Source organism: Grammomys surdaster, unplaced genomic scaffold (assembly GCF_004785775.1).
Source record: "Grammomys surdaster isolate TR1022 unplaced genomic scaffold, NIH_TR_1.0 345, whole genome shotgun sequence".
In the NCBI taxonomy this organism is placed as follows: domain Eukaryota; kingdom Metazoa; phylum Chordata; class Mammalia; order Rodentia; family Muridae; genus Grammomys; species Grammomys surdaster.
This window is the reverse complement of record NW_021604764.1, coordinates 1,156,501-1,228,589: the sequence shown is the minus strand read 5'-3', so window position 1 is coordinate 1,228,589 and position 72,089 is coordinate 1,156,501. Positions and strand designations below refer to the sequence as shown.

Below are 72,089 nucleotides of genomic sequence, written 5' to 3'. Positions count from 1 at the left end.
CTAATTCTTTCTGCTTTCTGGGTGCAGAGTGGGCGGCCGGAGCAGTCTGAGAATGAAATGGTAAAATCAGAGTTACTTTAAGAGGCCAGAGTACTCTGCTCAATTGTCAATGAAGAGCCATTATTAAGTAGAACATGGATCATGGCTACTTAGCATAAGATGATGATATAATTGCCGAAGCTTTCACTGAGGTTGATTTGATCAAATGTCCTAGAGGAGGAAAGAGCCCTTAGAAGTCTGGTAATTGGGACATTTGAAAGTTCCAAGAAGAATAAGGACAGTGAAGAGAGTTCTGTAGATAATGTGGAGAAATTCAGGGCAGTTAACAGCCATAGGCTGGGCTTTAAAGCTGCAGTGTCAATTTGGGAACTTTCTGAGAGAACCTCACATCCCATGATGCAAAAGTAACATAGTTGAAAAGTAATTTCAGGGTTTAGTGACTTGAAGGCCAGCTCCAGAGATCTTTAAGTGCTCAGTCAAGGTAGATCTGTGACATTAAGTCAGGACCCATAAAGAATATCTGGGACTCTGAAATAATGCAGGTTAGGGTCATAGAAAGAGTTAGTCTAGTGATTGACAAGGATGCTCATCAGCCTCCAAAATAAATGCTAGATGATGTCCAGAACTCTCAGAAGGTACCGTAATCATCAAAGTCTTAAGGACAGCTCTGGGTGTTGGTGAGAAGGAACGAGAGGAGATAAAATGTTTCTAGATGGAAGAACAGACTGGAAACTATCATGCCAGTTAGTTAGCATTTAGGATAAGAAACCGGAATTGAAGGAACAGAGATTAAGGACACTAGTGTCGTGGAATGTCATAATGTCTTGTTAAATTTTCAGACCTGGAATTGTTCACATCAGGAACCTACTGACTTCAGTAAAAATGTCTTCAGTTTTTTTCCTCATACAGTTCTACGGACATTAAACACTCATGAAATTGCTTCAGTGAAAGAGGAAATAGTGAGGTATTTGAAGAATATTTGACATTGTTACCTAGAGACCCAAAGTATGACTATAGCTGTGGAGATGGGCCACCCAGGGACTAGGTAAATAAGGCTCTGGCTAGTGTGAGTTTACCAGCTTAACAGATCCACTCAGTGCTTGTCCTGTGAGTAGTAGGAGTAGAATTTACTTGAATTCTAGTTACCCTCAATTGGATCCTTTGCCCAGGTGACAAGAACTACCATAGAGGTAAGTGTGAGTGGAAGATAGACTAGTCCTTTCCACTGGCTGTGATGGTAATTTACAAACAATTCTTATATTTGGGGTAATGGCGGATATTAGTTTAGCCGTCCTCCAGTGCCCCAAAGTGTGGTTTTGCGGCATCTTCATTTGTCATGTTTCCAGATTATTAAACATAATGCCCAATCAACTTGGTTAAATAGAAGAATGATTTGCTTTGGCTCACAGCTTTAGTTTCCATCCAAGATCAGCAGGATCCATCCTCAAGTGCTCTACTTCCTTCACCCAGGCTTCCCCACTGAAGGTTTCCGTGACTTCCTAACAATGCCGTTAAACTACGAATTTATCTTTAATTAGGTCAGAGACCTTGCGAGCCAATAGGCTCTCAATGATTGGCTCTATCAACAGGTCACACCTTCACACACGAGACTTTTGTGGACAGTTTATAGATAAACCCTAATAGTACCTTATTATAACTCTAATCAGCATTATGGTCCCATAGATATCATATAGATCCTGAGAAGTATCAATACATTCAGCAAACTCAACCATGTAACCACCAAGATCATCTGTGTTGTACTAGACAGGGTTTCATTATTAGAACAAACTGCTAAAGATCCATAGACATGACCACTGATTTAGTAAATGTTTTTTTTTTCTATTCTGCTGGAAGTAGATTGTACACAGAAGCACACACACACTGGTATTTATTTGACGGATGTGTAGTAAGCCATCTTGTGTCAGATGACAGCCTGAAGCGTTCTGGGTGGTGTATACATTGCAAGCACACACTCTCACAGTATAGTATATTGAGGGCAGACCCTGCTCAGATTTGTAAAGTACACATGCTCTGGGCTATGGGTAATGACCTTTAAAAACAGGCCAGGTTGTTTAGTGAAACTTAAAATATGGATTTTACTTTTTCATGTCTTTTCATCTTTTCTTTTTTCCTTTTTATTGAAAAATAGATTAATTTCTCACATAAAATATTCTTCTATGCTTTCCCCTCCCTCTACCCTTTCCTGTGCCTCTCCCTTTCCTCTTCCATCCAGATGCATTCCCGTTCCGGTCTCTCATTAGAAAAGAATAGGCTTCTAAGAGATAATAATGAAAAGTAGCAAAATAAAATATAATCAGATAAAACAGAATTATCACATAGAAATTGGACAAGACAAACCTACAGAATGAAAAGCGCCTAAGAGAAGGCTCAAGAACTGGAGATGTACTCAAATGGATTTATTTTTTTTAATTAAAATTAATAGATGAAATCAAAATCAAAATAGAAAGGAAGTAAAAAACTGGGGTGGAATTTTCTTTTTTTTTTTTTTTTTCGAGACAGGATTTTTCTGTGTAACCCTGGCTGTCCTGGAACTCACTCTGTAGACCAGGCTGGCCTCGAACTCAGAAATCCGCCTGCCTCTGCCTCCCAAGTGCTGGGATTAAAGGCGTGCCCCACCACCGCCCAGCTGGAATTTTCAAAATTAGAAAAGGGTTATCATTCCTATTATATAAAAATGCTTATAGATGTCTAAGAGAACTATTAGCCTTTAGGTCACATAGGGTAAAGGAAGGGAACCAGCATTTTACTACGAGATATGCAAATTGATAAACATAGTTTGACTTGCTCACTGAACCCTGCCTCTAAAATGTCATTTTTCCTTAAAGGATTCTTTAATGAGACGTGGATTTCCCAGAGCTTGTTTCATCTTCTAGAAAGCTCGTTCCTGATCCTCGTGAGGAAGTGGCTTCTTTTCTGGCTATTTGGATATTTGATTAGGAGACCACTCGTATAACTTCATGTCCTGAGTAGACGTTCAGCGTCTCGAACTCTGTGTTAGCTACCGTCTTCCCTGTTCTTATTTTCTGCCTGCTTTGTCATAGGTGACACATTCCACAGCCACAGATTCAAGCCCATCTAAGGACAATAATGTTGGGTCACCAAAGGGAGAAGGTATTCTTTCCAGAGGCAAGAAAACTAAGCCACAAGCAAGAGAAACGCCCTGACTCTTTCAGGGTGCACTGGTGTACAGGAGTGGGGAAGGATAGGCAGTTTTGTGAGGATATGGCAGAGGAACACAAAGTTAGCACACAGGAGGGCCCTGTTTTGCTGTGAGAGCAAGTGTGTGCCACTATCTGTGACCTAACTGTGACTTGGCATCTGGTCTTCAGGACTACAATCTCCATAAGGGAAACAGTATTGGCAGTCGGGGTCGGGGGTGGGGCGAACCGGAAGAAATATTATTAGAATTGATGATGATTTAAAGTGAAAAAGAAAGAAGGAAAATTAAAATTGACTGAGAATGAGAGCATACGTGTAATGAGGAGGCCGAGGAGAACCTCCAGCATTGTTTTTTTTTTTTAGGAGACCGAGAGACTTGCTACAGAGGCATGCTTGAGGACTTGCGGTCCGTACATGGCCGCTAAGGTAAGGAGTGCCTGTAACCGTGGTCCCTTGCTCGTTCTGACGGCTGTTGTCTACAGACCGCAGGCTGCCTTGTTTCCAGAGAGGCAAAATGATCTCATCTGAGAAATGACCTCATCTGAAAACGGCGAGAAAGAACAAGTGGTCAAGAATGAGGAAGAGGTGAATAATAAGCAGCAAAGCCCCCTGTCCTATGAGACAGACAGCGTTCCTTCTTAACTCGTTTAAAGATTTATTTAATGCATACAAGTACACTATCTGTTCTCTTCAGACACCAGAAGAGGAAATCAGATCCCATTACAGACGGTTGTGAGCCACCATGTGGTTGTTTTGTGAGCCACCATGTGGTTGTTTTGTGAGCCACCATGTGGTTGCTGGGAATTGAACTCAGAACCTCTGAAAGAGCAGTCAGTGCTCTTAACCACGGAGCCAGCTCTCCAGCTCTTGAAAGCCAAGTTACACTGTCCACGAGACGTTGTTAGCAAAGAAACCAGAGTAAGCATTCACACATGGCCAGAGTGGAGCACTTGAAAGTGCACCAAGAGAGCTCACTGAGACATGATCGAGATTCTCCGCGACACTGTGGTGAAGAGTTGTTTTGCTAATGTGAACTGAGATTCTGGATAATAAGGAGTTATCCAGGCGATCTTTGCTAGGTGCTTGACTAATTTAATTCTGATGTACTGTACCTTGGGTGTATCTGTAAGTGCTGTTTGGGGGGAAATTACCTGAGTGGGAAAGACCACTCGTTGTTTATTTGTGTTTGATTGTTTGTCAAGTAAGTACTGGGAAGCCTGGAATTCACTTTGTAGATCAGTCTGGCCCCAGACTCACGGAGATCTTCCTGTCTCTGCCCGCTTAGTGCTGGGATTAAAGTTATACACCGTCACATTCCGCAAAAACCCTCATTTGAATGTGAGAGGCACCATCCCCTGGTCTACTGCCCTAGACTGAAGAGCAGGGGTCTGGGGTCAGGGAGAAAGCCAGTTATGTGTTAGCAGCAGCCTCTGATCACAGTGAACTGCACCCAAACCGCGAGCCAAAACAACTTCCTCCTCCTTGAAGGTGCTTCCTGTTAGACACATAAATTTTAAAGAATTAGAAGAAGTAACGAAATGAACGTTTTAAAAATACCATTACGAAGCATTTGCGACGGCCAAACCCATGAATGATTCGTCTTCACTGCTGATAGTCCTTACCTGGAGTTCAGCTACCGCATGGTCCCAGAGGGAAGCATCTTAAGAGGTTAGGCAGGAGCGACCTCTTTCGGGGAAACTTGTAGTCTAACACTCAAGAGGTAGGCCAAGATTCTCTTTAGGAAGAAAAATAATATTGAGTCTGTGTTCTCACACAGACAGATGGGCCATTTAGTTTCCAAATTTCTGCTAAATATAATCTAGTCTTAATTAATTTTAGTTTGGAAAAGGTTGAAGAAAATATAGTGGCTATTAAGAAAAATGCCCTGCTTGCCAGTTCCCAGAAGGATCCATAGAAAGACCGTATTTAGTATGCTATGTTCCTGATTTTCTTCCAAGTTAAATTATTTGAGCAATATACATTAAGGCATGTGAATGAAGTGGCCTTCTGTACAGAATTAACAACCAGTTAGAATCTGGAGACAGCTTTGTATTTCTACATCATAAGAGCTCTCTATATGCTCAGGGCATTACATTTCTGTCAAATAGTTATGATCTGTAAATTTCCAGGTTGTGTTTTTTTTTCTATTTATGTCTTTTGGCATGTTTTGATTTTTTTATCTAATAGAATTTGGAATTAAATTTAAGATTTTTCATGTACAGAATTCTATTTTTAACTTTTGTTTTTTCTTCATGGGCCATTCTCCTTTAGAGAGAAGATAGTCATATTCATACTTTTGTGTGTGTGTGTGTGTGTGTGTGTGTGTGTGTATGTTTAAGTCCTTCAGTCAGTTTATATTTGGACTGTATAAGAATGGCAATTTAGCATTTTCATCCTCAAAGTTAAACAGTCGTTCCAGGACTATGCATAGTCTCCCGTCTGTCTTTCCTCAGTAATAGTAAATAGTAAATAAAATCTGAGGTTAATTATTGCATCATCAAGTGGATCAGCATTAGAATCACCATGGAATACACCTCTGCATGAGAGTGTTCCCAGAAAAGCTTAATGGAGGTGGGAAAACCCACTTTAATGTAGACGATGCAATCCATGGGCCAGGGTCTTCAACAGAATAAAAAGGAGGAAGTCAGCTGGGCCCCAGCATGCATTGCTCTGCCTCCTGCCTGCCGAGGCAATGTGACCAGCTGCCCCATGAGATCCATTATGCCTTCTCATTATGGTGCACTGTGCCCTCCAACCAAGAGTCAGAATAAACAGCTCCTTGCTAGCTGGTATTGGGTTTTTTGTTTTAGCAATGAGAAAAAATACCTAATTTAAAGTCGCCTAACTTAACATAAATACCTAAAAGACTTTATTTTAATGTCCCTTTTTTTTTTTTAATAAAGTCAGTTGTAACATTGATCTATATATTCTTTTTTTTTCATGCTGGCATGATTTTTATTTAATAATGTGCTTAAAATATTCAATTGTGGAAGTCTTATTCTTCCTCATTATTCTATTTAAAGATATTCATTGATAATTTTGGTCCATGTAGAAGCTCTTTGTGATTTCAGCTTTAAACTGTGCCATCTGAGGAGGGTCTCGTGGCCTAGTTCCCACGTATAGGTGGACTATTTGCAACTGCTAGACCCAAGATTTCACGTTCTCCATGGCTGATTCTCTGCAACTGAAGGAGACCTAAGATGGAGAGGAGAAGAAAAAAGGCTGAAAGAAGTGGTGGGTGCTTAGTTATAGTTCCCTACACCAAAAATGCCACCACAGCTCTTTCCTGAGTTACTCACCTCACACAAGAGGGGAAAGTGTCAACTCGTGTCAACAGTAAACCTCTAGAACACAATGGCTTTCAATTCCATGTCATTGCATAACACCGTTCATTTCAAACTAATGAGCAATTGCCTTATAAGGAACCTGATACTAGTAGGCTTTTGGACCACTTGATGTCGTGAGAAAGCCCCCTGAATACATGAATAGATAGTATGAAGAAACTCATGCTGTTGATGTCTGGACTTGGATGAAGTACCAAAGAAAATGGCACAAGTTGTTAACTTTAAAAAAGCTTAAGGAATCATCTGATTATAGCACGTTGAGGGATAAAACAGTGGTTCTGGTTAACTTTATAGTTTCAAAGGTTCATTTTTTGACATGTAAATTTTGTTATAATTAATGCATAAAATGTTTGGATGTCTTTCACTTGTTATATATGCACATATAAATCTCATGGTGTTACTATATATTTCAAAATATTTTTTATTTAAAAAAATATCAAGATTTGTTTTTGGCTTTTTTTTTTTTAACTCAGTTCACAGATTGTTTTAGCCATCCCGGCCTTTGCACATGCATTTCTCTGCTTCAGCACTGGTTTTCGTGTCACTTACTTTGCAGTGGTCTTTTACGTAGTATTTTTCTGATTAACAACGAATAATAATTTTGGCTTTCACAAAAATTCAATCTTTTAAAAAACAGATGGCTTTCTTCTTTATCATTTATTCATTTTCCTACTTGCGATAGATATTTAAATTCAAAGAAATGATTTACTACTGTAAGAAGCAATGATAAACAGCGAGGATCAAATGGGGACTGGTACTGACCATGGTGGGAAGGCAAGCTGTACTCGGCAAGGAGCCCGTGTTCAGTTCTGGGTGGAGTTAACCTTTTGGGACATTATTTGCCTATTTAAAACTTTAGAGTACTGTAACTAACATTGCAAAAGCCAACTAGAGGATCACTTCAGCCCCTTGCCTCTGTCCCTAAGAGAAGCATCTTCTGAACTGTCTCATGATTTGCAAGCCTGCTTCCTTTCCTCAAAAATAGGGTCAGTATTTGGTGTGATGTTGCAGCATTGGATGAACTGTGACATCAGCAAATGGTGAGCCGAGAGAAGTAATGTCACACACAGCAGCTGGACAAGTAACAGCAACTGAGAAGATAACTTCCTGTCTTCAGAAACATCTTCTAAGGGAGTCAGATACACAGTGAAGACCCACGCAGGACACAAGTTCAGTTCCCAGAACTTACAACAAAAAGCTCAGATGGTGGTACATGCCTGGAACCCCAAAACAGAGGCGATGTAGACAGGCTAGTCTAGCCTAGTCAGTGAACCTCAGACTAGTGAGAAACCTTCTCTCAAAACAGAGGACAAAAGGTGCTTGAGGGGGGGTCATGCACATACCTGCTTGTATATACACACATGCACATACCCCCCCACACACACACACATAAGAAACTAAAACAAACAAACAAAACCCAAACAAGTTATAGACTCAAAATAATCCAGGAGAGGATTGAAGCTATTTTGGCACAGTGGTCACCCTGGAGCTGATGACAGGTGGCTGAATTTTGGATGTACACTGAGAGAAGGATGAAGAGATTTTTTTCCTAGTGTAAGACATGTGTGTGAAGGGGGCATCAAAAGAAAGCTTGCATTTTTGTTGTCCTTGGAGGGATGCAGTTGCTATTTGCCAAGGTGGGGAACGACTGGAAGATTTGATTGGTCTGTTTCTGTGTAGTCAATACTAGGGAAGTTTTGCCTGCTGTTTTAATGATCAGATGTCTTTAAAAACAGCCAAACAGAGAGATCAGACGTATATGGGAGTTTGTTAAGGTAGAATATAAACTTCATAATCATCAGCATACAGATGATATGTCAAGTCCAAGTCATACGATTAGGTACAGGGTATTAAGGGTGGGTTTAGAGGTCAGAGGACTGGGTTTTGGGAAATATAGTTTAGATGTTGAAGGAGTGAAGAGGACCCATAAAACAAGTCTGGATTTCCAGATAGTGAGGAAAACAAACAAACAAACAAAGAAAAAACAGAAAGAAATTGCACACAGGTAATAGGAAGGTGGCTGCTGAGGTCCAGGAGAAGAACAGCAGTGGCAATGGATTTAGCAGGACAGAGGTTCTTGATTTTCCTGACATTAACAGGTTAGGCTGTGAGAAGTAAGGTAAAGCCCCAAGGGGTGTACAAAACCACAAGGGGAATCTTGTTTTAAGATGGGAGAAATAAAGCCCAAACTTCTGGGCTGGTAGCCATGGCTTTCAGTATCTACTTTGCTTGCTGTACCCCATGTTCAGAAGAGACGACATCCTCACTGTGGAGTTGCAAGCTTCACTGAAGTACTGGGATCTGAGAAGATAATGGAGCCAAGATGATTGATATTTGCATAGTTTGAAGAGGAAGTGTGTGATTTCACAGAGATGTTTAAATTTAACTTTTTAAGAGAATTGAAGGTAGGCCCGTGAGAAGGTGAGGACAGAGCGACAGAAGGAGGAAGAAGGTGTTTCATGGGCTGGAATTCAGATTTTAGAGACAGATGGTAATGTGGAGAGCTTTGACCATCAGCTAAAAGGAAACATTCAGTTTGTCAATGGGAGGCAAAATCATTAATGCTTCTAATAGTTCTAGAAGAAAAAAAAACCCCAGCTATGTGCTTTTAGTAGTATTTTTGAGATTAAACTTTAAAACAATTATCATTATTAGATAATTCTCTAAAATATAAGTACCAGTGGAAATCCCAATCTAGATGAGTTTTTAACCTAATTATTCTGAAAGATTTTGTCTGAAGTGATGTACTTTTGAATAACTACAAAATTCATATTTTTGATACATTTAGTTTGTGTATGTGTGCACGTGCACGCTCGCGCAGGTGTGTGCCTACACACACACACACACACACACACACACATAGAGGTCAGAGAACAACTTGTGAAAGTTCTATTGCTGTACAGTCCCAGGGATCCAACTCAGGTCCGTAGGCACAGCAGCAAGTACATTACCCCCTGAACCATGCTGCCAGCCCCACGCTTTCTTTTAAAATATTGATTTACCTTATTTTTATTCTTCAAGATTTAAGTAGGTAACTTCTAATTAATCTGCTAGGGATTTTCTAATAAATAGCCTCAAACTTTTTGAAAAATAGCTTCTTGTCTGTACTGTTCCATGAATCTTCTAGGGAATTTAATAGTATTGCTAATTCATGTAACACACAACCCTAGAATAAATTTTATTGAATAAAGATGTTTACCAGTGCTTTTAAAAAAATGAATGTCTAAAGTTTCCATCAATCCTTATAGAATTACTCCAAATATGACCAAGATTAGTATTTATAACTTTTATAATAATTATCAGTATTTGTATTTATGTAATTAGCAACTCATCAGGATCCTTTTTGTTGTTGTTGTTGTTTTTTGTTTTGAAACAAAGGAAGCCCTCCCATTGATAAAGGCCATCCTCTGTTACATATGTGGCTGGAGCCATGGGTCCCTCCATGTGTACTCTTTGGTTGTGGTTTAGTCCCTGGGAACTCTGGGGGGTCTGATTGGTTGATATTGTTGTTGTTCTTTTGGGGTTGCAAACTCTTCAGCTCCTTCAGTTCTCCTGACTCCTCCATTGGGGTCCCCCTGCTCAGTCCGATTGTTGGGTGTGGGTAACCACATCTGTATTGGTCAGGCTCCAGCAGAGCCTCTCAGGAGACAGCTATATCAATCTTCTGTCAGCAAGCACTTGGCATCAGCAATAGTGTCTGGGTTTGTTGGCTGCATATGGGATGGATCCCCAGGTGAGGCAGTCTCTGGATGCCCTTTCCTTCAGTCTCTGCTCTACTCTTTGTCCCTATATTTCCTTTAGACAGGAGCAATTCTGGGTTAAAATTTTTGAGATGGGTGAATGGCCTGATCTTTCAACCAGGGGGCGTGCCTAACCTCTGGATATGGTTTCTACCGTCTCTCTCTCCCTTTTGTTGGGTTTTTCAGCTAATGTCATCCCTGTTGGGTCCTGGGAGCCTCTTTCCTTGCATCTGGGACTTTCTGGTGCCTACCTCCAGTTCCCCATCCCCCACTGCTACACACCTCTGTTCAATTTCCTGGCCCTCTGTACATCTCCTCTCTCTCCTCCCACACCAGATCCTGTCCCCTTTCCCCCCACCCCCTCTTCTCTCCCTACCAAGTCCATCCTTCTACTTCCCTTGATTATTTTGTTCCCCCTCTAAGTAGGACTGAAGCATCCACACTTACTCTTTCTTCTTGAGCTTCATATGGTCTGTGAGTTGTATTGTGGATATTGAACTTTTTGCCTAATATCCACTTATCAGTGAGTACACGCCATGTGTGTTCTTTTGTGACTGGCTTACCTCACTCAGGATGATATTTTATAGTTCCATCCATTTGCCTGAGAATTTCATGAAGTCTTTGTTTTTAATAGCTGAGGGAGGTCCTCGGTCCTGTGAAGGCTCAATGTCACAGAGTAGGGGAATGCTAGGATGGTGAGGCAGGGAGTAGGTGGGTGGGTGGGGGAGCACTCTCACAGAAGCAGGGGGAATGGGATGGGATAGGGAGTTTGCATGGGGAAATCAGGAATCTTGAAATGTAAATAAATAACACCCCCCCCTCAAATAAAAGAGAAACAAAGGAAGTTGTTAGGTTGGACAATGTGAAACTTATTTCTGTATGTCAAAAATACTAGCATGTTAGCAATTTAATATTGCTCAACATAAAAAAATGCCAATTTGATTCTTCTAACATTTGCTAGATTGATAAAAATACTAAATTACAGAGATTGGATTCTCTCTGAGGAGTTGCAAATAGGTGCTGATAGTATTACCCCTCATTTAGTGTCTACTACATGAAGTGTTGCCCTTGGCTCTATGGAATGTATTTATCTTTTGTCTGTCTATCTATCTATCTATCTATCTATCTATCTATCTATCTATCTATCATCTGTCATCATCCATCTACCTATAAAAGTATCTGTAAAAAATAAAAATAAATACCGATATGCTATTATTAAAGTTAAGTTTATCAAGTTTAAAAGCTTCCTAGCCTTGAGAGAATAAAGGGGTTGTGAAAGGAAAAAATGCATCCATTAGAGAAGCTAGCGTTATCTTATGATGGAGAAGTGGCATAGCAACATCCTTTACCACCATCACAAAAACAACAATGTGATCTAACACGGGCAGGTAGATAATGAGGTAGAAGGCAGGCTGAAATTTCAATGATTCTTTCTTAAGAAACACTAGGGGAAGATTTGACACAAGAAGCAGGAAGGATGTGGGAAATTTGAGTCAGCAAAGTAGCTTGGAGGCAGAGGATGGTTCCCTGAATGTGATTCCTACTAGAGAAAATTTGAGTTTAATCTTTGTATTCTATACTCACTAGCACACAGAAGCAGCTTGTTATAGAGAATCTCGTGCCTGACATCAATTGGTATCTACACGGTGGCAGAAATAACAATTCATTTACCAAACATAAATGCCACCCTTACAGTAACTTGTACAAAACCCTCGTATGCAGAGGCTAGGCTAAACCGAATTAAAAATAATGGATTTCAATTGTACATTAAACACACACACACACACACACACATACACACACACACACACACACACACACACACACACACACAATGTTTTAATTATATTATTATGTATAGTTCTATCTAAAAAAAAAATACAACTTAATAAGACATGCCATGAAGAATCAGGGCTTCTCGCTCAAGTTTTCAGCTTGAGTTCATACAGAATTGAAAAACTTAGCATTCTTATGGGCATCATTACTGAAAGCCAGTTGCCTCCAAACCGCATAGAGAAGCGGTCATCTTTCTCTTTCAATTGTTCCATCAGGAAGAGCCTTCTTCAGGTGATAAAACTTACAAGCTAAATTAAAATGCACTCCGTTCATTGGCAAAGCTACGAGCGCAAGAGTAATGCGAGCTCAGTGCTTGGAAGTTTTTGATTTATAACTGTGTGATTCTCTGCTTTCAAGGCTGCCGTCTAGGAGGCAGGGCAATGAATCATTACCACTGTCTATCTGGGAAACGTCAAAAGATTAAGGAAGGGCAGAAGAGGAGAGAAGAAGAGAGAAGCACATTTCTGTCGAATAAATATTTCCCAGTTAATGAGAATGTATCAGCTGCATGTAAGTTTTGAGAAGTATGAAACTTTTAACTAAAGGTACAAATAAACCATAATGCTTAAATTCCCTGGTTAGAAGACAGACTATCATCACAAGCCCTAAGAACTCGATTATTCCTTCCCAACTAGAACTTGGTAACTTGCCTCTGCATATTAAGGGTTTGATAAAGAGAGTGAATAAAAAAAATTGATAAAAACCAAAACAAAAAACACACATAGCTTGATACTTTGCCAATACAAAAATAAGCATCCACTGAATGTTTATTTACTGTTTAAATTACTTATTGTCACACACTATGAACAGAAAATATATCTTACCACGCACAGAATAAAAGCAAATAAGTGCAATATTTTATACATTAAAAGTCATAATCAGATCTGTACAACAGATAAATAAACATATATCTCTAACAGTTAGCTTATTAAAAAAAAACCTAACAGATCATTATTGTTCAAAATCAGCAGTTTACTTAAAATTCTACTATGGTCATACATTTCAATCAAAGGATTTGGAATTTCACTATGCTGCACAGGTTCAGATCGATAAATATTTATTTTAAAAAAATGATGCATAATAGCTATAAAGAACCTTCCAAACATTGGAAATAATATACACTACTTAATCAGTGGCCAGCAAACACTAATGGATCCACAGGGTAGTTTTTGTTTTGTTTTGTTTTTTGTTTTTTTGTTTGTTTGATTTTTTTAAATCCTAGTATAGGCTTCGAAGAAAAGATAGACTGTTTGGACTGGAAGGAAAATTTGGCCTTTTAAAAAATAAGCAACAACAACATCCACAATAACAAAATCTTGTCACAGAGCTTTAGAACAACTCTGTGAAGGGCAAAGTGTACAAAGATTTAGGCTTACACACCTGTGAACCACAGCTAGAGAAAAAATCACATCAGGAAACACACGGCAGATATGAATACATATGGATTAAAGACACACGGTTTCTCATTCCACAGCATTGCACACGTGACAGAAAAGAACACTGCAAGTCACTTCGGTACTAAGTTGTCTGTGAAGTAGTAGGTTCTGTGCGCACAGATGCAGACGCAATGATTACCACACAGTCAGAGGATCTCAAGACACACAGTGGTGTCACTAAGCTAATTAACTTACTTACATAGGTTTACTGGAAAGTCCATCATTCCCTGCCTTCATAAGCTAACTAAAGTCAGGAGACATAGATCAGGTAGAAAAGTGTTTTCCACATGCACTCCTATATGATGCATCCTGGTTCATTGTTTGTATGCATTTCACATTGGATATACACAGTGCTGATATATACAGTCACACATGTTCAACGGACATCACAAAACTGTCCCATTGCCAAATGTTCGTATTTACACCGTCATTAATATCTTCAGACAGATGATTTTCTTGCCTAGACAGACGCAAAGTAAGCTCAAAGAGTCTGTTGCTGTTAGGATTTGAGGAGCCTACAGTCTTGATTTATCTTGAATGGAGGATAGGATGAGTAGTCCGCCAAAGAATGCAAGTGTCCCCGCCAGCCTTCTGAAGAGAGAGGGGTTATCTTTAGGAATAATGACCTGCGCGAGGTCAGTAGTGATCTGAGAAATCTCATGTGCCACACAAACGAAGATGAAAGTGCTGACGATGATGTTGAGGGTTGGGTTCCCGGGGATGAGGACCAGGATGCCCCTTGTGTCCGCTGCCAGCCATATGTGGTACTGACAAATGAACAGCTAGGACAAAAAACACTTAAGGTTAGGTGTGCCCAGGACATTAATGAGTAAGTCATGAATTTCCCAGTTTAAACGTGTGATGATGCTTTACCTTGGGGGCTTTTAAAGCCCATCTGATTCTCACACTGGCCCCGAAGGCCTGTGGTGAACATTGCTGCCCCATACAACCCCTCTGCTAACTGAGACAATCAGAAGATGACAGAATCCTGACTAAAAAACTCAGAGAAACTTACCTGCCCTATTTAAAAAAGTAACTCAGTAAATCTCATACTCTAAGACTTCTTATAAGTATCTGTTATAACTGTAATATGGATCCGTTGAAAGCATTTTATTTCCAATAATAAAGGTCAGAGTCTGCAGAATGTACTTTAGACCCCATGGTTTAAATTGATTTTGTAGATAATTTTATCTTTTATAGCTCACACTGTGATGAATTTGACTATCTTCCCACAGTGTCCAGTCATATTTAAGTTACATTTACTACAGTAAACATTAGAGATCTCAATTTCAGCAGTATTTAATTATGGAGATGAATAAAAAGTCAAAATATCCCCACTGTGAAGTCATCTATATCTGGTTTAATACTTTTCTTCTTATTCAAGCATCTTAGTTGTACTTAAAAGCTTGGAAGAGTGTGAAGAATTCACTGACAGTTACCCACATCTATTATTTAAAAACATTCCCAAGTGCTTTATGATTGTTCAATGTTATTATTCTACCTAGAATGTAACTTTAATCTAAAAACATATGTCAGTTTTGAACATTCGCACATACACACATATGCATGTATACACTTAGCTGTTTGTGATAAAGCAAAATATTAGAGTACCAACCTCTAGTGAAATTTTTCCGAACCAAGCAAAAAATGAACTGTAAATAGAACGGGCATATCCAGGGATGTTCCTTATCAGGATGAAGGCTACAATCTATGAGGGAAACCCAAAAAAGTAAATATGAATTAACACATTTATTTAAAGGAATGTGGGTGAAGCCGACGTGGTAGCTTTATCATTTATATTGTTGAATTTGATATAAATGTGTTTTTAATTGATAAATATTGGTAGGGTATTTTGGTTAGAGTGGATCTACACTGAGTTTCTCAACATAAGATCTGTATACCAAAGAGTAGTGTGGATTTGAGGTTACTAAGAGAAACGCTTTACTTTATGAATAACGAAGAACATACTATTCACCCCCATTCCCAGACTATCTGTGTAAAGTTGATAGACTTTTGTTTCATTCATGAAGTATCTGCCAGGTTAGTGGCCACTCTTTCTCTTTTCATATTTCAGTTGCCTTGTTTAGGTCTGGATACAAAGGGTTCCTAAAGTGGATTTACTCTCTGATCAGTTTATGGCCATCTGGATGGTTGATGGTTTGATGGGGACTAGGCAGAGATGCAGATCAAAGGGGAAAGGTCTTCAAAGTGCATGCCTTATCCCTGGCCCTTCCTCTCTAGGTCTGCTTCTGGGCCTCATGGGGCAAGCAGCTTTGACCTGCCACATTCATGTTAAGGCACTCTGCGTCATCACAACCCAGATGCGCAGACCTGCAACTCCACTGAAACCTAGTAAGTCCTGAGTTAAAGCCAGCCTTTTCTCCTTGAAGTTGCTTGTCTTGAGTATTTTGTCACAGTGACAGAAATCCAATGAGCACAATCCTTCCTCCACTGACAGGGATGTTTGTGTGGGAAACAGTGGGGCCATGAATATCGTTAGGTTGCTGCTGCACAGTCTGATACATGACACAAATCTTAAGCAGCATTCAGGTGCAACAGTTTTCTCTCCGGATTTTTGCTCCATCATAATCTCCAGTTTGGGGGCTTCTGACTTGTCACTCAGGTTCTGCATCTTTTTGCACAAGGCAAAACAACCTTCCTTGCAATTTTAAAACTTCTAATTCATAGTCTAATACCCAATAACCAGTTTATAAAGCGAAGTGCTATCCTCAGAATTCATTTTCTTTTCAAAGGAGCAAGACATTATACTTTTTAAAAAAAGAGACTGCATTTTCAGCATTATCTTTTCAAAGCTTTCTCCTATCAAAGGGTTGGGAAACCACTGTAAGAAAAGAACTTACATTGAGTGACGTTCACCCCATGCCTTCCTCATAAGATGTAGGCATTCTCTGGGAAGCAGAATAGGTCAGGAGGTGAAAGGAGGCATGTGGCTAATCTGAATGGAAGGAACTCTCAGGTACAATTCAACTGAGGGATACTTGAAGCAATGGCATCAAAGAGCTATCACCTGGTCTGTCTGTGCCAGTTTTGGAACGTGAGGAAAGAGAATCAATGGTCTGATTTCTCATCAACACAAACTGGGATACAGTAGGGAAACGTGTGCAGGTTTTTATTGAGGCACACACTGAAGATCTATAGTGAAACTTTCTACATAGGTAACAGCATAAGCACTACACACTAGAGGCAAAGATCAAGAAGGGGAGGCCTATGTCTATTTATTGTGCTAGTATATTTAGCAATGTACCACAGGGGTAATGTAAAAAGCTAGAAAGACGGATATATACGCATGCAATCCGTTAGGCTGAGCAACATGAGATCTGGGAAGAGTACATAACAAGCCACGCCTCTCTTTCTATCTGGGACCTACCATTTCCCAAAGTGTCTTTCATCTCTTTATCATACTGAAGTCTTATGTTTTATTATGTATATAACAAGTCAGGGAAAGTCAAAGTCAAAGAAACGATAATTCCGGAGAGCACACCTGAAGTCTCAGAGGTCATTATTAGCTTCAAACTAACACAACAATGTTTAAAATTGGGTTAGTGTTTTAACTTCTTGGATACTATAACAATCATTTTCTATACATTCTGTATGCTTAATAGCAGTTCTATAGCTAGTCACAATTAGAAACTCCTATCAGGTCTGCTAGGCAAAAACACAAAGTTCAGATTCAACACCTGACACTGGTCGGGGGGGTATACTCAATGGTAATATTCATGCTGAGACCTGCCAAACCTTGGATTTAATTCCTTGCAATACACACATGAACACACACACACACACACACACATATCTATCTCTCACTCTTTCAGTTTATCAAGGACACACACACACACACATCCTCTGCTCATATCTAAGAATAAGCACATGGTCAGGTTGGAAGGACATGGCTATAACATTTGAAGTTCTTAGATGTTGTTGGCATTCACAAGGTGGAACAAATAGTCTTAAAAAGAAGCAAACAGCCAGTAAAACTGATGCTTACTTTAGTTTGCATTTCTTGTCCATTCTTTTACTCTACAAGAAAGAAGCTATGGTCTTCCCAACAAAGGTAACTTCGGATATCTGAGCCTGTGGAGGTGGCTCAGTGAAAAAGAGTTGGTATTATTCTGCTTGCAGCCATTCTCTCTGTCTGCTATACTGTGAGTACTAACGTTCCCTCTCATCCTGTGAGTCACAGCAATGACATTTTATAAGTTGTACAAAGAGCTATTGGTAGGTAGTGCCATTGTCTGCAGAAGTAATAGAAATGGCATTCAAAGACATCACTGAACACTTCATTACTAATCATGTCTAGAGAATTCCTCATCGCTTTGTGCTGCTGTCCACAGAAGCTGAGAATAAACCAAACAGTCCCTGCACTCAAGAAGACTCAGGCCTAGGAGACACTCCAAAAGCTCTCATGACCCTCTGGGCTGGACTACTCATCCTTTAGATTTAAAGACACAATTTCCTTCAAAAACCCTGTTCTTTCATCAGTAAAGGTTAGGAAAAACACCCATGTTTTCAAGGCACTCTGTATGTACTGTTTGCATACTGATGATCGTACCCTATGATGACTACAAACCTTCTGCTTCGTAGGCCCTATCTGAGTCCTCACTATACCCTGCTCCCTTTCCAGGCACTACCCCACACGTCTATATCTTGGCTGTCTGAGTTCTAGGGCCAGTGTCCTGCATAAAGTTCCTTAAATGTGTCATGTTCCCTTTCATGATAGGGCCTGCCCAACTGTTTCTTCACTCCTATTCTCAGGAAAATGATCCATGATCCTGACTCCATTTCCTTTGTCTTCTAACTAGGCCATATACTACCTTTTATTATATTCTCATAAAGTATGATATACTTCTATTCATAATTATATGGTTAATATAATAACTTGTTACAGAGATTGTCAGCTCCATAAGGATAAAAACTGTGCTGGATCTGGTCATCACCAGAACATCTAACATGCAGAATCAAAAGATTATTAAATGATTACAAAACATTGAGATAAATGAATCAATGTATACTGGTTCACATCACATCTCCATTAAACCATACATTTCGTGAGAACATGTATCATATCTTGTTCAATACTCAGCCTTTTATTATTAACATGGAACTTAGCACAATAGATGATAAATAAAATTAAATAAATTCAAGCAAATATTAAAAAGGCAAACCCGAGAAGAGAACGTTGTAATGCTTTGTGTATGATACGAGTGTTTCTGAATGGGAGTGTGTATGCCTGTGTGTTGGACTGAGGTTGACAATGGGTTGCTCTAGTGATCTTTGTTTTATTTTTCTGAAGTATGTCTCTCACTGAGGTAGGAGCTCACCAATTTGAGCTCCTAGGGACTCTCTGGTCCCTACTGCCTCAGAGCTGGGATTTTACGTACATGCTGCTGCACCTTGTGCTGGGGATGGAACTCTAATCCTGGTACAGTAAACATTTTATCAACTGAGTCATCACCCAAGTCCTGGAATTAACACTGTCTAAGTTACAAATGCTTAAATGCATAATTTTCAAACATGAGCTATAAGAACTCTTTGAGGGTGATCTTAATATTTTTGTTACTGTAGAGAAAGACAAGGCTTGGAGATTAGGTAACTTCCCTACATTTTTTTAGGGTTTGAACCCTCATCTCTTTACTTCCGAATACCATAGTCTTACAAAAATTTTTAAGTAAAAAGTCGCCTAAATCAAGAAATTCTTTGGAGCTGAGTGTGGTGGTGAGTGCCATGATTTTACTGCCTGGGAGACTGAGGCAAGAGGCTCGTAAGCTGGAGGCCAGCCTGGGCTGCACAGAATGAAGTATAGAGAAAAATGAAGAAGGAGAGTTACCTGTACCACGGACACAGATGGGTGGAGCTCGTTACACTCTGCTTTGTTTTTACAGCTGCTAGCCCAGATGGAATAGGTCTAAAATAAGAAGGTACAGATCTCAAAACGGCTGACCCTTAAACAGACACAAACTGGAATGTTTTAGTGGTTCTCTTCTGTATAACTTCTCTATATCGTCTTTATATGGTAGCTCACTATGCTGTAAAAGGTACCATTAAACGCTCTCCCCAGCAAAGGGGGATGCTAGATGGGTGAGGAGAGAGTGGGTAGGTGGGTGGGGGAGCATTGAGATGATACTGGTCCACATCTTCATTAAACCATACATTTTGTGAGAACAGGTATCTTATCTTGTTCAATACTCAGCCTTTTATTATTAACATGGAACCTAGCAAAATAGATGATAAATAAAACTAAACAACTTTCTTAGAGGCAAAGGGGGGGATGGGAGGCAGGTTTGCTGAAGGGAGACCTGGAAGGGACAACTGAAATGTAAATAAATAAAATTAAAAAAAAACCTCTCTGGAGGTTTGTTTACATGTTTCAGTAGTATCAACTGCCTAAGAGGGAAGGGTGGTTAGGAGGGTGGGAGAGAGGAAGGGGGAGGGAGACTTGGGCACTTCTGGTAACCTGCTCATCACCACAGAGTGCTGGCTTTTCACATTAACAAGGACATGAGGCTGGGTGGCGGCAGTGGTGGTGCTAGGAGGCAAAGGCAGGAGATCTCTGCAAGTACAAGGCTAGCCTGGTCTACAGAGGGGCTCCAGCACAGCCAGGGCTACCCAGAGAAACCCTGTCTCAATCCCCCCAATCCCACAGACAGACAGACAGACAGACAGACAGATCACACAGACAGGTAGATAATACATGGTATAATTTTTTTCCAAATTGATTGTAACTTTTAAAATTCCTATTTTACTAACTTATATATGTGTTCTATTTAAAACTTACATCTCATTAGAAAAAATACAGTAAAAAGTTTTAAAGTATTCATATAAATTACATTTTCATTATTTAAAGGTTAATTTTCTCTATCAGTTAAACATTTAGAAAATTAGAAACTTATATTGTGAAACTTACCAAGAAAGACACTACTGAAACAAACAATAGAAAGTTGGAAATTTTGTTTGAAAAAAGAGGGTCACCCTTTCCTTCAGAAAGTATTTGCCGTCTCTGCAAAGCCAGATAAATGAAGGCAAACAGAACCCCATGGAAGACGACCTGAGAACAACAGAAAAAAAACTGGTTTTAAAGAGTTCCTTCTCTCCCAGGGTCTAAACCACCAGCCTGGGACTGCTGGGCATAGGTGGAAGAAGAGACCCTTGACCTCATGAAGGCTGGACGCCCCAGGGGGTGGGAATTTGAGGGTGGGGAGGTGGGAGTGGGGGGGGAGGTAGGGGGTTACATCCGCAGAGAAGAAGGAGGAGGGGTGAGGGGAGGGGGTTCGGGGGGGGGGGGGGAGGGGGTAAGGGGACAACATATGAAATGTAAATAAAACATCCAATAAAAAAAAAAAGAGTTCCTTCTCAAATACTAGCGACAACCCTTGGATATTTAAGATATTGTATTTATATAAGTACATGGGCTAGAAGCTTAAGACTTTACAGCTGCTATGAAGAGCAAACTTTGACTCAAATAAAGCAAATTACTGCTGGAGAGGGCAAGCCAGGAAAGCAAGGCCCAGCAGGGGCAGAGGTTCCAACCCAAAGCCTCTAGGCAGAAAGACACCGATGATTTCAAGTGTTGGGGATTGAACCCAGTGCCTTCTACGGAGAAGCGCAAATCCCTTTGATGAGCTACGTCTCCAACCTCAACAATTTAAACACACCAAACGCTTCTTAACATTCTCTAAAACACTGAAACACATTTTATACCTATCCCTTCAACCAAGGCAAACAGCAACACCAAATTTGACATTTCAAAGGAAACTATGCATATCAAACATGGTGGGGCAGAAAGCACATAGCCCTTTCTCTAAAAAAGCAAACACAAAAAACCCCCCAAAAGACAGAAATAACCAAATGTGATTTATCATCGGAGTGGACTGGACTTTTGTGCATCTCTCCTCACAAACTCCTCTTGGATGTTGAGAACTCATTCCCATGTGAAGTTTGGAGTCTTTAAGTGGGTATGTGGGAAATGATCCGGTCATGAGGGTGTAATCTTTATGAGCAGGGTTAGTGCCCTATGAAAGAGGCCGCAGAGACCATTCCCAGTGAGATCATGGCTGCCCATGATCCAGGAAACAGGCCCTCACCAAATCCTAAATCTGCCATCACCGCAAGCCTGGCTTTCCCAGTCTCTGGACTGTAAGAACTATGCTTTGTTGTTCAGGGGCTAATCAGGCTCTCCTGCTCTGCTTCAGTTTCCCAAACAGACAAAGACAAGCTCATCCTATCGGCTTATCTGCTAACTCCCAGCAAGGCTTTGGCAGAGACGTTTTCGTTTGTATGCAGCTTGGAGATGCAATAAACCACCCTGGGAAGTAAACAGGAGCTGGAAACCAGGGATAGCACAGAAGGGCTATCATGGCACACTGAGAGATGGTGAAGGATAGGAAGGAAAGAGCAGATGGCAAAGTCATTCATGCTGACTGAGTGCTCTGCTAGGCGGTTTACATTTTCTTAGTCAAAGGTATCTGAACTATTTCAGTGTGTGGAGTCACTCACTAAGTTGTGGCTGCTGCTGCTTTGCACAGCTATCACCACATTTATACTGTAGAGCTTAATAAGCCCATTGTAATAGTAATCTTAGGTCGGAGAGCAGGCTGAAAACACTCGGTTGCTCAGGGGTATGCTTCTCTTTAATACACACGTTCTAACATCAACATCTTATGAAACTCAGGACACGTGACATCACTGACTATTGTTCCGAATGGCAGAGCACACATATGTGAGTCACCAGTACATTACAATCGTCAGTCAGAGGCCCCATGATAGAAAACACTTTCTATACTGTCCTGCTCATAGACTTGCATACTCATCATCTGCCGTAATGAGAAAGGGCTGATGGGTAGTCTGCTTTAACTTACTCTCAACAAGTTTCTTTGTACAAAAACTAAGCAGAAACAGAAAAGAGTGCAAATAATTTTCTAACAGTATAATCTGAGGCATGAAGATATCACGAAGTAAATACATACGTAACGGTCTAACCTCCACCTGAACCACCATTCATACACGCTCCCTTCCAGTTCAAAACATTTGGAAAGTGGCCAAAGAGAAAAGATCTTCTCAAATGCACCCTAAAAAAAGGAATCCAGCCAGTTAGGTCAGTGCTTGCTTTACAATTCCATTATAATCTATGTATCTGTTAAGCTAGGATAAAACAAAGACCATTTGCATTCTTAACTTCTGTCCAATTCATTTGAAAACTTGGCTTCATTTGAACAAGAGTAAATTTATTTTAGCTATGACCAAAATAGTTTGTTTAATACATTTAAAATTTGTCTTTCACATGAAAACTACTAAAAACAACAAAGTTTCAAAAAAAAAACCTAGTAATTAGAAAATCATTCTATTTAGGAGTTTAACCTAATATTTAAAAATTCTTATATTTACTAGTTAGAGACACAAAAAATACAAAACACCTCAGCCAATACAATATCAATATCTGAAAAAATGATTAAGGTGAAAATATAATTTATCTTCCTCTAAATGTCTTTAATTATCTATAATTATTACAGTTGAAAGAGCCCCCTGAATTAGTCACTCCAATCAGCCATTCCTAAATGCCATTACTAGCGACAGTTTCAAGTTTTACTCTGTCCAGTTAGTGAATGGCAGCCTCTTATTAATCTGACAGCAAGAGAATGTGAGAACGAAGGGTAGAAGTCTGGGGTACATTCCTGCACACTAATGAAGCCTTTCAAAGAGACCGAGTCCTCAGAAAGGACTAAAGAATGGCAGAGAATTCTACTGAGGAATGTCCCATTGCTTGACCTATTGCAACAGCATCAAAAGGATTACTAAAAAATAATTACTGCGAACCAAAGAAAAACATGAAGATAACACATCAGATACTGCTGAGTCCTTGTGTCAGAAGAATTTTATCACTTTAAGAAAATGCAACTATTTCCATTTCTCCACAACTTCAACTGCATATAAAAGAGCTGTGTCAAAATTTATTCCACTGAAAATGAAAGTTCATTCTTATGAAGAATTGCAAAATAAAGTCCCCTGGATTATATGTATACACACATACATAAGCATATATATAATGTCATAACAGGTATAGATCTACTGAATATAAGCATATGATTTTAGCACCTATATATGAAGAATATCTATATATAAATGTATTTGTAATTTAAAATTTTATTTCTAATTGAAATGTATTTCTAACGTTACTGATAAGGAAGTTTTATTGAGTACTGATTTTGGGCTTAGTGTGTTGTACAGGGCAGCAGAGAGTAGGACACGTTGCACTGGATACTTTTGTTTCTTGCCCTGGGGTCCACACTGGCCCAGAGCTAGGGAAGTGTTCTCAGTCTGACTGTTTAATGATGGGCCAGCTTCCCTTTTTCCACTCAAATGTACTCACAGAATATTGGGTATTTGTTGTTACCTATTTCTTTATACATTTGCCTATTGTTTTATTATTTTATATATCTCACATGGAAAAGAAAACTGGATGTCATACAGAAACAAAAATGTTTAAAATACTTCTAAATATGAAAGTAAGTATAAAAGCCTAAAAATGTCTCCTCCAAAGGTTCTGAAGAATCAGCTCACCGCCCGACCCATACATAACAAAACATACCTCATGGGCATTTACACTTGAGGCAACTTTATGCAAAATGCAGCACTGCAAGTCAACTGCAGTTTATGTCAAAACTATAGATATTCAAATTAAAATATTTTGTTACGAGTATCATGATACCCAAATAAAATGTCTGCCTGATGGATTTAACCAGCAGATAACAGAGTGTCATTCTGCTAAATGTACAGAAAATCTCAACCATCAAAATAAAGGATATAAGGTCAGAAGTACAAAGCTGATCCCAGTCTTACAAAGTAAGTGCATAAGACATTCTCAAATCCTATGCAAAATAAGTTCATTTTCCTGTCTCAGTTTTACTTTGTGCATTTAAAGAAAAATCAAGAAACAGTTTGATGCAATGAATAATGCACAAACTAAGCTGCAAATTCTGTCAAGAGAATTTTGATCCTCACTTAGAGCATGTCTCGCAAGAGGCATTCAATAAACGTTTGATTGATCAAAGTCAAGTAAAATGGATCTTGAACAATTGCCAGAGGAAGAGCTGAAAATTACCCCTACAACAAAAACAGTGGTAACAAAGTAGCTAGGGTCTCAAGAGAACCACACTGAGCAGTCATCTACAGAGTGACACTTTTATTACAGTCATTAAAAAATGAAGCTAACAAAAAGGCTCTAACTCTTCTCACAAACCCTAGTAGACAAACTTTAAAATATTATAAAAGATAAACTGAGAAGACCATACAAACCTGAGAATATGCCAAGAAACATATGCACAGCAGCAGAAAGGCTAGTTTCAACAGTAAGCCAAGATACCAGAAACAATTTCCTAAAAGGGAAAATATGCAACATACAAAGCAATATAAATTTATATTAGTAAACACTCTGAGGACACTCTGTTTAATGGTTTTTAATCTTAAATGTTTCTCAAAATAGCCCTTGGATCTACTATCTATAAAAGCGTTTAGGGCATAAATCAAAGGTAGGGAAAAAGAAATCAGTGGAGCATTACTGTGCGGAGAGCAGCTACAGTGAGTGACTGACAGCTCACACCCCTGCTCATCTACTGGAGATGCACACTGCATGGTGCCCCTTGGATGCAATTACACCCACATATTGTCAAATGTTTCAACCAAGTATACAGCTATACGTTCAATGCAATGTTCAAACCTAGGCTAGATACTAACATAGGTAACACTGCTACTATTTAAACATAAAGTTCCAGGAAGCGTAAGCTCCCCAGTGCACTAGGATTTAACCATGAGGCACATTAACATATGCATAGCTCAAAGTACAAGTTCCAAGTTTGTGCATTTTCATTAATGTCCTAAGTTTCTATAGACAAGCTGTACTCTAAATCTATAGACTATCCAAAGATACTAATACATTTTAAAAGGGCTGCATTAAAACTTCCCTGGAAACTTATTTAACATCTTAATGGGAGTCAATAAGAAAAAAAATTTCTTATAAGGAAGATTTAAGTTGAAAGTCAGATACAGCTTTAACATTAGAACCAATTCTCTATTTTTTTTTAAAAAATAAAACCCAGAAGATTTCATTTGAATTCGATGATCATGGGGAAACTACGTTAAGATAAACAGCTGTGGCCTTACTTGAATATCATCAGTGCGATCATGATGAGAAATTGGGAAATGGCAACCTTCCAGGTAGGGAGTTGGGTTCCTTGTATGTAAACTGGTTGATATTAATCCCTAGACAGCTGTGCAGAGGACAAATTCCAAACTCATTGACACATGAAGGCTTTGCAAGTGAATGTCTGCCCAGACTCTCCACATATGTCAGAAACCACACAAAACAGAGTTGCCCATATTGAGCACAACGTGGGAAGAGCCTCCAGCCCATGGGGCTCGCACTTCTGCCACTCGGCTGTATGCAAGGCAGCTTAACAACTGCCTTCTTAGTAGAAGGAAAACACACTACATAAATGTAAACCAGTATTCTGTAGTGTTTTATTCTGCAGTAAGACACCTGGCTGTATTGTTTCAGAAACAGTTTTAAAGCAAAAATCCTCAAATCACACATACATTTAAATGGCCTATATCTTTTAGTGAAAAAATAGCTTTTAAATAACTAACAGGAAATCCAGTACAGTGATAGAATATATTTATTAACATCAGTAAGACAGTCTATTTACCATTTGCCTTTTTTTGGGTTATTTGTGGCCACAGTGCTAAAGTGACGTATATGACCATGAACCACACGGTGACCAAGGGGACAAAGTAATAGAATTGATATGGTCGATCCATTACGATACATAACACCACAACCAGGAAATTGAGACGAAATAAGACCTAGGAAAATGGAGAAGAAAATGGTTTTCTTTCACAATATACATGAAAAACAAAGACAGATTTTTCTGAACACAGTAAAATACTTACAAGTCAAATAATGACTTTATAAATTTATTTTACCAATCCCCAAAGTTTCATTTGCCCCACACTCACTGAAGAGGTTAATATGAAATATTTATATATTTCCTAATGAAATTACAGCAAAGAACTACCTGAGAGTCCCTGTAACTACGGGTGTCATCTTTTTAAAGAGAGGAAGGGAATCATACACCACCCTGCTAGGGTTATAATTTACAGGCAGAGATTCAGATGCCTCAAGAGAAGGTGTCCGTTCATCTCCTGTTGGATGTTGATTTGCCCATTTGTATCATTCGAGTTTTGAAAGGTCTTTGTGATTTTGCTACAGTCATTTCAGATATCAGTTTAAATTTGTTAACACAACGTAGAGTGTGAACAGACTTCTATCGGTCCTGTCTGATGACTTTGTAGCTCAGGGTAGAGCGTTTAGCCCCTCTGAGCCTCTGTTTCCATGTACGATCATGAGGCTATCTCAGGGTTGCAACAGAGGGAAAATAATGTTTAGAAACTGCTCAGCAGGAGGCAAGTCAGTAAATATTAACCCTCTTCTCAGACAGGAAAAAAAATCATGATAAATTCAGATAGCTATATAGCTCTCTACAAAACCAAAGGAGACCAACACTGATTCTTTGAGCCCTGGTGCTATTATACATGCATCTAGGTTCTATTTTTCTTCCACCACTAATCATGTATTTCAAATCACTAGACACTGAACACAAAAACTTTAAGATGATCTTTCATAAATCCTAATGATCTATGATCTCAAGATGACCATGTTTATATTTTCTTAACAGACGGATAGAAAAACATGCTGAGTTGAAAGAGAATAACTGACTGCATTCTTACCTGGCATACTCTGTGAATTCCAAAATCTCCTTTGATCCAAAAGTAAGAGAAATGCCCGTACCCTGTCTGAAACAGATATGCAGCCACCAGAACTCGAATGTGCATGTACACAGGCAGAAACTGTAGACAGAAATAAGCAGGGACAGTGTGATGGTGGAACTACTCTTAATTTCCTAACATGCGGAAATCAAAACACAAAAAATCTCTTACCTTTGGCAATGGCCAAAGGATTACTTATAATATTTGATTTGCTCAGAAAAAAAAATCCCGTTAGACATATGGAAGCATAACTTAGCGGTCTTTCTCTCCACACCCTTCCTCAGGAAAGCATCTTGTTCTGCATCACCCTCATCGCTCCCTCCATCACACCCAAGTTCAGCCATGCTCACTGCAGTGTTCTCAGAGACCTCCCGTTCACAGCCGAAACACCACACACTTTCATCTACACGGGCAGTCACAGGCAATGTGGCCTTTCCACATACTCTGTCATCCCATCTTTTAGAGTGTGGCTACTGTCTCCACAATGTAACTAATAAATGCCTTTCAAAAGTTTACAACCACTAAACTTCACTGGCTCCTGGTTTACAGCTACCTGGTCACCTCTGCAACTATCCAGCCCTAACAGTGCTTAGAGTCATAAAGTAAGAGAATGTAAATCTCCCAAGTGATTCTTTGTAGGATAAAATAACTTAAGTGTATACCTTAATTAGACTTTAAGTCCAGATTGTATACATTTTGGAAGGCATCTCCTTCCTTTACAAAGGATATTGTACACGAGGAGGAAAAACAAACCTCAGCAAGAGCCTTTGAACCTACAACATATCACACGCATGTCTGCATAGGCTCTACTCTAACCAGTCTGATAGAGACTCCGCTCTGAAACTGGACAGTCACATGCTTCCTTGTCATCTATCTTCTGTTTGCTTGTCAATACACTCCCAGGATCTCCTTAAATGTATTTGTGTTCCTGGAATCCTATTTGGAAGCCAGGAGGTGGTGGTGTCTGTCATCTTAGCATCTGTGAGGCTGAGACTGGAGTAGTACAAAATCTAGGCCAGCCTGGGCTATACATAGAGCTCAAGATCAGTAGCTTCCATAAGAAGAGACTATTTAAAATACAAACTACAAATGGCTAGAGCTAGCCAGCGGTACAGTGCTAGCCTAGCATGGCCAGGGCTTCAGGATCCACCATAGAGATGCAAAATCTCCAAGTCCTACTACCATAGTCTAGTTAAAGATCTCAGTTTTTATTTCTCCTAAGTTACAATAGTGGAAATGATCTGCATAGCAGTTTTTATTAATTGCATTTCATCATTAGCTTTTTTCTTCTAAATGTCTTACGTCATCATTAAATGAAAAATTCTAAAATGCATTGGAATCACAGATCATAGAGGAGAAAAGTGGAAAATTAGCATTGAAAAAGCCCAGCAAACATAGATTCATCCTTGTCTACTCCATTCTTAAGTGGTGGCTCTATCACAAATCTAAGGTTTTTTTGTTTTGTTTTTTTGCCGCTGTGGCTTTTTGAGACAAGATTTCCCTGTGTAACCCTTTGATTATCCTAAGAGATCTGCCTTGCCTCTGCCTTCCAAGTGCTGGGATTAAAAGTGCGAGCCACCAGTCTGGGCTTGAATCTGTTTAAGGTTTTATTTTGTTCTTTTTGAGACAGGGTTGCACTATGTGGTCCAGGATGATCTCAAACTTGTAATCGATCTATTTGTCTCAGTTTCTTGGTTGTGGCAATACAGGTGGAGATCACACAAACACACACACATACTCTTTTTAATTGTGTGTGTGCATGTGTGTGTGCACGTGTGTGCATTTGAGTGCAGATGCCCATGGGGATCATTATAACAACTTGGATCTCCTGGAGCTGGAGTCATAGGCAGTTGTGAGCTGCCTGATATGGATGCTAGGACTGGACTTTGGGGCCTCCAGAAAAGCAACACACACTCATAACCACTGAGCCATCTCTCCAGACCATAGTGCTTTTTAATAGCAGAAAATCATACTATTAAGGCAGTCCATTCCATAGTAAGACGGTCACTAACTGCTATAAAGCCCCCTGTAAAGTCGCAGTGCAGCTACATACAAAGGCCACAACCTCCACCCTTCACAGAAGCTTGTCTCGTAGAAATAAAGAGTAAGTTTTCTAGTAACTTTTAAACATGGCTTCTAGAACCTTTATAGGCTAGAAGAAACAGGTGAACCCAATTTTAATGAACATATTCTAGTCACGTAACTAAAATATTTTAAAACTATCATTTAAACATGCTAATGTGAAGGCAGTAGTCTTCATTGTTTCTAATTTGAAACTTTTGAATTTAGTGTAAATGTATGATAATTACTCATACTTAATTTGCGCTCCTTTGAACAGCACATTTCGGCTCTGACTAGCTACAGTGTCAGGGGCTAACTTGGTTAACAGTGGAGCCTGGCTGTAGACCCACAGACTCAAGGCACATTGCTCTCCGTCTGACAGTTCTGTAAGTATCGGGAAAAAAAGATGTCAACCCTACGTTAACCATTCTCATTTACTTTAACCACTCTATAAAGCAAACGTGCAGGCCCCTTCACATGGGGGCTGGGGCTACAGAGGTGGGAGTGCTTATTTATATTAAGCTACACAATTCTATCACAGAGAATTTCCAAGTTCAGAGTTATAGACCTTGTATAATATTTCTCCTAACTTTTGATTGTACTCTATTTCAAACCAATAGTAAAGGTGCGAGGACAACTCAATGGACACAAATAGACTTGTCATACAAGCGGACTTCTAAATATTTAACCACAGATCTTGTGAGAAGAAAGACAGCCCCTTACAGAGCCAGATCATCATTATAACGGCCAAGAACAGAATATTAACAGAATAGTTTCTGCTATATAATCCATATTTAAGTTTCTCTGAACATTTTTGTCTACAGAACATGGTGGTTAATGTCTGTAATTCCAAAAGCAGAAGAAGAAAGATAAGGAATTTGAGGCCATTTTAAGCTATAGGGAGAGCTCCAGACCCACCAAGGCTGTCCATTGAGACACTGTTTCAATACTGGCCTAGAGGGGGTAAGTCTGTGAGTCTAATTCCGGCCCCTGCCAACAGGGAATCACATGTTGGATTTGACTCTTATAACACTTTAGCATCTTTTAATACATATTTCCCCTTTACCTTCATTAAAGAACTAGGCCAACTTTGTAAACCCTTGCAATTTTTCAGGAAAGTCTCAAAAAGGAAGGAAAAGCACAACGAAGCACAGAATTGCTGTCTACTGCAGATGCCAAGCCTGCATCCCTCAGCGTTTTAAGCACATTTGATATAAATTTTATTTTAAAAGAATGTCTGTGCCAATAAGTACCATCAGCCTAGGCTATTTCGTGATCCTTTGAGACTTTACCATGCTTTCCCTCATAGCATGAAAACTATGGAACACCAACACACGGACATACTTTATTTAAGACATTGCAACTGGACAATTAACACACCATGGCAGTTAAAAGTTTTAAATAACATTAATTTCTCAACTTCCCATGAAGGGAAGCCCCAAATAACTTATAACCTACACGAACAATGCTTTTCCAGTGAGGACACAGGTAATTTTTAACAACAAAATGTGTGTAACAGAAGTGGGACACGTAATTAATCATTACAAATGATCTGCTAATGCAAAGTCTGTCCTTTCCGAAGAGAGCTGTTTTTTATTGTAAATGAAAATGCATTGGGCGGCGGTCTAGGAAGATGTATGAAATGCCGGCTTGGTAAATGAGTATACTAGAACGCCAAATTGCTTCATCCTTCCACAATGTAATTCCTTTCTGGAATCACTGAATTGAGGAACTTACTCTGCCATTAATTTTTTCCTACCTAATTTCTTAGATAGAAATATCACAACTTAATATGTCAGCAATTAATAACATCCCTAAATGGCACATTCTTAAAACAAAACACCCCTCCCCTGTTAACTAAGTCTATTCATACATCCGAGGTGTTTCTAGGCTCCCACACTCACCTCTTCCTATTTCCTAGAGAATTTAGGGTTCTATGCCATGTTGTCTAAGCCATCTCCCCTGACTGGCTTTTCTTCACTGTCTAAGCTTCACTAGCTGCAGCCTAAACTTACAGCTGCGGGGGCCACAGGGATCTCAACGCTGTTGCAAGGATACAAGGCACAGGCGTGGAATTTCAGAAAGGAGTACATTTTATTCCTTTGCTCTCTGCCTTTAAGCAAAACATCCGTAAAACTCAGAAGTCCAACAACTTTCAAAAATACAAAATAAGGAAGACTATGGTTTTAATTTTCTTAAAAAATATTCAGTAATAATAACATTCACAGTACTAATTGTTACTCTCCGAGCACTTTCTTCTTATCTGAATTTATCAAGTCAAACACTAAGTATTTATAGATGAGTTTTGGGTAAGCAACAAAACAATAAAACAGCTTTGTACTTCACACATTATGAATGAGTTTCTAACTGTACATTTTAAAACATTTTTCATGTGAGTATGCCTGTTGACTCTAAAAGCTACAGGACAAGCAGCTGTCAAGTTCACCCACAGAGGCTTGTTTTCCCTGAGTGACACCTGGAATGTTAAAACACGGAATGATTATAGTCTTCTTAACCCTCCCATATCCAAGGCGACCCAGACTAAGCTTCCTGGGAAGAAGAAAAAAAGAGAGGGCAGAAAGTTCCAAGTTTTAGCGTTTTGAAAATATAAAGCTAGTAGGGGCTGGAGAGAGAGAGGGCTTAGTGAGCACGAACACTAGCTGCCCTGCAGAGGATCTAGGCTTGGTGCCCAGCACCCATATCAAGCAGCTCCCAGTTGTCTGTAACTCTGGCTCCTGGGGCTCCAATGCCTCTGACTTCCACAGGTACTCATATACACATATCCAAATGCAGACACACAACTAGACTTAATTAAAAATAAATCTTAAAAAAAATTTAAAGTGTAAAATTAATCAAAGTTCTTAAACCACAGTGAGGAATAGGATATAAATTTGATTTATTTTGATAGTAACTACCCTATTCTAAATCCTTTGCTCTTTACAGCACTTCCTGATACTTTACACGAGCTGTTCAACAAGATGATTTAAGATATTAGCTATCAATATGGTACTAAGGACAAAGAAATATAAAATATAAAGTCAATTGTTGCCTTATCCTTTTCAATGAAAATTGATTTTGCTTTTAAAATGGTAGACCTTTGAAAGATTTGGGGAAACATGAGAAGGTCAAAGAGTTGAGTAGGAATCGAGAAGGGCCCCTTAAGCAACCTGGCTTCCTATAGACTCTGAACTTAGACTCCAAGTACTTACTGTGCTTGCTCCCGAGATGTGATAGATCAAAATCACAAGCTGCATCCAGCCTTTCCACTCATCGGTTTGTTCTCTATTTAATACTTTAGTCTGCAGGAAGGAACCAAGATCTGTCTTAAAACCTACTGGGAAGTAGTTATTTGGACAGAACATATTAAGAATGTATCCTTTTTCTTCCAGTATTTAAAGCTAATGCAAAAGCTACTGTCAGAGAATCATGCTTGAGGCAAACTGTATTTCTTGCTAAAAGATATAATGAAAAAATTTTAAATGTAAAATAAATTTGAAAGACAACTCTAATGAGATCTTGAGGCACTCAAGTGATCCTTCTGTTTTGTTTCAAATACCACTAAAACCATAACAGATGCATTTATAGATGTAAAAAATTAGCAATCTACAATTTTCTTTATAAAATTTTAGAATTTCAGAGTTATAAAAAGATCTTATAGTCCTCTTACACTTTCATTGACAGATAATGGTCTATTATTAGAATTTATTTTCCTTAGCACACTCTTACAGGAGATGAAAAACTGATTAATCATATTCATAGGAGAGTACTTTTTTTTTTTTGCAGAAGAGTTTGGTAAGTCAAGTAAGATACCCTTATAGAGAAGTTATGCAAATAATTCTGAGTGGTGGGCACACTTCTACATCAGGAAACTCAGAGCGTCACAAGGAGAAGTCACATCATTATATAAGTTCTAATTTCTGTGTACATGTCTGATAAATATAGAAATATAAAATATTTCCCTCATACAGAAGCAAATCTTAATATAATTATATCTTTTTGTTCTAATTGACAATGAATAGCATCTAGTACTTGAAGGAGTCATTCTCCTTTCTCAAGCCTCAAGCAGGCAAAATAACATAATTCCCCACATACTTCCATCCATTTACCCTTTAAATGTTTTAACTGTTTTTAAAAAGAGGTGGTTAAAGAGTTTACTAAGCAAAGTATAACTTCAGAACCCTCGCCCTCCTGTAGGAATACGTCTGCAAGTTCTGACATAAAGCATTACAAGAGTTTTGGAACGGACATTTTGTAGTTTATGGAATAACATGAGCTGATGAAAATGATCTTACCTCTTTTGTGTTTTCATTGTAAAATACTCCCAAAACCAAGATGTAGATAATTGGAATAAAGAATGATGAATGTGTATAGAATTTGTTTTCCTTCATAAACAGGTTTGCACGGTCACACACATAGAAATAAGCCATAATCAGGCCAAGTTTGCAAAAAGACTGTAAAAGTATTTCCAATGAAGACACAGGAGTATTGATAATATTCTTCTTCTCCTCACCACTTTCCAAGTCAGTACATGGTTTATTCTTCCGGTGAGCATTACGATGAATTACATAGAAAATGAAATACCCAATAATGGATAGAGTAAAAAAGCAAGCAGCTAGCTTCTGAATGAGAGTAAGAGGTGGCCGAGGCTGACAACAGGAACCATCCACAGGCTTCAAAATTTTATTACAGTACACGTTCATGAGAATCATTGCACTCTGTGAACAGACAGGGTCCTTGGTTAATATCTTGATTCCACATCACATTTTCTCCTGTGACTACTCTTGAGATTTAGACACTGAAACCAAATGCTCTTGTGCTTTTTGCACCCACTTCGCAGATACACATGTGAATGATGGTATTCCTGTACTTGGTAAAAGCTAGTTTGGGTGTCTCAAATTTCTTGGATGTTGGATCACAATAAGAAGTCTATTTTAGAATGTGACTCATGACACACTGGAAAAGTGATACCTCCTTCCTACTTAAAATGAACTGATATTGTTCCATTCTTTTTAGAAAATAACAACAATGAAAAATAGTAAAAAGCTCGTGGCTGCTAATAGATCAGTTAAAAGAATAAATAAATAAATAAATAAATAAATAAATAAAATCCTGAGAGATGTCAAAGACCAAAGAATTTCAATTAGCAGACTTCCAAAATCATACTAGTTAAGATGGAGTCCCAGTCTTTATATGGCAAAATATTGCAATATAGTTACCACTGAAAAAAAATTAATAATTCCTTGCTAACAACATTGATAATGTGCCTTTTATTTAATTTATGGCTCATATTTAATTTATTAGTATAACATTAAGATATCTGCTGTTACATTAAATATGCAGTGCTCAACATAGTTTGACTATAATAAACTTATTTTAAACTAACTGTCAAAATTCTGTCTAGTTGAAGATCTGGTCAAACTCTAGACTTATGAAAACTACAATTTGGGTATCTGTTGGACGCTGATGGCATTGCTTGAGCATTGGTTTTCAAAGGATTCAATCAATCATTGAGAAGCCCCCAGACTGAGGAAGGACTTGGGCCAGCATTCTTACAACCCCTCATCCACAGATGTTCTAACAGGGTCCTTAACTATTTCCTGGAGTCCGTTATGTATATAGAGAACCAGGTATATAAACAAAGACACTTTCCTATAGGTGAGGCATGTTTTACATGAACCCTTTTTGCAATCTAATCCTAAAGGAAGAAAAGACTTTATAGCCACACTACATCCATCCAGTTTGTGGTCTAATACAACAAGTAACATGAGTTCCTTTTTTTTTTTTTTTCTTAAAATCTAAGTTCCTACTTACAAACACATTTAAGTTTATAGAATTCCTTGCTGTATCTTTTTACAATAAAATAAACATCCAATGCCAAAATTTTTAAATGGTTAGATTATGGCAAGATACTTACGTGATTAATTCTCTCTCTCTCTCTCTCTCTCTCTCTCTCTCTCTCTCTCTCTCTCTCCACTGCTCTTTTAGAAAGTTAAAAAGCACAATGGGGTGAGCATCATTGCTGAAGATAGCACATACTTAGGACACAGTCCTTAATGCTACCCACCCACAGCACCTATGGTCTATGACAGTGACCAGCATGCCAAGATGTCTGTAACACAGTGTTGTAAGAGACATTCACATGGTGGTGGTAGCCAACAACTATCTGATTGAGTGTAAAATCCTTTCAACAGAAGGGAGTCACAACTGGTACTGAAACCTAGCCAGTTTCCTAAAGCTGGTGAGATCACAGACCTTAAAAAAGAATCTACTACCACCCCTTTGCAAGACCAGCACAATTCCTTACTGAATTCTAAATCTCATCCTTATACCCACAGATAAGTGTAGCTATAACCCTTGATTAAAGAAGCTTCTCTTTATAGCAAATGGAAACCATCACAGAAATCCTCAAGTGGACATGATTCAGAGATGAATGGGTCACAGGGAAGTACAGCCCCAATGGACACATTTGCATCACAGCCCCTACATCTATGACTAGGGAACAATGTGGACCAAGGAGTAGAAAGACTGTGAGAGACAGAATAGCAGGAAGTCTGCTGTGACATACTGGTCTAGAAATGGCTGCATAAACAAGCCTGGAACAATGGCAAAATCAATGGATATGTTAAGGGGAAAACTTTATGGGGTCCCAGAACCAGACAAAGAACTACAGACAATAAGTGACTGCTGGGAGAAGGAGACAGAGGTCTTTCCCAGGGATGAGCTCTCTTATTGCCCAGCCCTAAAACCATATACACATACATAGAAACAAGCAAGAAAAACAGACTTAGCAGATTGTATTTATATATTTGTGCATATACGTCCATGCATTTCTATATAATAATAATGATAATAACAATAATAAAAATAAAAGAAAAAGAGGCTATCAGCTTTAAAGTGGGGGAGATGTGGGCGGGGCTGGAGGATGGGAACTTGTGAGGGGAAAGGGAAGAAGGAAACTGATACAATTCTTTTTCAACTGAAGCTATGTTTTTAGAAAGTACTCTAATTATTTTCTTCTAGCGTGCAAAGTGTTTACTTATGAAGCTTTCTTTCACACTGAATATAAAGTTTTTCCATCTGTTACCCTAACCTGGACCTTGACCACTGCAGTGTAAGAGCCATAAGGTTATAAAGATACTTTTTTTTTTTATCTTACACTGTGTGCTCTTCACCGTAGCTGTGTCTTGAATAAGGGATGGAGAACATAAAGTGGTCCTTTGGGCGTCCTAAGAACTTGGAGGCTTCTTAATGGTAACGGACACTTTAGATGACGTTTCATTTTTCCTACCACAGCTGCTGCTACATGGAGTTGTGGAGCATAAGAAATCTCTCACTCAGTGTAGCATCAGTCAGGTGACAGAAAGCAATGTTCCTTCCACATGTACATTTAGAGGGAATGAGGAACTAGGATTGCAGTGAGACAATCCGGCCATCCTGCTCTGTGACTGGTGGCTATTAGCAACTGAACTCAGCCTCCTCCCACTGACACACAAGAACACCTACAGTTTCTCTGCTTGACTCAGGAAGGTGCAAGCCATCCAAAGACTCCGTGATGGTTTCTTGGGCAATGAGTTTGGAAACACTGAACATCTTGACACTGGACTTGGAGGTCCTGGCGCTGCTGTTGAGAATGCTGACCGCAGCCTCGTTGTAGGCGTCTATCTTCTCATTGGTGATCATTTTCCTATTTTCACTTAAGAGATCCTCATAAACCGGGTCTGCACATTGAAAATACACTTAAAATAGAGGGCCAAGCTTCTTACTGGGAAAAGCATGATCACACATGTTACTTAATCCACATTTTACAGTTTGTCCTTAAACTAGAGGTGACACCATATAGTGAATAAAATACTCCTAGAAAAAGCTGGATGAAGTTGTCCATGGTTTCCTGTTTTACATTTGACTTGTGAGTCAATGTCTCCCTCAGATTTAAAAAATTTTCATTACTTTCCCATGTATACTGTTTAGGGGAAATATTTTCACGGTGCAGCATGGCCCATGAATTTAAAATTCTTGATGTTGATTATAACAAATTACAACAGGACTATGGAAGAATGTCTAAGAAGGAGCAATAAGCAGTCTGCTTTCCTGAGGCCCTTGTGCAGTTCTGGGAGGAGTATTCAGATAACCTGGACATAATACTCAGGACCCAAGTCTGCCTGTACTCATCGACTGTTATATGTATATATAATTACTATATGCATATATAACTATTATATATATTTTCCTAAGAGAAAGGTTAACCATGAGTCTGCAAATTGAACAGAAATGGTGCAATAGATTCTCACTCCCTTTCTTATTCCTTCCAACTTGAAAATAATGTTAAGAGTTTTTGACAAATATATTGAATTGCTAAAATATCCAAGGCATTTTATACTGTGTGGCACTTTCAATAATGGGCACTCAATAAATTCCTAAAATGAGCTGACTTAATGCATCTTTCATACCCAGGATAAACTAGATGGGTGTTGATTTAAACATTGGTGTCATTTGCAAGTATATTTATTTCTAATGATTTCAATATTATATAAAGTGTGGCTAATATCTGTCTTCACTACCTTCTCTGAGCACAGTGAATACACTCTGCAAACGGTGAAGAGGCTGGAGGGAATGCACTCGCCTTCGGGGCTTAGCTCTTCACTGGAGTTTGCAGCCATTCTGCTGCTTGGTGGATACTTTCTATTTGTTTTATGTTTGCTGCATTTATTACTTTGTTCCTTAAATTTAAAAAAGAAAGCAAGTTCCTCTAGTTTATTCTAATATTGCAAACACTATTTCAAAATTTATTCTCATAAAGCAGTAATTTTGTTTCTTGAAATGCAGTATAATAAAACCTATATCTTAAAATTGATCTAAAATGACATTTTTTCATTACTCATTCCTTACCTTGTAAGACCCAATAAACATCACTAGTCTTGGCCAATTTTTCTAAGAGCGGTGCTATGGAGGTGATATTCATTTTATATTGAGATAGCGCTTCCTCGCTACCATTATGAATCTTGATGGACCACTAAGAAACAGTGAATGTTAAGCATTAACTCAGTACTTAGCACAGAAAAGTAACATACACAATACACCTACTGTAACAGGGCAATTTTAACACAATTCTAATTTTAGTTAATATTAGAATAACTTTAGTCAAACTATTTAATGAAATACATGCTCACAATTATACAAAGGCATGATAAAATAGTTTTTGAATGTATAACACTCAAGAATATAATTCTAGATATAAAACAATACTGAGATTTAACATGAAATTTACTGAGTCCACTCAGGCTCTTTTATTAAAATTCATCATTCTGGTTAATTATAATCGAGATGGAAATTAAAATAGAAAACAATCAAGAATTCCATGTAATATAAATTCACTTTTTTCTTAGCATGTCCTTAAGAGGGAAACAAAGATCAGTCTGTTAGAACGCAGACAGGAACTTACTGTGGCTGCTCCTGCTACAATCACGTGGGGCTTCGAAACCGAGTCCTAAAGGAAGAAAAGCCTTATAGCCCTGCTACATCCACATCATGGACTGAAGAACAACAGTACTCACATTATTCCTATAAGTCTTACAAATGTACTCTGAGTTTATAGATCCCTTCCTGGATTCTTTTTATGATAAGATAGTTCAAAGCTTACATGGCCACATGGCTACAGGGCATGGCAAGATACCTGTGCAGTTAATTCTCTAGTATTCTTACACACACACACACACACACACACACACACACGCTCACTACTGAAACTGAACATGACCTACTATTATTCTGAATTCTGAGTAAATTGCTTTGAGTAAAGCTCCAGTGTATTGTGTCAGTCAATTAAGAGGTATTCATGGGAGCCTACAGGGTACATAGTATAAGAGTTAAACAAAATATAGGATCAGTGCCCTAAGGAAACATAATCTGTCAGGAAGGCTAAACCTAACATATATTTAACAAAATATACTGATAATTATTAAAGACCACATGTGGGAAGGAAAAGGCAAAGTCTCTAGAAATGCTCACCAGCTGCAAGGTGTTCTGTTTCTAACACAGTTAACTCATGTATTAGTACAACAGGATTTGTAACATTTAAATAGTACTGAGTTTTTAGTATCTTCTCTTAAAATGTATCACTTTAAAATAGATTCCTACTGCCTTGTGAGATAGGCAGGGGTGATGTTAACTGGCTCAGTAAAGACCCATCTAGAAAACAGTACGGTATTCCTCAATCTGGCAGGAACAGTCAAAATGCCAATAACCTAAGCTTTTGAGTCCAACGCATCTTCTGCCACACAGAAGACCTGATGCTGCAATAGTGTAGGCCCGATGCTGCAATAGTGTGAAAAGCATCACATTTAATTAAAAGAAGCATTACATTTAATTAAAAAATGCCATTGACCTAAATCTTAATTGATAACTGTTACTTCTCATCATGAAGGTAACCCATGTTGACCACTGTCCATTTCCTTTCAGCTGGACAAACCCTGTTTATATCACCATACTTCTTAAAATGATTCTCTTCTTTTCCCCCATTCCCAGGTAGCTTCCCTTTCTCGTTCTTCAGAGCAGTGATTCCAAGCTCTGTATTCCCTCAGCAGGTCCACTTGCTCTCCTCCTGCAGAGCCTGACCCTTCAACTTTGCACAGAAACGATAACTGAGACAGCGCATGCGCTCTGCCCTCCTACACGCACGCCTCCCACTTCATGTCTACGTTCAGTCGCCTGTCTTCCTCTAACAGACTCCCACGTCTCGGTCCTAGCCACAAACTCTCTTCTTGACTTCCCCTTTCACATCTGCAGCTCTGGGCCATATGTCGTCTCCTCCAAAGCTTCTAACATCAATCCTGCCCTGTTCTGCCTTTCTTCTTCCTTCAACCTAAAAGTACTAACTGATCTTTATTTCCAAAGCCTGTCTCCCAGGCCTGCCTCATTTTCTGCAACTTCCTTGACTTAGGAGCCAAAGCTTACTAGGAGGAATATTCTGTGTGCTGTGGCAGTTTCTCTTTCTCAGGTCTAGGCCTCACTGGACCAGGCTGTCAGTTTGGATGTAAGCCATCCATTTAAACCGTCGTAGCACCCACTAATGAACCGTGAGTTCGATCCCAGCAGTTCACTCATCTTACCTAGTTAACGTCACATCACCAGCCATCCTCCACTGAAGATGCCTTCTCTGTGCACTGTAATAGCTCAGGCTCTCCCCTCCTTCCCCTTCTGCTGCCATGTCTAGATCATTCTATTCCCCAGAAGCTTTCCTTTCTAATCTCTAAATTCTGATATACTCAAGATTTTCTATGAAAATTCCTTCTAACGACACCTTAATCTATACCAAAACTCACCAAATTTACCAAAGTAACTTTGGCTTTTCAGTCACCTAACAAACCCAACATACACAGCTGGTTTCTTCGCAGGTGAGCTTGCTGTCCTATCTCTTCTCTGCTATTCCTTGGCATTCTTCTCCTTACTAGTTTCAATGAATGTCTACTACTCTCAAAATACAAGATATATTCCATCTAACGTCCTTTAGGAAATCCACTCTAAAGTACTTAGAAGCATAGGTAAGTAAAGTTAATGTCATTCAGACTACATCCTAGTATGTGGTTATCCTATGCATTATCAAGTCTCCCTCAGAATACAAAGAAGTAAAAGCAAAGTGTGACCTCCAGACACACACAGACCGCTGCTGGTCACCTGAGAAGGCTGCATCTGCTCTCCGCTGTGGTCCACACATCTGAACACATATCTCAAACAAATGAATTATGAATGGAGGCTAGGTGTCAACATGACCCTAAAATGCTTATCTGTTCCAATACGTAGTTCAGTTTTAAACATTTATTATAAATCAAGGAGAGTAAATCGGAATAAAATTTTCATTATGCAAAACAGTGTTAACACTGCTAAACATTGTTTTATTCATGCCAAATGTAAACGCTTCTAGGGGAAAAAATACAGGCTTGATGCAAAGCCTGACGAAAAGCTTTGTGGAGACCACTGTAGAGACTGTAAGGTGGACTTACAAGAGACTAGGAACTTTCTGACATCAAGAACACCCTTGCTGTTCTAATTTATCTCCACAGATTATATGCTGGAACATACTAGTCCTGTCTATTAGGTCATAAATGCAATTATACTACCAAAGAAAGTCAAAAAGTAAATCCAAGAAAGTTCCTTAATTAGTCCCTGGTTATAAATAAGAAAACCTCAAAAAGGTATCAAGAAAACACATTTTGCTGGAAGATTACTTGTGTTTATTTAAGATAAGAGCTTACTATATACCTCAGCCTTGCACCAAATCAATCAGTCATCAATCAACCAATCAATCAATCTCAACTGATGTCTCTGTCTTCTCTCTTTGCTTCTTACCTCACACCCCCCCCCCAACACCACCTGATGCATGCTAGGCAAGTTCTTTACCACTGACTTCCAGCCTCAGCATCTGGCCTCACTAGACCCTTCTTTCTTATGTGTCTCCCCAAGACTGACTTCTCTGTGTGACAGCAGTAGGACAAAACCTCATACCTGGAGAGTCTAAGTATTATCTACATGCTGATAACAGGCAGAGATATTTAATAACATTTACTCATCTCAGCCAAGGACTAGAGTCAGTCTCACACACCTTAGGATAAAACAGTTTCTCACTGGCTTGTTAAATTTGGTTACACACACAAAAGCCTGTTTTCAGATACAGACCTCAGTCCACACCTTGATACACTGTTTCATAGAACCATTAACTTCTGGATGCCAAAGAAAATCCTGGGAGAAATATTAGAAATAAAGAAAAAGGAAAAAAAAAGAAGTGCTTTAATTTCCATTATCCAAAATAAATATTACCATTTTCCTAGAGAGGGCTTAAAAGTAAAATACCAGGTTGTCTAAGACAGCTAATTTGTCATCTCAATTTGTCCAAGAATCTCAGTTCTTCTATATACTTTTTTTCTCTACTCCACACACTTGAGCAGAGAAATCCCTACTCAAACCCCGTAACTGTCCTCAGCATAGAGTCCCCTGAACTTGCAGAGGAGACAGCATGTGCCTTGCCTGTCCTTCCGCCTTCCCTTCTGCTGTGTTCACCTTGCTCCCCAGCTTTCGGGTCACAGACAGCTCCTGGAAGGCGCCTGTGTGCTCCTTCTGCAGAGTTTTTGAACATTTCCAGTCTCTGGCCCCCAATATTTGTGGACTCATACCCTGAGCTTGGCACATCCTCCTTACTCTTGAGGCCTGGATGAAAGCACCATTTGGTCACAAGGAAAACCACTGTCCATTCCTTCCTCTGTGTAATCTTTCTGCCCTGCTCTCTCTTCACAGTTATCCTACCTCACTTACATTTGTGTGGGAGTACAATGTCCTGTAACTTCTTTAGTCTAAGAATATCTTTTTTTGAATTCCCAGGGAATTCTCACCATGATTGAGAATTCAGAAAATTTACATATATTCTGATATTAATAACTATTATTATATTAAATTAAATAACAAACCATAATAAAGCTAACATACTGCCTTCTTTCAAACATTTCTGGTTTTTAGAGGCAAGATCTTCCTCCTCTGCCCAGGCTGTCTTTGAATTAATTCATCCTCTCTAAGTTTGAAATCATAAGCATGAGCCACTAGACTGACTTCCTTAGTTTCCTGACACTTATATTTTGAAACAGATACACTTTAACTTTCAAAGTTCAGTGTGGCAAGATACATTTTCAAACAGTGGCCTCAATAATTTTGGGTACATACTGTCTCTGACAATTTTACTGCTCCATGTAAAAGCTGAGCCTCTGACAGTCTTTCTGAAGCTGACTCTCAACTCTTATGAAGTATGACAGAGACAGAGGTCTGTAATTTTTCCTCTTTTATTAAAAAAAGTTTCTTTTTCTCACATAATATATCCTGATTAGTTTCCCCTGCCTTTACTCCCCCAGGTCTTCGTTGCCTCCCTACATATGTTCTTGAATGGACGTTAATCCTGAATTCACACTGGATTCAAGTTACTATACAAGGTTATTGTTTCCTGGATAAAAATTTGAGAGCCCAGTATTAATTATTATATTTCATAAAAATTTTTCATAGACATTAATTCTACTACTTTGCCCTCTATATATACTCAAAAAGAATGCATTGAAATCTATTTATTATGGATAAAATGTACAGAGTATTAGCTGATCTACAAATAAATTTACCTTTGAATATAACTTCAACATTTGACTTATTAGTAAAATTGACTTACCACTTTAACTGATGCAACCTTGTCTTCAAAAGGAATGTTTTCGTGCTATCGTAGGAAGTAGACAACAGAGAAGCTTTAGTATATAAATGTTTCTATGGTATAAATTCATCATCTTGCTATCTTTCTAGTGAGCATTTTTTCTTATGTATAGAACTTTTCCCTGCATTAAGTTAATAAAGAGATCTTCTTATTATTTTTTTTTCAAAAAATTTCAAAGTTTTGACCATTTGAAATTCACCTACAGATTATTTTGACGATGCAAGGTAGGGATCTAATTTTACCTCTCCTCGTGCATATTATCAAGTGCTACAGCAAAGTTAAACAGACCTGCCATCATCCAGGACTCTTCAGTAGTATGTGCGTGTGGATGAGCTTGTGTGTGTGTGTGTGTGTGAGCGTGTGTGCATGTGTGCGTGTGCATGTGCATGAGCGTGTGTGTGCACATGTGTGGGTGGGTGCGTGTCCTTTTAGAACTCCCTGTTTTAGTAATTTGGTTTCTTTGTTTAGCCTACCCCATCACTACATTATCTTTATTACAACCATACACATATATTTATAATATAACAACATGTTATATCTATAATGTAAATCTTTACATTATAACATATACATCTGTTTACGTTGTATAACAGATCCTTACTCTGAAGATTTCCTGGACTTACTGATGGTGCACCATCTCTCCTCATAAAATGTAAGGGAAAGCCAGCGGTTGCACAACGCAATCTGTTAGGACTTTACTGGAGCTATATTGAACCTGTGGGTCACTCTGGGTTTAACTAACTTTTTTACAATGTTGAGTCATTTTTACCAAGGACATACCTATTACTGAGTTCCGTCATTTTAAACTTGTGCATACAGACATATCATCTTTACTGGTTGCTCTCCCTGTCCTTTTTGTTGTTGTTGTTGTAGCTCAGTAAAACTTTTAAAGTTTTGGTTCTGTATTACTATGGCAGAGACTCTACCTGAACTTTATCACTTTTATTTTAGTTGTGCATGTAATGTTCCATGTTTATATGTCCACCTTGTGATCAGCTACCCTCCTTTTCTAAGACAATAATTGCATCACGTGGACTCTTGACTCTCCTTGACTCCAAACCTTACATCTTTACAGGTTTTCAAATAGTCTAATAAAATGAGGAAGAGAAGCAGCAATAATGAACACCATTGATTTTCTCCTGATTTTAATGAAGATGCATCTAACATTTCACCATTAAGAAATTTTCTGTCAGCTTCTAGAACGTTTATCAAGTTAAGCTCAAACATAAATGGCCTAACAGAAAGAATGACACCAGTTTTCTGACACAATTGAGACATGCTTGCTCAAGGGGTAATATGTGGTTAAAAACCAAATACATTCCAATCAACTAGTCACAGTTATCCTCTACCAAGCTACAAAGCTGTACAGTCAAAAATGGCTACAGGTTACCCATGTTTGCTAGTTCTACTTGCTTGCCCCTCCTTCATGGAGAACAATGGGAAAGTTCTACATTAATTTGTCAACGTTTTGTTATGTTAATCTTCACTAATCTTAATGTTAAGGGTAACATTGAAAATTTTCCATCTTCTCAGTGATAGGAACATTTCTCATTAGAAAGCAACTTTCTGTGGTGATAGTGCTTTTACCTCAGTATCTATTTTGTCTTATTTTAATATAGCTTCCTTTTTCTTCAGCATGAATTTGCTCACTACTCTTCTTGTAACTAAAACCTTCATGTATTTTATTTTAGGGACACTTTCCTAAGTAGGAAAATATACTTTTCAAAAGAAATTTGGAAATCTGTGCTTAGCTTAAATTTTTAGGTTACTTGTGTTTATTTTTATTTTAAATAGTTGTACCATCTTGTTTTGTTTTTACATTCTGAAGATATTATTTTTTATAAATGTACAATCTTTGTAAAAAGCATTTTACATGTATACATAAATAATATATGATGTATATGTTGTATATAGGTACATATGAACATGAATATATATATATGTAAAATACATACTTGACACCAGACTTACAAGGTGTTCTTTGATTAATTTTTTTCTCCTGTTTGGAATTTATACTTCTAAATTCTATTCAACTACAACTGAAACAGAATAGGCAATCTGAGTCTTCATGATGTGTGGGAAGACAGAATATATAAAATATAACCTGTCAAATGTCTAATCAGGAGTTGGGAAAAGTGAGACCATTTCTTAGTATTTGTAACTTTAAAGCTGGGACACACCATCTTTTCTTGTTTCTTTTTAAAACGTATTTGTTAAAATGTATCTTGTTTGGTAATTTGCAGGACGACTGGAAGTTGCTGCAAAGTGAAGTATTCCACTACGACTTAAAACATTATCTATCAATCTACTGATCAATCGATAGACACTAGCATAACATATTCTGTAGACCAAACCATTGTGGCCTTTACCACTAAGAATTGCCAAACTCATTATATTCATTTCCAGAAGGAATTCTAAGCCTATAAATGTTAAACTGCTTCTTTGCAATCAAGGTTTTCTTTGTATATTAATGGAATGTCCGTTTACAAACACCAAACACCATATACAGCCAACATCACTGTTTTCTGTTATCCTTACGGGGCTCAGTTCCTAAGGACGCAGGGCCCACTCTCATCAGCACCGTGCGCAGGGCTCCTTGCTGCAGGGCACGCCATGTCCCAGCGCCTTAGCACAGGTGCACTCATTCCTCGGCAGATTCCCACTGCCCATGCAGGAGCTACTCCTGCAACTGCATCCGGGTCTCCACACTCCAACCTCTGTCATCCCCTATCTGTAATCACAGGCAGTTGGAAGACAGGACTAGAAAGATGTATAAAATAGAAGGCTATACTGAGATAGGCCACTCCCCCCAAATTAACTAATTAACACATACAAAGATATTAAGCTTTGTTAGTTTTCACTGAAAGATCTATTTTTAAAATGAGAAAGTCCCCACCAGAGAAGCACTGCTGTCTCAGCTCTGAGCTCAGTGCCAGGTAAGGAAGGCTGCAGATAAGGAGCCAGTACTTATCTTCCAACTGCAGTCCACACTGAAACAAGTGGGTGAGACTAAACACTTAACTGCTTACATTCTCTCAGTTGGTATTTGCATTGTAGAAATTCTACAACGAACATTTTAGAATGGAGGGCTTTTACTCCCCAAAGTAAGTGGAAATGTCATTTTTGAGCCCAAGAAAATTATAAAAACAAAAACAAAACAAAAGAAAAAAAACCAAACCAAACCAAAGACAGGGAAAGTATATGGAATTAGATGCAGGCACTTGATGATATGTTACCGTTTAAGAAGATCCCTAAGTCAATGACACAGTAACGTGTGGACTACGACAAGCAGTGGGAAAGCAGGGACATAAAACTGTGAACACTGAAGACGTAATATATTTATACTAAAAACAAAACTAAAAAGGAAGGTGTTTGGGACTAAGAAGCCTTAGGGTACTTTCCTCCCTGTCTTCCTTCTAAGGCTTTTCAGGAAGGTTTTCCAGAAAAATCGATTTTAAAAACAGAACATTTAAGCTAATTTAGTCTTGACAATAGGCAACCCTACACATTTTTGTCTTTTCATATGTTCCCTATGACAGCAACACTTCTGGCTTTACCCCAGGTTTACCCCAGGTTTACCAGAATCAAACGAAAAGATTCATCTTCCCACGGTCCCTCAGGTCATCCCTCCTTAGGTCCCCACTTGATCAGTGTTGTTTCAGCACAGTGGGTAAGGGACGGCCGGGGCTGGGGGGTCGCTGGGGGAGGCAGACTACTTTACCTTATTTCCTTCTTCTTTAAACTGGGGGTTAATGATTTTTACAAAAGAATAAAATAATTGACGGATCCTGGAATCTCCAATAAATGCAATGTGTTTATCTACAAGGCAAGTCTTTGCTTCACTGAAATAAAAAAAAAATTAATTAAAATAAATGAAGCCAACATAATTAGAATATAGTTTAATAGTAATATGTCTAAAGTACAAACTGATAGACAGCCAATCACAGAGCTGTAGAATTAAGTGGCCAGGTCTGTGTGACTTACTACCTTATTCCCAACTAACTCAGTGATACCAGCCTACGCACTAAACGGTGAGGATGGACCCTAACAGCACTGGCCTTTGTGCCATTACACAGAGTGCTTGAGGGGCCAGGGATCCAGGTCACAGCACATGGCCCCTTCCACATCCTGTCCTGGTTACCTGTTACCTGAGATAAAGGTGTTTTGTCACGTCCTTCCTCTAAAGCTTCAGGGCAGCAACCTACACTCCAGGCCAGCCCAGGCCAGCTTCTATCAGGAAGTTCCCACCCTACCACCATCTTGTACAGAAAAATCCTGTATCTGTTTATCTCTGCCTCTCACTACATGTCCAAATTTATGCTAGGAGAGAAAACAAGCAAAATGAAGATATTTTACCTTATTTTGTATTTATGCATCATACAACTGTGAGGTTGCCAAACTTTTTCTCCAAGAAATCTGCCACTTGAGAGAAGGTATTCACAGGAATCATTGCCTATAATGGGAAAGTGCCATGGTGGTGTCAACATTAATATTCATTTACTTTTATATTTTATGTATCCTGTTCTATGTAGTGTCTGTGAAATCAGGTAGTAAAGTTTTCTAGTCTTTCTTATGCCTTTCAGATGCAGGCAAATCTTTCATGAGAACCATGGTCCACATCAACATGTAGGCATGTTAGAGGAAAACAGCCACTCACCCTTTCCATTTTACCCTGTAGGGGACTTTCTTTTCTTATTAAAAATAGATTCTTCTTTCATACAATAAATCTCAACCAGTTTCCCCTCCCTCCACTTATCCTAGCCCACCCCCACATCCCCTCACCTCCAGGCCTATATCCCCTCCCTCTCTGTTTCTTCTTCAGAAAGGAGCAGGCCTCCAAGAGATGGCAGTCAAAACAGGATAAAATAAGACAGGGTAAAAGCCCTCATACAGAGGCTGGGAAAGCTAACCCTACAGGAAGAAAAGAGTCTCAAGAGCAAGCAAAGGCATCAGATACACCCATTCCCACTTTTAGAAGCCTCACAAGAACGCTGAGCTAACAGCTATAGCATATATGCAAATGACCTGGTGCAGCCCCATACAGGTCCCAGGCTTGTGCTACTTCAGTCTCTGTGAGCCTGTGAGCCATGCTTAGTTGATGAAGTGGGCCATGTGCTCCTGGTCTCCTCCATTCCCTCTGACACCTACAGTCTTTCCTCCCCATCTTCGTTGGACTTTTCGATCTTAGAGGGGAGGGAGGAGATGGAGACCTGCAATTTAGACTCCCTCTCCACATAATGTCTGGTGGTGGGTCTCTGTACCCGCTCCCATCTGATGGGAGCCTCTCTGATGACTGTAAGGGACTTCAAATTCTTAAATGCCATGGCCATGATTTTGGTGGTTTATTCCATTTCCACTTTCTTTGTTCAGATATCTTCTCAATCTGAAGCAAGATTTTATGGTTTTTTGGTCATTCCTGTTTCTGAGTGAGAAAAACAGAAGTGTAATGGCTACAGGAAGGACTTTGGGAATGACCTCTGACGAGCCAGCCACACGTGTGCTCTTATGCATGGATGCATGAGCATATCTAGAAACCTGGTTTGAAACCTAGGGCTGCCTGGCTAGGAACTCCCTCGAGCTCTGCATAAATTGGGAGAGTCATTTTATCCTTTAGCCATTTTATTTTACTTTATCCAAATACACAGGACCAAAAGGATGAAAGGGGAAATGTTTGCATTAACTGCATGCACATTGTAGTAAAATAGACGTTTAAGTTAACCTCTAGTTCTTTATTAATAGTTAACAGTAAGCTAAATTTGGCTCATGGTTACTTCAAGTTGCACTAAGGGTCTGGTTAAAGGCGCACATCAGAACTGACAAGCAACCAGTACTGAGGCATTGGGGTCAGAGTTGAGGAGCTACAAGCTGGCTGCTACTTCTGTTAGCCTGGGTGCTGGGTTCATGCCAGGGCTCCCTGCACGGTGCAGGCGCAGTCGACCACTGGACCACAGCCTCACCATCACACCAACGCAGGCGCAGTTTACCCCTGGACAGAGCCCGGCCATCACACTAATGCAGGTGTAGTCCACCACTGGACCACACAGTCGATCACTGGGCCACAGCCTCACCATCATATCAACCTGGACGCAGTCCACCACTGGATCACTGCCTAGCCATCACACCAACACAGGCCCAGTCCACCACTGGACCACAGCCTCGCCATCATACCAACACAGGCCCAGTCCACCACTGGACCACAGCCTCGCCATCATACCAACACAGGCCCAGTCCACCATTGGATCACTGCCTAGCCATCACACCAACACAGGCCCAGTCCACCACTGGACCACAGCCTCGCCATCATACCAACACAGGCGCAGTCGACCACTGGACCACAGCCTCACCATCACACCTTCTTTCCTCAATCTAGTTATTCATTTATCTGCCCTGACATAGTACATATGAGAAGAATAAATGTGCAAGGCAGGATGGGTCAACATAGAAGTGCTATTGTCTCAGTATCCCAAACAAAATGCGAGGGGACATTTACAACACTGCACCATCTTTCTGGTGAGAAACTGTCTAGCAAATGCAGGATAACATGATTAAATTTTGTAGTTATAAATGGACCCTAAGCAAGAGAGTTTTTCTTTTTATTTCAAACATTTTGATAAGTTATCTCTAAGTATAAATAGTTCTTAATACTTTCCAAATTTTAAAACCAAACTCTAGCTCTAAAAAAAAAACAAAACCAAAACAAACCAAAACAAAAAAACCCAAACAAATAAACAAAAAAGGAAATTAAAGCACAAAAATAACCAAAGATGAGTAAAGGAAGGATTGCAGAAAAACTCAATGCAGTTATTTTCCTAAAAACAACACTCCTGCAAGTGCTCCTTTACGGTGGCCCCATAGCAAAATCCCTATTATAAATTTGAGTAAGTTTAAAATGAGAAAGGAAACTTGATACTTATTGCATTTCTACCTTTTAGATATACATATAAAGTCAACTTAGAAGTTAGTAGCAACTAGTTTTAAAAGAAATCTGAGTTGCAAAAGTGAGGTATTGAGCTTGTGCTGTGCTCCTGCCCTTTTATTATTATTTAATAAAAGCTTAAACAAAAACACTCTCAGAGTCTCCATGTGGAGCTAGAAGCACCATACCCATAGCTTAAAATAGTCCTTTCTCCCGCCGAAAGGCTTGACATGCAAAGCTCTTTCATTCTTGGCACCAGTGCTCACACCTGTTCCTCAGGACATCTACTGAAAACACAACAGGTCTAATGTCCTGAACCTATTTTAGGAAAACCATACAGCAAAGGGGACTGAAGAGATCAGTAAGCAAACTCTACCAATATAGTAATTTAGAGTCAAATGCTCTCTTGAGAACACTCTTCTTTCTTAAGCAAACTGGTTGGTGATGGCTTTGCTTAATATATAAGAGTAGCCTTTTCACATTTAGCAAAATAAAAATAACAGAATTAAGTACTTGTATAATCTAATCAAAAATAGCATGATTTATAAAATTCTCTAAAGTTACATATTCTAAGGCATGTTATCTTTTCTTAGCAAGGAAACACTTTAAGATCAAATCACTAAATGTGTATCCAGTTGTTAAGACAATGTACCACATTTCAAAATTATGTATACTATATGTAAATCCTTTCCAACTACATCAAGACAAAACAAAGAAATCTCTGGTTGCTATTTTCAGTTGTCTAATATGAATCAGATAGCTACTTTAATACAACCAACTTGGGCCGCAAAGTACTCAGAGAAATCAAACTAGGAACACAACTTTTAAAAGGCAATTCTAAAAAGGCTGGTTCCAACACGCAGGTAATCTAGGTGGATGGTCACTTCTTCCTTATTCTACTATTCCTAGAATAATCTTTCCAGTTAGTGGTTGTGGATGTTCATTTTTATGCATGACTTTTTTTCAACAATAGAAAGAATAAAGTAACTAAAAAAGCAAACCAGGAAACTGGAAACGTGCCAGCAACAACTAAAGACAACCTTCAATGTCCTTCGTAACTGACAAGCTGTGCTTTCCATTGAACAAAATATCACTAGACACTTACTGCCTTTAGATTGAGTCACCCTACTAAAATGGTGTTGCCTACTACCAACCATGAAAATACCACATCATACAGTGTACATATGATATGACCCATAGAAGACTATGTCTAAGATTCAGCAGGTGCATTCTGTGCTGAAAACATCACTTAGAGGTTCCTTTAGAAAGCTGAGCACTCCAGAAGCTCCAACATCCTCACACAGACATACATGTCAGCAAAACACCACTGCACATAAAAAAATAGAAAAGCTAACACAATTTTTTTTAAAAGACCAAAACCAAACAAACAAAAAAGAAAGCTGAGCACTGTAATCCTAACTTTTGGGAGCAGAGGCGGGAACATTGGCATTCACTTAGTGATGGAAAGGAAACCAGTTTCAAGAAATGTAAGAAGTTTGAAGGAAGTTAGCTTTACCACTGTAAAAGTCTGCTTAAGGGTTCAGATACCAGGCTCTAACCAGAAGCCATGTTTTCACTCTACAATCATACTACAGATGGAGATTTTTTTAAAAGGGTAGTTTTAAAGCTCATTCTAATATATTATATGAAATATTAATAAGTCAAAAACTCTTCTTAAAATTGAGATTTTAGAACACAAAATTCACATAGAATCACAACTAAACCAAATAAAATTTGCACATCCACTCACCCATAGGTATGGAGCTCCTACTGTGTGTTAGGCTCTGGCTATTTAAAAACAGTTAAGATCCATTTGGAAGCCCACAGAATGTGTGTGTATATGTGTGTGTGTGTGTGTTTATGTGTGTCTGTGTGTGTTTGATTCTTCCAAGCACAACATGGTAAGAATGGACAAGTTGCTCTGAAAGACACTAAATCGTTCACTCCCACTTCTGTGAAAGAAGCATTTGAGTCAAGCATTAAAATAAGAAAAAGAAAAAAAAAAAAGCAGCCCTGGAGTATTTTCTGTCAAGGGAAGACAGAATGTTGTAGGCAGAGAAAATCAGAAAAAGCTGAAGTGTGTTTACACTGTAAGCTCCATGCTTGGGAAGGATGGGAGGGAAGCTGGGTACCAAAAGAGAGCTATGTTTTTAAGTTCTATGCATGCGACCTCTAGAGAATTATCTCTTGGTCTGAAAATAAACGGGAAAACGCTTTACTGGTAGTAAATTAGTAGTTCTAAATTATCTAGCATTAGTAATCAGTTCATCTTCCATACAGCTTCCATCAAGCTTTATAAGAAAGGCAGTCTATAACACAATGGCACTAGGCAAACCGACTGGTACTAAATCATAGCTCAGCCACAGACGAGCTGTATATTCTTAGGCAATTTATTTAACCTTTCTGGCTTCCTCTTCAAAATGTAAATAATTCTCTAATTCACTGAATCTAAGACACATCATTATTTTTTCATAGCAGGAAAAAATGCTACCAATTAAACTTTGACATGCAATCAAAGTTTTAAAGACTCTTGATTACAGAAATGTTAAGGGGGGGTGAGGGGAGATGAAATACTGTACCTCATAGAGGCTCTAAAGACAGAATTAAGTAAGAAAAGCCCTTAAACACTGCCTGCATACAGTAAGTGCTCAATTTAATGCATGGGTTTGGGAAACTTTACTTTCTAAAATGTGTAATTCTTTGAAGTTGAGTAATTTTCACAGCAAGAGGTGTGTGTGTGTGTATTCGTGCGCACTCTTGATACATGTTCATATTCACACTCCCAAGATCCTAATGTCTAATGTACTTTCCACTGTTCATCTAAGACAGAAAGTCTGTTGCTGTTCCAAATACTTCTCTGTGAATCAAGTGTATGTTTATCTGTGAAAGGCACTGCACCTGACATGATTTGACACTGCCAAGGCTAAAATGTTCCTGGTAAGATGTTTAGTTTTCCCTGAATAGACTCTGGTTCAAGTTCTTGATATTCAGTCTGGGCAAGTACACATGGCAGGTGTACTGCTTCACACTCGAGCACTGAAGTACCTTTGGAAACTGATGACTCCTTTCTGGAGGAGGCTTTACAACCCGAGACTGCTACACTGACTCATAAGGCCCCATCTGACATTCTATACCTCCCCCACCCCCGCCCCACGATGATGGCAGCCTTGGTGAGATGCAAAATATAATCTAAATTTAAAAATTAATATTCCAAGATTAGCAAAAGAAAACAAGCACAATAAAAAGTCAGTAGGCAGGCGAGATGTTTACATTTGAGACAACAACATTGCAGTTATAAACTTTAGTTCCACTGACATCGCAAACATAAAGTTGAGTTAGATGACAGTCATCTCATACCAAACTAACATAAAAAGATTAAGCACATTTAAAAGAAACATGTTCTCCGAGTTATCAAAAGTCAGTGCATCAGTACTGCTAATTGTACTGTATATATGAAAATGCAGGCTTTCTTGATGGCAGCTGTGGAAACAAAGGTTCTGAAAGGTCATCTGCTAGGAATCTGTAGAGGACTGAAGGAGAATTAGCAACAAGGATATAAGGACTCTATCTTTTTAGTTCAATTTAGTAATTTGGAAGATAATATATCTACAAGATATAGTCATGATATTAAAGTATACGATCTGGAATACTCAAGACTGGGCAGAAACAAAGCACCGAGTTTGGCCAAAATGGCCTCCACTTTGAGAGATCACATGAAATGGGAAGACAACTTAGATTCTAGTACTCTGGTGACTTGGTTGTACAGTATAAATGGGCCCAGTGCTAATGTGCACGTGGCTATCACATTTGTCGAATTATCTCCCAGTCACCAAGAGCTGTCCATATAATGTCTTTGATGGTACCAAAGGTCAAAACCAAGAGATCCTATCATATAATTTCCCTCCTACTGACAGTAACTGATGGTATTTTTCGTAAAGAAAGGGGAAAAAATTCAATCAAAAAGACAAGCAAATATTCTTTGATAATTGAAGGATAATTCCTTCTGAGACGAGGTCATGGTTCCTTTCCACCTTTCCACTAGTATCTAAACCATATTGAAGGCCACCTTTCAAAAGGCTCACTACACGCTTCTCCAGCCCACGTCTACTCCTGTCAACTCCTTTAACTTCTTTAAGAAACAAGCAAAACCCCAAAACCTTGCCTCAGTGCCTTTATTTGTAAAGAGTGTGCAACCCAAACTCTTGAAAAGTGTTTGAAAGGCTGGTGGCACCTCCTCCACAGGAGGGAGGTGGGCCATGGGCATCTTTAGCCAGAGTGGCCCTTTTGGCATAGGCAAATAGGGCAGCCCAAGCCACTGTCCAACCGTTGGGCCCTGAAGTGGCAGGGCAGGAGGCAGACCCCTTGGGCGCACAGTGTGCGACCCCAGCGTCCTAGAGGCGGTGCCACGGGCTGCCCCCCCGGGGGCCTCAGGTCCGACCTCCTGCCTGGGAGCGCGGGCTGGGCGCGGCTCCAGAGCCCTGCTCCAGCAGGAGGTGGACCCGAGGGCGGGAGGCTGGGGGCTGAGGGCCGCACGGCCCGGCCCGCTGGGGTCGGTCAGGGCACGTGGGGCGCCGCGGGGCCTCGGGAGGCCACGGGCGCGTGGGCGTGCTGCGGCGGGGGGCGGCCTCCCGCGCTCGGGGCCGCGGCGCCGCCTCCCCCGGCCGGCCCGGGCAGGGGGAGGGCCCGCTCACCTCGGTAGCGGCGGGACGCGAGGTGGCACGCTGCGAGCAGCAGCACGGCCACCAGCGCCAGCACCTTGGCGCTCCTCACGCTGAAGTAGTGGTTGATCTCCCGCTTGCCCAGGTTGTAGGCCAGAGCCGCCATCTTGGTTCCTCCATGACAACAGTGCGCGGCGGAGCGGGGAAGGGGCGCCGCGCAGGGGCAGCACTGGGGCGGCCGGCGCAGTAGCCAGGCGAGAAGCAGCCGCCAGCTCCCTTGCTCGTCGCCCGTACCGTCGGCCGAGGACCCCGAGCCTGCGGCCTCGGTGCCGCCGGCCTTCCCCGTGCCCTCGTCGGCCTCCCCCCAACCCCGCCGCCGTTGCTCCGCCGTGCCGGTGCCCCAGGCGCCCTGGCCGCCTGTCTCCTCCCCTTCCTCCTCCCTGGTAGCCTCCTGCCTTAATAGCGGCTGCGCCTCTGACGGGGGTCCGGATGCCCGGGGCTCCGGGGTCACCGGGCCCAGACGGGCCTCCGGGGTCACCGGGTCACAGGAGGCAGCGGACGGCGACGGCTGCACAGGCATGGGGGCTGTGGGGAGAGGGCCAGGGCCTGCAGCCCGGCCCAGATGCCAGCTCTGGGGCTATGTCCAGTTGGACTGGCTGCTACCTGAGCCCAGGTTAGGGCAGTAGAACTACTATTCCGGAAGAAAGTACACTCCCTGCTTCCCTAACACACCCTTTCTGAACTTTCTACTCTGTGCTCTCCCACGGTCGTGGGGGCTTAAAGGGAGGCCACCCACGATCTATCTGGCAAGTTCCTCTGCACCTAAGATGCTGGGCAGGTGTTGGGGTGGCTGTAAATCCGAACACTCGACCCAAGATTAAGGCCCACGTTCATCCTTTACTATTCAACTGCCTAATGCCCTGTTTGTCCAGTTGCAGTGGGTGTAGATACATCCAGTACGGTGTATAAAGTACCTGACAGAGGCCCAAGTTAGTGTGGTTGTCAGTATAAGAGCCCCATTCTTCTTCATGTTTACACAAAGGCTCTGTTGACACTAAGGTTGGCTAGGGTAACAGATTGGTTGTCTATGACAGTCCTGGCTCCTAAAACTTGGTTAATGTTTTGTGATTATCAATGGCCCCAGCACTCTGTGTGTCCCTTGAAAAGCATTGTTATCCCCATTGGTCTTGAGATGCCTTGCAGACCAGAATGGCTGTTGACATTGTGGTTAGAACGTCACTGTTGAGTTGGAAGTGTTTGCAAGTGTTCTGTACAACTTTTAGCCCTTCCCAAGCTTGTGCTTCTAGGCCCTTCTCCACATTCTAGAATGTTAGAGAGAAGGGACTTAACAGATCCTGTCGAGTCATTCCCATCCCCTCCACTGAAGGATTTTTTAAAATTATGTTTCCAGCCACGAGCATCATCTCATGAAAGATTCTTGTCGCTTAAATGAAATCACATACATCACTGTCGTAGATATAATGCTAATAAGCAATAAAGTTAAATAAGTGTACAAACACTTAGGCACTGTTCCCTGCAAATGGTCGCTTAATTTTGTCTCTTTCTTCTGATCTGAGACTGACTGATCACATACCGGCAGAATTGAATCAGATATGGTAACAACCAGATAACTGGGCAAACAATATGTGGCCTGCCAATCACATCCTAGACACATTCTATGATGTCACCAACAGCAAATTAGAATTTCTGATCTGCCTTCAATAACCAGCACTCATCCTCAGGGTTGGCATAATGCTAGCCAAAAATTAAGAAACCTGGCGTTGTAGTTAGTTGTGATTTCCAGAAGGCTTTCTGAGATACTGGGGGAAAATCTGGGGACGACCAGATTTTTCCTTTCCTCTATGTTAAAGCTAACCCCTCTACCTATTTCTGCTTTTCCTGGTAGATACTGCCACATAAGATGCCCCTTTCCTGGGTCATCTATACATGGTCCTTCTCTCCTAGCTGTTTGCCTTTCCACTGATAAATGTTCCTTTTTAATTAAAACCACCACTGAACTGATCTGCCTCTCTGTTTCTGTTATAAATAGTCATTACTTGAAATTTTTACTTGCCTGGTTTCCACTCTGGCCTGAAGAACTAAATGGTTCTTTGCCAGTGCATGAGGAAGGGTAGGAAGGATTTCTTGTTCAATCCAAAGGACACCTTTTTTTTTTTTTTTTTTTTTTTTAGCTTCAAATGCTGTTGACTATCTTATTTTTGGTATTTATCAATCAAGTTTTCTTCCCTCTCTAGACTTATCTTTTTGACCCTTCTTCTGAGGACTAGCCAGGTGCCAGTTGTAGAGCTGCTTCTGATGGTTCCCAGTGGACCCAACCTCATCATCAGTTGGGTCCCCCATCCTCTTTAAGGGGTCAGTTACCTTCTGTTCACATACATACACATGAGACTGTGTCAGGCCATATTCATGTGTCTATACTGTTCCTGTAGAGCTGTCCTCTGCTTCTCCCCAGTAGGATAGATTTTTGTTAGCTAATGGTTGGCTGATTTCAAGTCATTTGTGGTCTACTGTCTTCATTTAACCTACAAACCTCATCTTTACATGGGATTATCCAAGCCAATGTTTACACTGTCTTTAGTCTCTTCTAAATAGATCCTAAGTCTGTTCCCTCCCTCCTCATCTCCTAGATGTTGCTTTAGTTAAATGTGTCTTTTCTTGCTGAATGTTAAATCATGAAATTAATGGTCTCCTGCTTATTTCTCTAAGGGATCTAAAATGTTTAATTCATAGCTAGTTACTTCTTTTCTAAAAATATTATAGAGGAGGGAGAAGAAAAGAAAATGGGGAGGCATCTGATGTTTCTTTCAACTCTATATTACTTTAAAACAAGTTACCAAATCTCTCCCTCTCCCTCTCCCCCTCACTCCCTGTCTCCCTCTCCCCCTCCTCTCCCCTTCTCCCCCTCCCCCTCCCCTTTCTCTCCCCCTCCCCCTCTCCCTCTCCCCATCCTCTCCCCCTCCTTCTCCCCCTCCCCTCTCCCTCCCTCTCCCCCTCACTCCCTGTCTCCCTCTCCCCCTCCCCCTCCTCTCTCCCTCTCCCCCTCCCCCTCCTCTCTCCCTCTCCCCCTCCCCCTCCTCTCTCCCTCTCCCCCTCCCCCTCCTCTCTCCCTCTCCCCCTCCCCCTCCTCTCTCCCTCTCCCCCTCCCCCTCCTCTCTCCCTCTCTCTCTCTTTTCCTCTCTCATTTTTTCCATTCAGGCTCAAAGAAAATGTCCTCATTCTCCTTTCCTAAAGATGTCACTTGTATCTGTGCCCATGTCCCTCTTACGACTTACCAAATGCTCCTATCTTCAGATACTCCTTACTACACCACACAATCTTTTAACAACCAGACTTCTGAGAGGAGCACCCCATGCTCATTCTCTTTGGAACTACTTATTGCTTTTGTGGGTGGAGAGTAGACAGGATCTCAACATATAGTGTCAGCTGCATCCACTTGTTAGCCTACCACCTCAGACTTCCAGAGACAAGGGTTATGAGCATGTACCACCACACCTGGCTTTGCATATTTAAACAGAGAAATGAGGGAGGTGGCACTGTGCCTACTGTTTAAGTAAACGGCTCTTAAAAGGTCAGCCAAGGGGCTGGAGAGATGGTTCGGCAGTTAAGAGTGATTGCTACTCTTCTAGAAAAAAATACAAGCTGGTTTCCAGCAGCCATTAAGTCACAACCTCCTTTACTCCAGCTCTAGAGAGTCCAACACCCTCTCCTGGCCTCTGTGGACACACGAAATCACACACAGACACATACACATAAATGTTTTAAAAAAGAATATCTGTATATGTAATGTAACATATGCTTTATATAGAGACATTTATTTGTATATAATGATTACTAAAATCTCTTAAGAAATTAGCAATAATGAAATTATCAAAACTATTTGAAATAAGAATTTGCATCTACTCACTGCTAAGGATGGATCCTAAGTAAGTGTGAAGTGTTTGATATGAGATTCCTCTACTGATATGAAGTCATCAAAATTAAGACATTTAGAAACTGAGCATTCAAAACCTGGATGAGCAGGTTTTCCACTCTTTGATCATGCATGAATGTATACTCATGTGAGGACATTGGTTGGACCATACATAATTTATAGATAAATATGTACCGGTTGCAAGGATGCAGGCTCAACTCTTTAACTGACAGGAATACACTGTCTAGAAAGACGGACTTCTGAAAAGCTTGTGCTTTCTCTTCAGAACCCTCCCCCAGGTTAGGTTCCAGCCTCTCCTAGCCCCTATCTGATTTCTTGCCTTTCCCACTTCCTCTCTCTCTCCTCCTTCCCAGCTCCTTTCTTTCTTCTCCCTCTCTCCTCTTCCTTTAATTGCTACAAGAACAATTTGACATGGCTGATATTGTCTCTTCTCTGCTTTAAATCTTGGGTGGCTCTTCCAGGACCAACATGAATATCCAACCTTCTAACATGTTTCAGATAGTCTGTGATCAGACTCTAGCTTGTAGTTTGTCTAGTTATGCTAAACTGGGACTAGCCACATGACCTGTCTATGTCATTTCTCTTTCTGTTCCTGTTAAAGTTTAAATGTGAAAGGCCCTGCCCAGGCTTGTGTGCTCGAACACTTGGTCCAAAAGTGACAGGACTTCTTTAAGAGGCTATCAGTCTTTTAGACAGGGGCTTAGCCGATCTGCCTAGCACTGTGGAAGGATTGTAGGTTATCTTCATTTTAGACTCAGCCGTTACTTCATGATCCTCAGTGATGTGGTCGTGTTGTGGGTCTGCTGCCACTGCCTGCCCTGTCCTACTGCATTGCCTCCCTGAACCAAGAGCCAAAAGAAATACTTAAGAATTTGGTCACAGCAATGAGGAAAAAAAAAGTAACTAATTCAATAACCCTGGCTTGAATTATTTCTTTTTCTTCCCACTAGTATATTTATTCTACTTATTTAAGATTTCTGTCTCTTGAAGGTCTTGCTTCTTTCCGTTCATTTGTCCTAGAGCCCCTAAGGAAATATAGATCTTTCCTCTCCAGATCGGTCATAGCATTGTCTTCCTGTCTGTACTTCATGTCTATGTGGCCGTTCTGCAGGAAGGGCAAGCCAATAAGAACACCCGTCTCCCTTGCCTGCCGTATTGTAGGCATGCGGACACCATCAGTTCTGTTTGGTGGGAGAACTTTCCAGTTACTGTGTTCATCTCCTTCATCACCTCCTTTGCTTGATTTCATGTTAAAGAACAATAAATTAGTCTTTTATGTTATTTTAAGGGAAACCGTGTAAAAGACTCACAACTAGATGAAGATACTGTAGTTCATTTCAATGGAAGATTGAACATCATATGATCGGGTTCCATGCAGCCTTTTCTTGTCCTTGAGTTATTTTACATTGCTGTAAATTACATAATACTTGTAACAGTGCAAATGACTCATCCATACAAATGCAAATTGTACTTCATTTCGGATTCAACTGATTATTGCATGTGCCGTTTCCTGTGTGCATGTGGAGACCATAGGACAGTTTCTAGCGGTACAACTCAGGAGCTGTCCATCTTATTTCATGAGACAGCATCTCTCTCTGTCTTGGAACTCAGCAAGTAGGGCTAAGCTGGCAACCTAATAAACCCAGAGATCAGCATGACCCCACCTCTCCAGTGCTGGACTAAAGTGTTTCACAGTGGTTGGTATTTAAAGAATGTTTTTAAATGTGGGTTCTGGGAATTCGCCCTCTATTCACACATTTACTCTTTGTTATTGGACTGTCACTCTTTCTTTCTTTCTCCCCAATACACCCCTTCTCCCAGGCATTGTTTGCCTGCTCTTTTTGCCTCTTTCTTCTACTACCAGTATGGGAAATACAAAATATCTGTGTCTTCCCCCAAACTGCACGTGTCTGGTGGCATAAGTTTGATTGGGCAACATCAGAGTAAAGTAGACAAAAAAATTAAACATTAAAAGTGGACAGGTTGAAGACAAAGTTTACAAGGAAAACTGACAAAATTGGCCTATGGGTTGCATTTGGACGTGCATTGAGAATCATGAGAATCATGACAACTTCTGTGTCTGACTGGAGAGACTGGGTCTCCAGGGAACATGGATATAGGAAGGACTGTTGTGTGACAAGCCAGGGAAAAATCCTAACAATATTGCTTTTAAAAATTGTTGGTTACTCGTAGGCATATTGAAAGTTGAAACTCAGAACACCCAGACCATGGTAAAGATTCATGGATGAAATCCTGCCTTGAGTTGTCACCCCTTTCCCACCCAGGACAGAAGTCCACAAAGGACATCCACTCTGTTCCCAGCTTGCAGCCATTCTTTTAGGCACAATCAGCAATGTCTCCCACCAGTGAGTCTGTTTTGTTTTGTTTACAAACTGGAAAGAAAGATGCAGTGGTCTGACAGTTGCTATGCCCTGAATCTCCCTCACAGACTAAGAAAAATTCTTTCTGCCGAGTATTTGGTTTCAAATGGCTGGAAATTTACAGGTCACTGCTTCTTAAAAGGCACACCGTCCCCTGGAGAAGGTGAATATGACTATCTCCCATTGTTTCTAAGGTAGAAGACATGTAACTATTGATTGGATTGGAGTGTGGCAACTGAAATCTGGAAAAGGAAATTTTAAATGATTTCCCTGTTCTTCACAGTGTCTTGGCCAAATGGTAGTAGCATTTTCATTGAGCAGGTTAAGGACAGACAATGATGGCTAATTGAGTTATTGTTGCAACTGAAATGTCCAGACTGTGCTAGGCCCCAGGAAAGTCTAATGCTGTTAGGTGCATCCTGCTCTTCAACTGTATAATAGAATACCTGCAAATGTCTATAAACAAATTAGGATTGCTTTTTGAGTGAGGGTGTATAGCTCACAGGGACATACGAAATGTATTTGGTAATGTCTGTAAAGCACTTGAACTGTTTTTTTTCCCTTTAGCCACTTTTTCCTCAGGGATACTTTGTCTCCCATACTTCTAACTCCAACCGATAGAGAATGATTTTCAATTCTACACTTAGTGGGTTGCACAAGATGACTCACGAAGCTTTTTACGATGCATCCAGAACTCACGATTCCATTTCTCATCATGAAGATCTGCCTTTCTAACTTGTGACATTTAGATACCACTTTCAGCTTACAGGAGTGGCAGCTATAACTTTGTGGTCCGTAGGGAAAATCTTTACTACTGGGGTAGAAGAATGTAGTGTAAAAAAAAAAAAAAGAGCGTAGGTTTTTGAAAGAACATTTGGTACCTGACACCTGGATCTCACATTTATGAGCTAAACAATCTGGCAAATCACTTTACCTCTTGGACTCCAGCTCTCTTTCTTACCTGTAAGAGACCTGTAAAATGAAGACAATAGCACCTGCCACTCAAGGCTGTTTGTATGTCTCAGTGAGTAATGTATAGTTCTTGACAGTTTAATGATGCCCAATGAAACCTCCTTCTTCCTTCAAAATTCATTGCAATTACTCAACTTGAAAGCAATTGTTCTTAAATCTTCCTTCTGTCTATGCAGGCCAACTCAGAGATTAATAAAAACTCAGAGATATTATTAAAAAATAGCCAAGTCCAACACGCATACATTCATGTAGATAGTTAAATAGTCCCTGACTGAACATTAAAAACAAAACAAAACGAAGCAAAAAACCAAAACACAATACAATATTAAAGTTCTCACCTTTTGACAATTCACTTTAAAATGTCTTATCTCTTAATTTTAAGTAATTTGCTTAACAATTCAAATAAACTCTTGAGATTATGTTGTGTGTTTGTGTGTGTGTGTTTGTGTGTGAATATCCAGGTCCTTCTGCATACCAGACATGGTTTCTAGCATTGAACTGTACCCAACTTCATAGGAACTGTTCTTGATCACAGACAAGTGCATGGACAGGCACACACACAGTCTCAATATATTTTGGCTGGTTGTTTACATACTTCAGCACGAGGTACTAACTAATGAGATGTGCTTCCTTAAGCAGTCAGTATTGATTCCCTATGGAGGCCAAACAATTAAATTCTGCTGGGTAATTTCACTAAAAAATATTGGATTGGTGATTTAAATGTCCCTATTGTTTTTCCATCTATCCAAAGACCAGGAAAACAAGCCCACTAATCTACCAACCAAGATTTTGCCTTCTTGATTCTGGAAAATTCTTTCCCTTGAAGTATCCAAACAAGCCAAAGTACTCAGCTGACCACCAAATGATGTTGCTTCTCACTGTGAGATTTTACCTATAAAATTCTCAGATGACATTGGTAGGTACTGTCCTAAATGATAAGCTCTCCAATCTCAAATATGACTCCAGGTATACTCTTTTGAAGTACATTTGGCATGAATTATATAATTCTAGAAGTTTTTTAAAATTACCTTTTGTGTGTGTGTGTGTGTGTGTGTGCATATATGCCACAGTGCACATGTGAAAGTCACAGAAGAACTTGTTAGAGTCAGTTCTCTTCTCCCACCACATAAATCCAGGGTATTGAATGCAGATTCTCAGCTTTGCAATTAGTGGATTTACCTGTTGAACCATCTTGGCAGTATCTGTATCAATATCTAAATATCTATATTTATGAACAGCTGTAATTATTCATTTCTATATAAATATCCCTGCCATCACAACTGAACACAGTAATATTCTCTTTGAGGGTGAAGCACATGAGTTTGATTGTGTTTCTCTGGGAGTTAGAATGTACTATGAATGTCAAAGACCGTCAAAGATCCTTAAATGGCCTTTTAAGGCCATCTATATTGGCAGGCTTGGACATACGCAGGTGAAGAGTATTTTATGAATGAAGCATGTCCTATAATTTGACTACTCTTGGTCAATGCACACCACCATGTTGAAATTTTTCTTTATGTCTAGAACAATAATTCTGGGCCTCACTTCTTTCTTCAGGTAAAAAAAAAAACAAGATTTCCAGATTTTTTTAGTGAACTTATAAAAAAAATCTTAAAATCTTTAAAAAATCTTTATTTAAAAAATCTTTAAAATCTTTATTTTTCTTAATTGAGAATATTATTGAGGAAAGCAAAAATCAAAAGACTTACCAGAGCACCTTAGCTCACTTCTAACCAAGTACACTTAAGAGACAAATACATGTTTTGATCAAAGTGACCATACAGTATGTTAAGGAAAAAAAAGACACAGAAAAAAGAGGTCATGGGTCTTTCAGAGATGGGGAAGATTAAGCTTTTTTTTTTTTTTAAATAAAATTTGGTAATCAAAAGCTTAACAAAGCCAGCACAAAACAGAAGACTGTTGGAAGGGATATGGGACACTGTCATGCAGGAAGTTGACATAAAATATAAAAGATTTAATATGTAGAAAATCACTTTCTAGTTTCAGGTTTACATAGTAGCAGTAGCAGCAGTGGTATAGTGGATCCACGTATTCTCAGACTTCACTCTTAGATTAGCTCATAAATAAGCTCATCAGAAATCTTACCAACTTTGAATATATTTCCTTGTTTCTTTTCCAACTCATTATTTGCAGTAGAAGAAAATACTCTTTTTCTGCACATCTATAACTTTCTATGTCTATTAGGTCTTGCATTACACAATCTTTCTAAATACATGTTAGAAAACCCAGAACTTTTACTTCAGCATAACCCTCTACCTTTGATACAGTGATTTCCTATGTGGTCCAGGCCTCAAACTTAGAGTCGGCCTATTTCAGCATCCTAAGTGCTGGGGTTACCCTGAGTATCTCTATGCCTGGGTATCTTCATTGCTTGGAATTTAAAAACACACTTTGTGCTTTGTATTGATAGTTGTACTTTTCTTTTTTCTAAGATTTGTGTGTGTGTGTGTGTGTGTGTGTGTCTGTGTGAACATGATTTCACATGCCCTTGGAGGCCAGAAAAGAGTACTGGGCCCCCATGGAACTGGAATTAAAATGGTTTGAGCCACCAGGCTTGGATAGTGGGAACCAAACCCAGGTTCTTAGCAAGAGCAGTCAGAACTTTTACCTGCAGTGTCATCTTTTCAGCCCCTAGCTGTACTTTGCTACCTGGCTTTAGTGTGCCTTCGATCATGTATGCAGATGATAGCTTTAATCCAAATCAGTTTCTAATTCAGAGAGAAAACCTTGAGTTCCAGAAATGTCTTTTTTTTTTTTAACAGTCTGCAAATTCAGTGAAACTCATGAATAAACACACAATTCCTTAGCGTCACAAACATCCATTTTTCAAATATTTGCAAAGTAAATACAACAATTAATATGGCCAATTACCAACAATAAACACAATATATTTTGAAATTTGCTGTTGATCAAATTTTAGATATATTTTTGCCTAAAAATTACCCAGTGTTCAGGTTCTTCACTGAATCATTTAGTTGTTCAAAGGTCATTTTCTGGACCATGTGTTCCTCTATGCATCATTAAACTTTCTCAGAACTACCCACCTCCCTCTGTCCTACAGAGAAAAAAGCCTATAAATACCTCTAAATAATGCTGAGCAGGCGGGCAGCCATCTCCCCATGGCATTTCCCCATGCTGTGATTCCCTGTTCGTCCATTAGCAAGTGTGTATACCTTTTCTCCTAAAGACAAATAAATGACAACTGAATACTTCGAACTTTTAGAGCTAAAAACAGATGTTGCTTAAGTTGGAAAACTTCACCATAGAATGTCACACGTCAGTGCAGTGCCATTTGTGTTCCTGCACCTGAATGGTGAGGCTAAAACTTATGTCCTTCAGGTGAGTTTTTTTTTCTTTGCTTTTCAATATTATGTCAATTTGATCAAATTATTTATTTTAAGTTTTGTCTAGGAATATGAAGCTGTATACCAGTAAGATCACAATTTCCACCAGAAAAAAATTAAATAGCAATTTCTAGACATAGTTAGAACATCTGGCCAATGGGTTTCCTATAAAAACAACAGACTGCTAACTTAACAAAAAAGTTAATACTTATTTTGAAAATTATCAAAACTTACAGAAGACTGTAGCTATTAAACTGGTTCAACTTTAATATTAACAAAACAAAAGACTCAATCATTGATACATATGAACGCACAGGGATTGTGACAGCTTGTATAAAACCCGTGTATGCATAAACTAGACCGAATCCCAGTGTGGAGAGGGGTGTGTGCTATGAAGTTCCACCCCTAGCAGAGGAGCTGTTGGCTATCCTAAGTCTCTGAAAGAGAAAGGGCAGTTTTCTCTTAAAGTTCAGTTCCTTATGAGTCCATCACACTCAGATGAAGGCTACACATTCAAGAATATTTTGACAGCACAACTTGGTCTTGATGAGAAAAAGTGTGTGTGTGGGGGGGGGCATTGGGGCCCCTGAAATTGGGTGAGAAATGAGAGGACTGAATCTGTGAATAGTTTTGGAAGGGAAGATAACTATGATCAAACACACTGTATGAGATTCTTAAAAGAACTTACAAGAAAAGTCATGTCTAAAAGCTGGCTTTCTCTATGTCCCTCGGTCCTCAGTGATGGCGGCCTCGCCTGTCCTTTAGCTCAGTTAGTGTCCTCTCCTGCTGTAACTGCTTATCCAGCTCCATGGCCCAGGCCTCTTATCCTGAGAGGATCTCCCAAGATGAAGTTCTCCTGACTGTTGTGTATCTAACACGTTTAGCGTTGTTTCCCTAACAGGATCTGGGAGTTAACCATTTGCTATGTTGAGAAATGTGTGATAGTGATCTGCAGCAACAGGAAGTGAGTTCAACCACATCGTAAAGCAGGGAAGACTTACACAGCTGCTCTCCACCCAAGTGTTATCAGACAGGCCCAGTCTTCAGGAGCGTCAGCGTTACCATGTGACTATCTTGTGTTTTTCTACATACCCGCTTCTGATCTTGAAATCTTCCTGAGGATTTTTTTTGTAAACATTTCAATATTTCTGACTTATTTATTTTTATTTAATGTGCAGTACATTGGTATTTTGTCTGCATGTATGCCTGTGTGAGAGTGTCAGATCTTGGAGTTACAGACAGTGTTGTGAGCTGCCATATGGATTCTGGGAGTTGAACCCGGGTCCTGTGGAAGAGCAGTCAGTGCTCTTAATCGCTGCGCCATCTCTCCAGTTATCCCTAAGCATTCTCTAGTCTAGTTTTATATGCCTACTTTATCAACTTCCTAAGAAACTCATGAACCCCACTTACACACTTTTCCTTATGAACTAATGAGTATACAGTTCTTTAAAAGGGGTTATTCATTTCCATATGTCAGTGATAGAAAAATATCAAATTATATGATGAAAGTAAAGATTTTCCACAACTAAAGACAGGCACACCTACTGAGAACCTGCGGTCATGTCATAGACCAATCCAAGTTAACAATGACAGCCCCAGGACAAACCCATGTGGCCGATGGCAGAGAGACGTGGTACCCTCAGGGAACACAAAATACTTCCTTGGAGTGAGTTGTGCTCACAAACAGAAGGACAAATAAATTAGAAAAAGGCTGAAAAACTAGATTTTTCAACATCCTTTATCCAATAGAAACTGATCCGTAGTATTTCCTGGAAGACAAATCCCAACATTACACCATAAAACTAGATCTTCAAATACTGCATCATCAAGAAGGAGTTAGTTGTCATCAAGGAAGAGACAGTTAGTCACATCAGAGCCAAACTTACATGAGGAGCTCTATTGACTGTGAAGCTAAGACTGTCTTGGGGCTCTGATAGTCCTATTCTCTTCTTACTGAATCCAGCTGTGGCTCCAGACAACACAAGAACATTTGAAGACCCTTAGGTAAGAAGTAGAGAAAATGAAAGTTCTTACAGAGTCCTGGGGGGAAGTGATTCTGGCTATCTAAGTATGACGTTAACCGAGGAATGGAATAACCAAGAGGACATGATGATATGTCACTGTTGAGTATACCCAAGAAGGATTCTGGAAAAGGAAAATGACTTCTGGGCTTATAGCTCAGTTGTAGAGCATGTGCTTGGTATATGTAGGGCCCTGAGTTCCATCACCACAGATGGATACTGTCATAATCAAATAATAAAGAAATACATAAAGATCTCATTTAACTCGAGGAAAAAGGTGGAATGTGATATGTTCAATGGAGAATTATTTTAAAAGATTATAAATCAGGAACATTTAGATAAATGTGCAAATAAAAGTAAAATCAGTACCTAAAAAAGGCGGGTGGCAAAGAAAAAAGAAAAAAAAAAAACAACCCACCAGCTGGCTCTCCATCTCATAGGGTTTAGTCATCCATAGATGTCATCGTGTAACCACTTAAGCATGGTTTACAGTTGCGTGAAATCTTCAAGGACAGTGGAGCAGAAATCAGACACTGTAGGGCCGTGGTAACAATTACTTGTAGTAGTATTTACTAAGTCACACTTGTTTTCCTTTATTGACCTGGTGTTGCTTTGTACAGGAAGTGGTAAAAATGGACTGGAGAACTACTTTAGATTAGAAGTTATACAGATTGACAAGTTTGTGGATATAGTGATCATAAAATATGTTTTAAAAATCATTCATGCCCAAAGTAGCTAAAGTCTTGGTAGGTTGCTTCATGCGGTCTGGACTTAATCGATGTTGGGGACAATATGTGGAGAGGTATGAAACATGTCGAGCAAGATCATTTGAAAAGAGACTCCAGGACACTGAATCAGGGTCTCTCGGCTGGGTGTTGCTATCCACTCGGTCAGTATGGGTCCCTTCTGATGGCCACCACAGCCAATAGTGTCATCTCAGCTGCCATGCCCCTGGATAAATCTCGTGACTTCCCCTTCAGAACTGACTGAGAGTATACCTCCAGTACTATACCTATGACTCAAAGTTGCTTTCCCCATGATAAGGTTGAGAAGGAATTCAGGGAGGTCTTAATGTGGACCATAGCAATCACTGTTCCGCACTGGTATAAATTTGACATGTGAATATTCCAAGTTTACAAAATTATTTGAAGAAAATTTAGGAAGCATTAAACTAGTTTTGAAAGTTTTGGAGAGAGTAAAATGATGTATCCAAGAATCATGTCATAATAAAGATTTAAATAACGTCTGATTTTTTTTTAAGTTATGTTACAATTTTGTCTACTTTAATGTCATTTGAAACAAGATTACTAATTTGACCAGATTATTGTAAACTAGTCAACTTGCTGTTCTGGCTATCCAAAATTTCAATATTTTCACTTAAGATAATCTTTATCATTTTAAATAATAATTCATATTTAATAATATTCAATCATTATTAAATATAATTATAGAAATAGAAATTATATGCAGATAAGAATGTTATATCTTTAATCATATTAAAAGAATAATTCATATTTAAAATAATAATTCATATGTGAATATTGGATACTACTTTTTGTCCCTTGAAGGGTTGGAGGAAGAAAGAAAAGACAAAGAAGGTGAATGAGGAGCAAAAGGAAAAAGAAGGTGGCTTCATCCCCTTCAGAGAAAAAGGAGAGAGAGAAACAAACAAACAAACAAACAAACAAACAAAAAGGCACTGCATGGACCCAATGTACCCAATTCTCCTCTTCTTGGTGTGAGTTGGAGAAATGTCTCCTCAGAGTCACTCGAGCATTTGTTAGTGCCCAAAATCAAATGAGGGGAACTATATGACAGTCACCCAGAGATTGGGGACACGTACAGGAAGTAGAAACAGCCTGTCTCCTAGTGTACCATCTGCTTATGCTTGTACTTGTGGGGCTACCTCTACCATGACAACAGGGGAAGAGACCTGAAAAGAATGAGAGGAGAGGAAGAAGCAGTACTCCATCCTTCACCCTGGTATGGCAAGGATGTGAGTGTTCCCCAGCACTAACAGACACCATGGGATCTCGGTAGACTTGAGCTGACCTCTGGTGTGCTTACTCTGATGAGTAAGGCGCATGGGACTAGGTACTACCTACTGGAGGTGGGAAATAATCCAGAAGAGGTTCTTCACTGTGGGCTTCGCAAAGTCCTCTGAATAAATAGCATTGAAGAACACAGCTGCTTCAAGGGAATGTCAAAGACCAGCTGAGATTTTAGTCACAGAAGTCTCAGTGCCAAGAAAGAAGCACTAACAAACAGTTCTGTAAGATCTGGGTTGTCTTCCATATTATTTTTTTTCTCTCTCTAAAATCTTTAATATTTAAAGGGAACAGGAAGAGGTGTGAAGGAGAATATGGGAAAGAAATATCCTGTGAGGAAGAATGCTACTGAACTTTACAAATGAAGTAGACTGGATTTTTACTAAAAGATTCAACAGGTTTAATTGCTGCTGGAGTTACTGTTAAGAGGCAGGGAAGGAAATCATCTTGTTCAAAGAAGAAGGCAGTGACCGGGAATATATAAAAATTATTCTATGTTTGTTCCTCCGTAGAGACCAAACTGTAAATAAACTCATGCAGAATTGCTTTGTCTAGTATTGACTGTATGTGGCAGATGGGGTCACATGCAGAGAGCAGTGTGGGAGAGGTGTGGGTAGGAGGCTACTCTGGAGAAGTGGGAAGGCATCACTGGGCTAGATGCATCCGCTTGGCCAAACTGTAGGCCAAGCACAAGGGGCTTTCTATTAAGACTGAGCCCCATGGAGACGAAGTATGGTTACCAAGGTGAAGTATGGACAGTGATCTCTGATTAATTGAGCACAGGTCAGTATCAGTATCAGAAAGGCCATGGTCTCAAACATCTTCAGGCATTTCCTTGGTCCTCGCATCCTTATAGAGAATTCTGAATTTATTAATCTTATATTATTTAATGTATAACATAGATTATAAATGCTTAACAACTGTGACCTCAAGCCTAAGAAACTACCAAGAGCTCACCTTTGTTTCTTTATGATTTCTTAGGTTCTAAACACCCAATCAGTAAGAAAAATTTGTTTATTTCAGGACTCCATACCTGAGGATTAAACCCTTGTCAGCATACGTGTGTACATACTGAGGAAATTGTGGTAGAGACCCAGAGCTAGAATGCTGTAGTTATTCCATGAAAATAAAACAGCAAGCCTGTGTGTTGTCCTGAAGACCACATATTAATCATGATGAAGGAAACAACTTCTCTGCTAACACGAGGAAATGGTTTATAAGTATTGAATACACACTGCCCAAAAGTTCTTGTTTCATTTTATGGTTTAAAACCCAGACTAAGAAGGCTTTTCTCCTTAGCTCGAAACTGCAAAGATGGAAATCTTGGTCAGGAGCTGTACTGCCTCTCATTTGAGCACAGCACAATAACCACAGTAAAGAATGCACAGACTGCCAGGAACGTGTGCTTAGCTCCCCTGCACCAATGTTCCTGTCTTCTCTAATATGAATTGCAGGCTGCTCGGCACAATCCCTACACCTCTTCCCACTACACTTATGCAAATAGTAGCTCTGAATCCAACATGACACCTTTTAGTTAATCCTGGAACATTAGGTATTGTAGCTGTCTGGTGAAAGAAACAGAAAAAAAATCTGTTCGATATGGAAATAACTATAAAGTACATGATAAATGAAGGCTTATGAATAGTGTATCAGTTATTGCCGTCATCATTATAGCAATATATTTCTTTGGGTTCTTGTGGGAAATTACTTTCTTTGGCACATTCTTGGGAATTATTTCCTGTGTTCCATTAGCTCCCCAGGATGACATCCTAAAATGACAGAAGCAGATCTATTGTTTTCTTAGAGTATTCTGTAGCTACTCTCAGGCTTCCTTGTCTGAATGAATATTGTATTCTCTTTGAATATTACCTGAGAACATGATCCATAGTTCAGTCTTAATTGTTTTTTAAAGAATCACAATGACTAAGAAGGAAGCCTGTTCTAGAAGGAAGAGTGATACACAGCAGGACAGGTAATCCTTGTTCTCGACCTCACTCGGCCGTTCACTGGTTAAGTCCTTCGGCAGTAGCGTCTACTTCTATAACCAACTTTTACAGTCCCTTTCTGGTTCATGTTTCTTAAGGAATCCTTCGGTAGTTAACAAATATTAGCT

The 72,089-nt window shown here is 39.6% G+C and overlaps 1 protein-coding gene across 2 annotated transcripts; it reads right to left on the bottom strand.

The window, feature by feature from the left end:
• Positions 1 to 12,826: 12,826 nt before the first annotated feature.
• Positions 12,827 to 55,500, bottom strand: Casd1 (CAS1 domain containing 1). 2 transcript variants are annotated; one of them, XM_028779164.1, is made up of 18 exons: positions 55,271 to 55,500; positions 48,020 to 48,116; positions 47,385 to 47,505; positions 43,625 to 43,669; positions 42,100 to 42,162; positions 38,870 to 38,914; positions 38,317 to 38,440; positions 36,934 to 37,148; positions 33,723 to 34,145; positions 32,640 to 32,729; positions 27,331 to 27,450; positions 26,250 to 26,406; positions 24,844 to 24,923; positions 22,518 to 22,619; positions 20,459 to 20,599; positions 19,382 to 19,459; positions 15,152 to 15,244; positions 12,827 to 14,318 (listed from the first exon to the last, which is right to left on the bottom strand). In XM_028779164.1, exons 1-18 carry the CDS (start codon positions 55,401 to 55,403, stop codon positions 14,052 to 14,054), a joined length of 2,394 nt encoding a protein of 797 aa, XP_028634997.1. In that variant the 5' UTR covers positions 55,404 to 55,500; the 3' UTR covers positions 12,827 to 14,051. The 2 variants fall into 2 exon arrangements, with proteins under 2 accessions (XP_028634997.1, XP_028634995.1); XM_028779162.1 differs by lacking the exon at positions 38,870 to 38,914 and having other exon boundaries at positions 55,271 to 55,499.
• Positions 55,501 to 72,089: the final 16,589 nt, after the last annotated feature.

Bases quoted from the DNA above. Each gene is read 5' to 3' on its own strand.
- Casd1 (XM_028779164.1), bottom strand. From the start codon at position 55,403: ATGGCGGCTCTGGCCTACAACCTGGGCAAGCGGGAGATCAACCACTAC. The intron at 48,117-55,270 runs GTGAGCGGGCCC...TTCCCATTATAG, and splicing joins CGCGTCCCGCCGCTACCGAG to GCAATGATTCCTGTGAATAC. The intron at 22,620-24,843 runs GTTTGTATGGTC...TCCTTTTTTTAG, and splicing joins GTTTCTTGGCATATTCTCAG to GGTGCATTTGAGAAGATCTT.